The following is a 72,089-nucleotide window of genomic DNA, read 5'->3' on the forward strand; positions in this document are numbered from 1 at the left end:
GTTTGTTGTTTTTTGGTTGTCGCTTGTGTCACTCATTCTGATCCTAGGGGGTTGAAAAGTATGCCCAGTAAAGCAGTGTTACAGAGCAGAACTCCCAGGAGTTTTTAAGATGACCTACCAATCTCTTCTCTTTCTAGCCAGAATTAGAACAGAGCTAATGGTTGGGTTACTTCAAGTACCTCTGAATAATGATGTGTTTGAAAACCTGGTAGATTTGATCTTTTCCTCCTTCAGTCTACCAATGATCCACTCGAACAATGGCAGCTACTGTACTATGCACATCATGACCCACAGACACACCGTCCCTCGGATATTAATAGCATCATAGTCTCGGTGAATCAATCTACTCACTGATGTTATTTCCTAAATCACTGGACTAGTCTTTGAATCAAAGCATTGTGCCTAAGCATTTAGATAACATCTGTGATGTTAGTGGACCAGGTGCCACTCATGCCAAGGTCCCTAGGCATCAAGTGAACACTATCAAATGCATAGCTGGAAACCAGCCTGACTCACCAGTTTGTTAGTATTGCTAAAATAGGTATTAGACTTCTAATAATGTATTTACACTTTATGAAATGCCTGTAAATTGCTGCATGCATTAATCTCACTTATAGTATCTGTAACCCATGCTATAAGGTAATACTTGAGTTTATTCTGTAACTGTAAAAATGTTTGCTCTGAAACTGTAAATCAAGTCAGGGAAGAAACATCACTAAGTGTAAAATACTGGTTTGCAGCTATGAAGAGGGGTTATCTTCCACCCATCAGGATGGCCTATTGAATCCAAATGGGCCATAGCAAACCGTCAAAGAACGAGAATTTTGTTCATTTCTCCCAGCATACCCATCAACAGGGAGATTATACAGAAGCCCTCATCACATCAGCTTGGACTGTAGGGAGATAGGGATAAAAATCCCTGGCCAGAAGGAATGAGGATCCTTTAATGCGGCATATTTCTGCAGCTCTATCACCATCTGAAACCTAAGACTGAAACTCATTTGTGTGTGTATTTTTATCTGTTTTAAACCTGTAAATAACGTTGCTTATATTTCTTTTGCTTAGTTAATAAATCCTTAGTTAGTTTACTATAGGATTGGCTACAAGCATTATCTCTGGGATGAAAGCTAAGGAAAGTAACTGGTCCTTTAGGACTGGGAGTAACTTGATTATTTTGTGATCTTTGCTGTAAAGTGACCATCTGTCACAGAGTTAAGCTTGCCCGGGTGACACGATAGATTGGAAAACCCAAGGGCACTGTCTGTGACTGCATGGTAAGGCTATATAGTGCCAGAAGAGTTTACACTGGATTGGTGAAATAAGTATAGAACTCACAGCCAGTTTGGGGTTTGTGCCTTGCTTCTTAACAGTCTGCCCTGAGGTTGGTATTCTGTCTCATGAGCCACGCCAGACAGCATGACAATAGCTACAAGCTTGCTTGATCCAGAGTACGCTGTCTTGTAATCACAGAGCAATGATTAAACTCCCAAACTCCTTTCTTAGCAGACTGGATTCAAGGTCAAAGCTGAGAAATATGAGCATGGAAGGATTCTTTGGGTGTGTTCTGTTCTAGGATAGTTTCAAAGTTCTAGGCAGGAATCTGCAGGGGATATCCTCAGAACATCACACAGCTGGTTAGCATTGTAATGTAATAAAATATGTTTGAACTCATTCAGCAACTCTTATGAAATCACTGACCACACAATTTATATTGCTTTGTGGTCTGATCAAACTATTTGTATAGCATCTCAGGAAGTACGCGCTGCTCATCTTACAAAAGCGCCTGCTGAAACATTCTCAATATGTTTTTTTGCACTTCTATGTAACTTAGATCGAACATCACAAAAAGAGAGGGGTAAACTGAGTTGTGCAGTAAGTATTGTTTAGTCTAACACAATGAGCTATGTTGAAACAGAATAATACATCTTCACTTCTTACTCTGCATTAGTTCTAGGCGAATACTGCCAGAAACTATTCCTTGGAAGGAAAACCAAGCTTCATTCTCATGTTTGCAATTCTCTTTATTCATTTCCACTAACATTCATACTAGTGATGTATTTTATATTATTTTGTTGTTTGCAATAATGTTACAGAATACACAAATCTCATTAACACTTATACAAATATATTCCCTCCCACTATTTGCTTTGGTAGTATTTACATGGTCATCTTGAGATTTCTATGTCTATTCTGCTTCCTCCAACATTTTATAAAAATTGTAGTCGTCCAGTCAAGAAGCAGAAAAAAATACCATCTGACTTAGGTAATCATCCAAACACCATAAACAGTTTAACATGAATAACTCCTTCACAATCCATAGGTTGAACTACATTCACACAAAGCGTGCATCAAACAGTGTACCATACAAAGTAGTTTAAAATAATCCATTCATGGACAATCTGAAAATAGAAAAGGGATAAATCTGTTGAATAAAGCATTAACTATAACTGGTCCATCCAGCTTTGCTCTCTCTATAGGGGCCCATTCAGTTATTCTGAATACTGAACATTCTTCACACAGTTATTTCATGCAAGCTTGTGCAGCATTTGAGCAATATGAAATGTTCCTATCCCCAGGGTGTTTCTCATTTTATTTTTATAGAATCGAGCTGCAGGATTTGTTATGTTTTTTCCCAAAAACAAACAAGAAAAGGTTCAAATGACCGTGTGTCAGCATGTAGACAGTGTATAAGTGAATCAGTGCAATTGACATGCAGAAATCAAGTCTGGGTAGATGAAGAACTTCATGCCTACCCATCAAAGGACCAGTAATCTTAGTGAACTCATTACGATGAATGAATGGAATTCACAGAGGGTCCTTATTTCTTTTGTTGTAATAGCCTTAGAAATACTTTTTTACTTTCTCCAGACAACATAATATCAGCCCAGTAAAGGATGCAGAGTATACTCTTTTTTCACCCTCCTTTTAAAAATAAAAAATATTTTTATTTTGCAGTGGAAACGGGGAAAAAGCAAGGGGATGAAAAAGAACCAAAAGATTTTAACAACTCTAAAAGTAAAAAAGCTGATAATCAAACTAGCACTAAATGCAGAAGGTTGATCATAGAACTCTTTAGTGCAACAAATTATTTGTACATGTTGCATTGCCAAATGGATGCATTTTGCATCTTGTCTCAGTGCTCGCGTATGTGCTGTTGAAGGCAGGGGTTGCCATAGCAAGTATATATTTTAACTGGATGGAAGACTAAAGAGGCAAGTGAAGCCCATAGGTCATTTGTGGCTCACACAATAGTTTTTGGCCCACATTTGCAGGCTGAAGGAATGTGTGTGTTCTTCTTTAATGCAGGACAGTCTGAGATTTTATTATTTCTCAAATTTATTTAAACAAAATTTTTCTGCGAACTTAGTGCTCATGGAAGGTGCCAGTTCCATAGACTGGTGTGCTCTCTTCAACCAGTGCGTAGGTACAGAATGGGAAGCAGTAGTGTAAACTTACCATAGACTGTCCTCTGTAAATATGACTCACGGATGGATCACTTCATCCTTGGCCTGTCCACTGACGCTACGCATTGTGAGGGTGGTGTTTTGTGCTGTAGATACCTGTCTGCCAGGAACTGGACTGAAACCACCAAAACAGACACTAGCTTAATCAGCTGGCATAAATCAGGGTAGCTCCATTAACTGACTTCTGGTCTAGATGATTTGAAAGAGTGATTTAGAGGAGAAAGCTCATAATTACCAAACCCTCTCTGCTGTTCAGACCTCTGACTGTATTTTAAAGTCATATCATTTAATAAAATCAATGTCCTGCCCATCTCAAACCTTTTGGAGGCTGAGCGGAGTTGTGTGCCAATGGAAAGTATTAACTGAAGATCAAAAGGATTTTACCATACAGTCTCCCAAAGTTTCAAGTGGACCATAACTTGTATTTAGTGTTAAATATGTAATGATTTAATGGTCCCAAAAACATGCAATAAAACTACCTTAATTCTTTTGTTCTTAAATACATCACTTTTTTGTTCTTTTTGTCTTTTTTATGGAGGGGGTGAGGGAATTTCAGTAAAATGTAAATTAAAAATAAGAACACATCACAGCTAGGGAAGGGTGAACTAGTTTTTTTTGGGGGGAGGCGGGGGAGAGGGAGAAAAAAATTTTAGTCTAGGTTCTTGAACCAGGTCAAATCTGGACCCTTTATAAGGTTTGAACAAAATGTTTTTATTTATCTTTTTCTTCTACACTTGCACTTCTCCACTTGTCTATCTCTGGATAGGAAGCAGAAAGACAAACTTTACATGTTTCTCCAATACCTGTGAGAAATGTCACAAGAAATGCTATTTTCATGAAGTTTCTAAACCTGTTTCCAGAGAAAATTTCTAAATAACTCCTCACATTTTTTGAATGATTCTTCATATAGACATGGACTCCAGCTGCAAAATTTGGATCTGAATCCATGTTTCCAATTGCCACAAGTTTGAGGTAAGGGCTTGAAATCTGTGGCATTGATTTGGGATCATCTCTAATCTGAACCACACCGAGCCTTTAAGGCCAAGTTCTCTAGTGATATATATGAGTGAAATGTTAATGAAATCATCAAGATGAATCCATTTACTTCAGCAGAAAACTTGTCTCACAGTGTTTTACTCATCGCTACTCACAGCTTTATTATGAGATGAGGTCACTTTGATCTTGGAACTTTGTATACAGCCCCCTGAGCCAGACTTCGCCCATGTGGAGAGCAAAAAGATGCTCTGGGAAACACAACCAAGTATTCTTGCTATGGAAAAAAAAAAGTCCTTCCCATTTTTTGCTGGGCAAATTATGAGACTCATATGGACATATAGTTGAACTTCTTTTTGAAGGAGATCAACCTGGCTTCTACTAGTCCCTCTAATGGAACAAAGATATCATAGACTCATAGAAGATTAGGGTTGGAAGAGACCTCAGGAGGTCATCTAGTCCAATCCTCTGCTCAAAGCAGAACCAATCCAACTAAATCATCCCAGCCAAGGCTTTGTCAAGCCAGGTCTTACAAATTGGAAAAAGCATAAAAACATGTAAAAAATATGCAAAAGCATATTCCTTTGTGCTGTTACCAAATGGAGATTTATCATAAATAAAGGAACAAATTGCCAAAAAAAATACCTCAATATCTGCTGATGGATTTCCTTCTCTTCTGTGAAATTCTCTGTTTACATTTCAAATGGGAGTATAAATAAGATTATATTTTTAAAAGGCCTGAGGCCTGTGATTAAGTGTAATAGGAGAGCTCTGAATTGTCTCCTGCAAAACGCACCTGAAAGAGACTAATTTTTCAGTGTGTTGACATTATTTGAATTCCTGTCTTACAGAAATATAGCCAAAGCTGAAGCTCTAGCCTCCAGAAGGTAAACAATTGTTTAATAATGTGATGGGTAAATGCATCCAGAAATGTCACAAAATAAATCTGAGATTAATTAAACAAAACTGACTTTCTTTCTTATGTCAGATGCCTCTAATTTTGGCAGTTTGGGGTAACAAAGGGAAGAAAGAAAACACTGATGGAAATGTCTGAGCTGCAATGAAGAAGAGGAACACATGATGTCCAAAACTGCAACAATTACAACAACCTACAACATATGGGCTAGGACAGCGTTTCTCAAACTGGGGTTGCCGCTTGTGTAGGGAAAGCCCCTGGCGGGCCGGGCCGCTTTGTTTACCTGCCCTGTCTGCAGGTCCATCCAATCGTGGCTCCCACTGGCTGTGGTTCGCCACTGCAGGCCAATGGGAGCTGCTGGAGGTGGCAGCCAGTATGTCCCTTGGCCCACACTGCTTCCAGCAGCTCCCATTGGCCCGGAGCAGAGAACCGTGGCCAGTGGGAGCCGTGCTTGGCTGGACCTGCAGATGGGGCAGGTAAACAAACCAGCTCGGCCTGCCAGAGGCTTTCCCTGAACAACCGGCAACCCCAGTTTGAGAAACACTGGGCTAGGACCTGAAGCTGCTCCCTACACAGAACTCCCATTGACTTCAATCAGAAGCAGATCTTCTCCACTTAAAATATTTACAGCTCTGGTGAGGAAACGTGCCGGATTGGAGGAATCTAGAAAATTTACTCATCCATCCCATACATGCTAACCATTACACCATTCCTAGACATGCATACAACTGTTTCCTACAAAACATCTGTTCAAAGAACAGAATGTCAGGGAAGGTGAGTGACTTCCATCAACACCAGATGTGTGGAGCTAGGGATCTAGGAAGCCATTAAAGCAGTGGTAAACTTGATTCAGTAGTGCTAGCCACAGACAATTGGTAATCAAGTCTTATACAGGATGTGGATATCTAACCTTAAGTTAAAACAGAGTAACATAATATTTAGTGAATATGTTTTCTATATAGGATGGAAAGTTAATTTTGGACTAAGGCAAAAAAAACTGGAATCAGGAGACTTGCATTCTGTTCCCAGCAACTCCATTAAGTTCCTCTGTGACCTTGGACAAGACAATGAAGACAAAATTTTCAAAAGTGTCCACTAATTTTGGGTGCCCAAAAGACCTGATTTTAATAGGTGAGCTCCCATTGACTCCAGCTGGAGTGATGGGTGTTCAGCAACTCTGAAAACTATGCAGTGAAGCAACCAAAATAAAGGTGCACCGAAGCAGCAGACATTTGAAAATGTGAGCATAGCCTTAACCCTTCTCTTCCCATATGTAAAAGGGGGGAATTAATCTTACCCTACCTCACAAGGTGATGAGAGGCATAAGGCATTAATTCAGGGATGGATGCATAGCCTTTTTCTGCTAAAGCGACTCTGCTATGTCCCCTGTTCCCATGCCCCAATGTAGCTGCTATCTTACTTTCGCTCCAGGTTCTCTCTATGTTATCTTTTTCTTTTCTCTGTCATTTTTTCTCCCAAATTTGTGTTCTTTAGTTTTGGTGGCTCACCTTCCCTGTTCTCTTTGAGCAGACCTACATGCTATTTGGGATGGGGGTGTTGGTGGCTCTGTAGGGGTGGATCACACATGATTTTCCAGAAGAACTGAATGCCATGGGAGCAGAGATGAGAAGGTGCCTACCTGAGTCCAGAGCTATTTATGTATGAGCTGCACATTTGATTCAGTAGACACTGATAGTAGGAAAACAATTATCTCTGCATGTGGCTGAGGTCTTTAGATCTTACTAGGAGACAGATGATCAATTGCAGTCAAAAATATTTTGTAGATTAACTATGAAAATTGCCTATCTTTGTGGATAGTGCAGATTTTCTGGAGCTCTCCCTTTGGACATCATAAGGTTACCTACTTATGCACCACTCTAACCTGGCTCACTGCTCCGGACAGAAGCTTAATTTCTTTGTAACACTAGATGTTGCTCTGATAGGAAAGTCACCTGTGCTTGGGACTGAGCCATCCAAAATGATGCTTTGTGGATGGAGTTTGAAAAGTTGCTGTCTGGGAATGTGGAAGCTAAAACAGGGAATTAAAGGAACCTATCCCTCGGCATTGACCGCAGGGAAGAAATAAATTTGTCAAATGAGCCTTTACTCCATGAGAGACGCAATACATTGGGCTGGTTTATTTAGTGAAGTACAATTACCTGTTTCCTTATGAATAATGTGATTTAAAAAAAAAAAAGAGCCTGTTCCCTTCTCACCACTCTATTGTATGTGTGCCTCTATCCTTCATGCCCCTTTAGGCATGGTGCTGACTACCAAGGAGATAATACCTACGGCAGCCCCAGGGCACTGTTGGATAATTTCATCAACTTGAAAGCAGCCAACCAGCTGGTACTTTTTCAGGCTCTAAGTGATTCATGTTCCCCAACCATTGATGGTTCATCTGATGAGCAGCCCCAATGGAAAGGATATTTCAGCCCCAGCTCTAATTTAAAGGATAAGATTTACTCATCGCAGGTACTTTGAAAACACCCACTTGTGTGACAGGAGTGATGAGATATGCTGCACTATATTGATGATGAGTAAGAGTTTGCTATTTCCAACAGCCCTCTCTTATTCCTAGACATCCTCTGGGAAAGAATGTCAAAAGCAAGGAAGTTACCCCAACCAGTAGAGAAAATAAACACATCACAGAAATGTGCTTTGCAGTCACAGAGCACCTTCCCTCAGCCCATCTCCAGTGGCTTTATTGACATTGAAGAACAAAGTCTCACAACAGCCTTGGAGGAAGTAATATCTCTGGAATGGGAGAAACTAGAGGGGAAAACTGAGGAGCAGAGAGTGACTTTCTCCAGATCTTATAGGGGGTCTGTGGAAGAGCCAAACACAGAATGCAGCTGCCCAACCTACCTGTGATCTGGTCCACATTTTCTTGGTGAGCTACAAGTACAGTTTGCAAGCAGGAGAAGGGAAGATAAGGAATGGGCTTGTTCCTCTAACAGGAAACTCCATGGGAGCAGGCCCTGGGGAGAGGGGAACACTAAAGTTCTGAAGAAACCATGCTCAAATAAATCAGTTAGTCTTTAAGGTGCCACCAGACTCCTTGTTGTTTTTGTGGCTACAGACTAACATGGCTACCCCTCTGATACTTGAAGTTCTGAAGGAATCCTTGGAGAGTCAGTCATTCTGTCAAGGGGGCAAGATACCAATCTGAAAACATTCAGCTCAACCCCAGATACTCATTTTTGTACAATAATCTCAGGCAACTGAGCACTCAGCTTCTGCAGCCTGTGCAGGGTGTTGTTATTTACTGAGCAAAGTGTGCTTACAGAGGGCACTAGGTGCGTTTTGCTATCCAGCTCCCTCTATCCCTCTCCATTGTTTGTTTACTCAAAGCTCAAAAGCTTGTCCTTTCCATCGGCAGAAATTCGTCCCATAAAAGATATCACCTCACCCACCACGTCTCTCTTATTTACTCACAGGCAGACAGGGCTTTCAGAACACAACTTAAAGCCTTAACTCTCATCAGAGGGAATGATTTCACCTCATGCTGAGATGTCCTGTTCATTGGTTTTCATATTTCCTCCAGGCCTAAACCCTATGAGGTTGAAGAATACAAATCATTTAGCTATTCTAAAACAAAGGCCTGGAGGCCAGACGTTCCTGGGTTCTAATCTGACTGGACAAGTCACAGAAATTCCATGCCTCAGTTTGCCCACCTGTAACCATTACTCACCAGCCTCAGGGCATTGTAAAGATTACTTAGTAGAGCACTTGGAGAATGAAAAGTGTTGTTTTTTTTCTGTGAGGTTTGGAAGTTGCTCTGTGTATGGTACCTAATACCTGTTGCTTGAAATGCTCAGTGGTTTGAGCATTGGCCTGCTAAACCCAGGGTTGTGAGCCCAATCCTTGAGGGGGCCATTTGGGGAACTGGGGCAAAAATCTGGGGATTGGTCCTGCTTTGAGCAGGGGGTTGGACTAGATGACCTCCTGAGGTCCCTTCCAACCTGATATTCTATGTGAGGAATGCAATTCTATGTGAAATAAGAAAATTCCCCTTTCCTTTCTCAGCTGAGAAATGGCCCCTGCAGCACTACATACTTAACCAGTGCAGCTCATATTCCTAGAAATGCCTCATTCAACTTATTGTGAACTGGGGGGAGAGAGGGGATTTTTAGCACAAGTCTCAGTCGTGAGAAAACCAGAGTGACCTGCATTCACTTAACAAATAACTAGAACACGGACCCATTTTTTCCAGATACGTTCCCCCTCCCCCAAGGCAGCCACTTTAAGGGAAAAACCAAAACGGGGGGAGCTGTTGACCCGAATGCGTGTTGGAACCCAGCCAAGGGCAGGGGAGAAAGCGCAGCGTTCGCCCCCCGAGCCACAACCTGCCGCTCGCCCGGCGACCAGGCAGCCCGCGCTCGGGCTGACTGCGGTGTTTCCCTGCCCTGCTCCGCAGGGTGACCTCATCCCGGTCCTGCTAGCGCAGAATCCCCCAGCTGCAGAGCCGCGAGACAAAGGAAGGTTACAGACACGCTAATCGATAGGGTTGATCTAATTTCTTTGCGTCAAGATACAGGGGAACAAGGTGCCGTGTCTGCAACGGAAGGCTGGGAAGAGCGGGGCTGCGTGGGAATCGATACCCAGTGGAATAGCTGACAAGGTCATCCTGTCTGAAAAGCCAGTGAAAGTTCCTCTTATTATCTAGGTGTTTGTATTTTTAAATGCGATGACTTAGTGTCTGAAAGAAAAAAAAAATCTTGGCTTCGTTTAATAGCCGCTGTGGTTTCAGAACTTTTTCAGGCACTGGGCAGCCGTGTCCGTTTTCTCTGGTTTTTATGATGGGGGAGAAGTTGCACTTTTTCTGTCACTTAATTAGCCAGTAACTCAGTAGCTTTGCCTTGTATTTCACTGGCAGCTCCCAAGCAGGTAATTCATGTTTGACAGAACACGGGAGCTCAGCTAGGGAAAGTCAATGCAACTGCGCCAATTTATTTAGCTGAGGATCTGAGCCACTAAGCCGAACTGTCCCCACCCTCCTAAACTCTAGCTAATTTATTTAAAACAAAAAAAGCCCCCACAAAACACATTGTCTCCAGTTAGCAAAGTGTGGGTGTCAAATTCCAACCTTCTGGGTGGGAGCGAACATCTACAGTTAGAAGTTTCCTAGAGTCTCAACCGTTCCATTTGGAGGTGGAAAGCGGCCTGAGTCCAGAGGAACTTAATCCCTATTAGGTTGTGTTTCCTTGGAAAATGGAAGTGGCACTGTAAAGGGTGCTCTGCCCTTTTAGGACCACGAACATAAAATTTCCCTCGACCAAAGTGCAAAGCAACGCTGAGTATAGCTCATTTCCACCAAGTTCAGCAGAAAAGGATTCGGATTCCCAGCCCCCCTTTAGTAATCTCCCTAGCGATTCTTCTGCCTAGACTATCTCTACCACACTCAGACCTCCCCTCACCCCAGCGCATCCCTTTTCTAATGTTCCTGTGGGGAATTAATGAATTCTCTACAGCTGGCCCAGCTCTGCTACTCTGCACTCAGGGCAAGCAGCTGTGCTCCTTCAACTAATGCCAAGGAGAAATAATTTGCCCTTTCCCTGCCAATTTATGGACCAGCTCAGTGTGCCCCGTCACATGGGCCATCACTTTGCCCTAAAATACCAAGGTGAGACTTTCACTGTCTGTGTTGCCTTACATCTCTGGTTGACATTATAATAATATCTCCATAGGCTTCCATGGAAAGGATTGGGAAATCATGGGCGTGAAAAGTAGCTAAAACTGATCAATTGTAGCCTGGAGCAAAATATTGGTTTTACCAAATTATATTATTTAATATATAACTATTTGTAATTAGTATGGTTAGTCCATCTATAGCATCTGCAAAATGTGATATTAACATAAACCAGTACATTAATCCATTTTAAATTGTTGCCTGCAGTTGCATTTTGGAGTGTTTTTGAAGTGATTAGAATGCAGGGATTGGGATCTGGAGCTACTCTCCTCTGTTCTTAGTTCTGCCACTGATTCAGTGCATAACTTTGGATGTGTATGGATCTATTTAATCCATCCGTAAAACAGGGATACCAACACTTACCTGCTGGTCCAAGATATTGCTAGAATTAGTTAGTATTTCTTCAGTGCTTTGAGATCATAAGCACTATAAAACCATAGTTGTGGGTTTTTTGTTTGATTGATTGGTTTGAGGTTTTTCTTTTGTTTGAAGAATTTAGCAATAAAAAAAATCTCTGAAACTGATTCAAAATTATGGACTTGCTGCTGAATGATGGAATAAACAACCTTTTTTTTCCTCTGTAGGTTTATTGCTAGCCAAGCTTCCAAATTCAAATTTCAGCCTAATGTAATTTGAAAAAGTCAGACACCAAACTGCAAACATGGATCTCACTTCTGCCAGCCTTACTCACCTTGTTTTCAACAAGAGTACTCACAGAGAGTTTGGTACTCATTTATGTAAGTGTAAGGGTGGTAGAATAAAAACCCTGTCTGAACTATGGTGAAGCTGTAGGCACTGCTTTAAGACATATCTTTGTATGGTTGTTTATCTTTGTGTGTTTTAAAGTCATCGCAGCAGAATATCAGTACTTATCCAAGGTGAAGTGCCAGCATCATATTGACATTCAACAGAGTTTCGTTGCTTAGTTCTCAGAAGTCTGAATGAACTTCAGTAAAAATTATTCACCACCAGAGGGTTAAATTCACATACAAGACTTGTGTCAAGGCTGTTGCCTGTGGAGCTTCCATGATTTTACAACTGTGAAGCTGATTTCTAATGTAGGAGAGGAGCCCAAATCTTTTTCCTGATTTATCACAGATGACACAAAATTGCAGGTTAAAGATTAGGTAGATGGACTAGGTGGATTAGGTAGATGGACAAGAACATTAGGTTTTCTATTGCTAACTTCTGTGATTGTATAAGGGAACCGATTTATCTAGTGGTTGAAGCAGGGAGCCTGACTCAACAGAGCTATTCTCTGTTCTGCCATTGACTTTGTCTATGACCTTAAGCAAAATGTAAAAATCAAGTCATGTTTACCCTGCAATGGGTCTGAGACCCTCAGACAAAAAGTGTCACATAGGTACAAAGTGTTATTACTGATTGATTTGTATTGTACAGCATGTCTGCCAGCATTCTACTAACAAGCACTGGAAGGCTTAAGATACTGATGGTTTCTTACTACTAGTAAACGTCCCCTGTGGACGGATTCTGGGGATCAGCTGGCTGATATCGCTTTGTACTCCTTTTGCTTTAAATGATGCCCCATGTGGCCAGACATGTGCAAGTGGGCATCATACCATCCCTGCATTGGACCAGTAGTTATGTGCTTCAAGCTGTTTGTATCCTGCAGGCAGCTACTAGCTTTAGTCTTTCAGCAGCGTAGGAAAATGAAGGGGGAGGAGAAGAGCCATGATGCCATTTGGTACTTGGTATTGAGGAGCTTAATTGTTTTCTTGGCTTGGCAGCCAGTGCTGACAGGATACTGCTCAGGAAGTCTCTCTCTTTGGGTACATCTATGCTAGCAACTGTACATGTGTCCAAGTGCGCAGTTGCACCATAACCCCCCTATTGTCCACGTCTAAACCCAGGAACGGATGTTTGAAAGTGAATAGTGGGTGAGTAAGCAGGCACACCTGAGGGATGTGGGTAAGTACATGCCTCAAGCTGTGGCATGACTCCGTACCCATGTCAATTTGCAGCTTGGATGGAGGTAAGGGGCATGTACCAGGTCTCAAGTTTCAATAATCCTCCGCCCGCAACCCTATAATGTAGTGAATCCTTTTCTTTTGGACCTTTGCCCAGTCTATAAAGGTCCCTGTCCCCTGTCTTCATTAGCGGTAGTGAGCCATACTTACTACATCAGAACAACTTTCCACTGCATTCTTTTGAGCAATACAGCTGGTGGCCATGGCTCCTGCTCCAAGAGCAGCTGCTTGGCCCGCCAACTACGCCCAGCTGCTGATCAAAGTGCATTAAGTGGACTCTAGCTCTATGCCAGGAACATATAAAGCACTTAAGGCTCCTGTGTGGGAGGGCAAAAGACTTGAAAGTCGCTCTCGGAAGGCTTGTCGTACTTGCCTCTTCTACAATGGGCTGGACTGGGTGCTGTCATGGGCTCCCAGTACAAAGCCTGAAGTGTCTCATGACCCCCTCCTCAAGCTAGCCTGCCTCATTGTTCGACAGGATGTTGTGGAAGGTCAGGGGAAGAAGGCAACCCCAGAAGATGAAGAACATGTGATTTTTTGCCCCTCTACTTGAAGGAACTGGTTGACGAGGATGTCAAGCCACTGCAGGAAGCGGATCTCAGGGGTAGTAAGTTATAATGGACCCCCATCTTCCCTGCCAATATCTCCGCTTGCTTTGGTGTGACATTCTTGATTTTAAGCCCACCCTGAAAAGACTCCAAACAAGATACGGCTACAAATCAATGACTTTATTGATTTCTGATGAACCACTGTTATGCATTTGTTTGAATCTATGGCTCAAAAACAGATGTACTAACAAAAACAAAAAATCATTGTGCCCCTGTGTCTGTGCATTTCTCTGCCGACACACAGGCAGTGATGGTTCCGGCTTCTCACAGACCAGCGGAAGTGAGAGGGGGGAGGTTGGAAAGGTACCAGCTGGGAATAGCACATACACTTATAGTTGTTTGGCTAAAATTAGTAACAGCTGTCTTTTGTCCCTTGGAAAATTACAGCTACGGTGCTTCTGCCCCTCTCTCCCCCGTCTTACCATCCCCTTACCAATGGGAGCTGTGTGGAATCGGAGGATGGAGGGAGGAAGGGAACACCTTTGTTATCTGAGGAAGTTACTCACAGCAGTCCTTTCTCCACTGGAAGATTACAAAATGTTTACCCTCTCTGTCCCTTGTGTCTGGCCTCTCCCCCAGGGAGATATACACAATGCTGTGTTCCTTTGCAGTCGAGAGGTGAGGGGCTTGTGGTGCTGATCTGAAATGTAGAGGACCCAAGTAAACTGGTGGTGTGCCCCTGTCTATTTTGCCATTGTTGGACAGGATTTTCTGGTGATGCTGATCAGTTTAACCTTAATAGGGATCCGTGCTCCATCTCAACTGCTAATTGGGATTCCACGCTTCTGATAACACACATTTGTAAACAAGTGTGAATAGTGAAAACAAAAGCATTGCACAATGACCGCATTGCAACTAGGTTACCACTCCCACAGCACAAACCCAACCCTAAAGTGTTAACCCAGTGGAGGTGCCCTGTTGTCTTTAATATGTGAATTGTCCAGGATCAAATGGCTAATGGTTTGGGGCTACAGAGAAACAAAACCCTTGCAAATCTGCGTAGTCCCCAGTGTGTACCAACGTTCCTTCATGTGTTTTTCCAGCAGCAGTGCAGGATTAGCTATTTATATGGATAATGATAACCACAACTGTTACATTAGATAGTTTAGTAGTTGGATGAGCATTTAAATTATTTAAAGGGCTGGGATTAGATGGAAACTTCCCTATGGGACAGGTTATTCTAGAACTGTCCACTCTGATGGTTTTTGCACCTTCCTCTGAAGAATCTGGCCACTGTTCGAGACAAGCAACTGGACTAGTCTGGTGCAGGAAGGCAATGTCTATATAACTATGTTTATGTTTCTATGTATCTGAACAGCTGAGACCAATGAACAAAAAACAATGGGTGTCTCTCAGCCTAAGACAATATCCATGGGAGGAAGACGATTTCTACAAGCTGCAGAGTTCATTGTGGAATGCACAACCTCAGCTCCAATCAAAGGGAGAAGAATGGGATCTAAGGAGTACTGTGCATGGCCATTCATTTTCTCTTCTGAGTCTTTAATTTTTGCATTTTGCTCAACAGGGAGGTTTTTAAGTGTTTGTTTGTTTTTTTCAGACCAGTGGGCTGCAGGGCTGAGGCAATGAAATTTCACCGAGACACCCAATAAACAGAAAACGAGTAAAAAATTGCAATGCCATTGCCAAGGTTATTGGCCTAAGTTATTGTTGCTCTTGTTGACATAGATTTAAGTCCGATGGGTAACTATGATGTGATGAAGTGCATCATGTTCCCAAGGCGTCTAGACAGAATTTTCAAAAGGCTAAAATAATTTCTCTCGCTGATGCTTCATCCAGTATCATGTGAAAAAGAACTGAAATCCATCCCCAAAGGGCTTAGGTGATATACCTGATACACCTAGTTTTGTTGCCCTACTGTTGCTCTCTTACCACTACTTCTTGAGCTGTATACGCAGTACCACCAGCTGAGATCAGTAAATGCACTTGAGCTTGTTCTTTGGTTTAACGCGCTGGGGGCTGCTGGCAGAGTATTCCTACTCAGACCCCTCTGCCTCTGGGTTTCCTCCCTTATTCTAACAGAGTCTAAGCACACTGCCTCCCAATCTTTCAAACAGTGGGGTGAACTAACAAGGGGGTAACTGAGGTAAAGGGGAAGGAATATCTTCATCCTGATGATTTGAAAAAGTGAGATGAGTTCATAACTTATTTGTGTAGAAGCTGGGGAGGTTGTTTGGTTTTTTTTTCGTCTGGGGGGGTTGAGATGTGTTGTTGCTTGTATTATACATATGCCTAGAAGCAAGGACAAAGAAAACAGCTATAATAAAATGGACTTGGGAATCTACTGAGTGATGAACACTCATCATCCACTGCAGGTCTCAGTAAATCCCATGCTATTGCTACTGCTACGTGCCCAGAGTATTCCAATGGTAAGTGTAACAGGGTCCATGACCCACCCTTCTTCTTGGGGCCCACTTGCTGCCCCAGTAAGGCTCAGAGAGGCTTCAGGGCTGTGCAACACCCATGTCTTTATTTACTTACAGTTATTCCACCACCAGTGTCTATCTATTTAGAAGCTTTACAAAACTATTCAACCTCTTTTACAGGCAAAATCAGCGTTCAGCTAAGAGGCCTCCGGTTCCCTCCCTGACTGACTTCTCCCTGGCTGCCCCCAGCTGTCTGGTTCCCTCCCAGTCTTTGTAGCCCTTGGCTTGTCAGGCCAGCAGGTGTTGCCAATCCTCAAGCCAGCATCAGGCCTTTTCCATCAGCCCCAATCTGTTTCCCCTGATTGGAGCTGACTGGGAAGGGGCTAATTAGGTGCTTTTGTCCCAAGATCCTGCTACAGTAAGCATCCCTGGAAAAGATGAAGTTATACATATAATCCCTTTGCACATCTCTGGGACTGCATAAATAATTAATAATAATACATAAATAAATAATAAATCATATTGATATAGGATTACAGACTCATTATCTAGGCCTGAGTAGTAAAATACAAAAGCACTCCCTCCCTCCAAAAAGCAGTGTTTGGATCCAGTGTTTTGTTTGGCCCATTACAGAGACAAAAGCCAGATGTACAATGCAGATCTAGGTTCTGATTCTCATTTCTTCTCTCCAAGATTCTGAGCACTTGGTTAACACCCATCTCTATGATGTGGGCAAATATACAGAGAGACATATGAGTTGAGGGATAAAGATGGGATACTTTGCAGTGAATTCCACACACCATGTCTGCAAGTATGACACGCATGCTCAGGATGCCTGAACATTAGACAAACATTTCAGAAACAAAACAAAAGAGTCTCCCCTTTATTGTATTTTCTATTTTGTGTTCATGCTATATGACTTTGCTGTTAGTTGATTGGGCTTCTGGTCCCATGAAATCTATGTTAAACTTTGACAATAACTTAAAGAAACCAACCCAGAACCAAACCAATAATAATAATCAAAGTTAGGAAAACCCCTTGTAAAACTTTTTAATTTCTCCCTCCTACATCCACTGGAGGAGTCCCAAGCACTGAGAAACCCTCTCCCCCTCCCCCTCTAAGTGCTGTCCTAAGGTGATGGGGAAATTTTTGATTTTTTTGAAAAAGAAAGTTTTAATCACACCAACCCTTCCCATTATTGTTGAACTTTGTGAACTGGAATTGTTGAAATTTCTGCTTCCTCCACGTAGGCACTGCAACCACAATGCTTCTTGTATATGTCACAGTTGGTGACACATTGAAATTGGCACCTGTAGTGCAAGATGTCACATTATTAATTGCTTTCATATTATTTGTAGTACCATAGTGCCCAGGGCTAGCTTTAGCAAGTGTGGGGCCAGATTTGAACAGTTTCAATGCATCCCAGCAGGGATGACTGAAAAAAAAACCACACACACATAAAAAAACACGTGGGGCTTGTACTCACTGGGCGGCGCTCCTAGTCTTCGGAGGTGGTTCCTTCACTTGCTCCAGGTCTTCGACAGCACTGAAGGACCTGCCGCCGAAGTGCTGCCAAAGACCCGGAGCGCCACCAGGTGAGTAAAAATTAAAGAGCCTCTAGCCAGGGAAGGGACTCTCAGCCACTTGACCCCCTGGCAGCCCTGCCACTGGGCGCGGGGCCCTCTTAGGCACGGGGCCCAATTCGGGGGAATTGTTGGAATTGGCCTAAAGCCGACCCTGATAGTGCCGAGTATATTACTAGGATCCCCAGTCATAGACCAGGACCCTATTGTAGTAGGCATTATACAGACTCAGAACAAACAAGACAACCCCTGCTCCAAAGAGCTTTCGACCTGAGTAATGGAGGAATCCTTCACTTGATGTGAATTCCTCTAACTCAGACCAGCTGGATACTCCAGTACTCAGAAACCCTTCCTTGATTGCTCTAGTCCATTTCTAATCCTCACTGGTGATATCTAACCTCCATTAAAAGCTTGAGACAATGAACCTCTGCTCTGGGGAGCTAAACAGGGACTGAAACATCCCTTCCCAGTCCTGAGGAAGACTGTGGGGAATGCAGTGCTCTGTGCCTCTCTGTAACTATTAATCCAGACTGTGGCCTGGAATAGCCACACTGCCCCTCCATGCACAATATTCATAGTATGGATCCAGTGACTCTACTCCCAAATCTTCCTTTCTGCTTCACTTGCAGAGCTGGTGAAGAAACCATCTTCCCAGCATACAGTGTATATGGAGGTGCCCTCATCCCAGCATGGCCAGTCTTCTGCTACCCCACTCTAGGGAACCTATTGCACAGGGACAGGGAATGTATGCGGTAACTGGTGCCCCCATGATCTGTGTATTTGTGTGGGCAGGAATCTGGTGGAGCTTGGACGACATCTCCCAACCTGTGGATCTAGAACCCAAAGAGACCCATGGAGCTCTACAGGATAAGCAGAAAGAAGGGAACTGCCTCTTTCTGCACCCCTATAGCCAGAATCCACAGGCACAGGTTCCTCTCTGTTTGGAGACATAAAAAGAGGCATTCGTGCCTATGCAACTGACATCACTGGGAATGGGAGCAGGCCCACTATATACACAGCTGGGACCAAATTTTGCCAGGATTTATATCATGTGGATTCGCACTGGAGCTGGTGGAGCTGCAGGGTGTTATTAGTGGGGACAGCGTTTGGCTCACTGTATGTATTCTTATTGTGTGTGGTTCTATCTACCTAGCACTTGCATGGTTATAAAAGGACAAGCCAGCTATTCATCATTATTTTTCAGAAAACATTCCTTTTGTTCAAATGCACAGCTGACTTTATAAAACAACTTCTGCAGAACAAGGTAAACCGAAGACACTCTCACTGTAGGAGCGGTTAGAATTCTGTAATGTTGCACTACATTTTCTTACAGATTCTTTTTTGCATTTTCCCTGCTCCCCTTCAGAATAGTATACTTGTGGGCTTTACAAATCTGAAAATACATTTAAGGTAAGATTAAAAAAATCTATATTCCACGTTTGAATTATACAAATTTGTTACAACTTTTGCTGGAGTTAGTTCACATTGGGAAGTAACAGTGTGGGTTGTTACAGATTTGGGGTCAAAATCAAATGAACTATGCCTGTGAGCAGGGCCAGCTCTTCCATTTAGGTGGCCTAGGCAATCGCCTAGGGCGCCAGGATTATTGGTGGGCATCATTTTGCCGGAGGGGGCGGCAGGCGGCTCCGGTGGAGCTGCCGCAGTCATGTCTGCGAAGGGTCCGCTGGTCCGTGGCTCCAGTGGAGCTACCGCAGTCATGTCTGCGGACGGTCAGCTGCTCCCGCGGCTCCGGTGGACCTCCTGCAGGCATCACTGCGGCAGCTCCACCGAAGCCGCGGGACCAGGGCACGGGGCGGCGAAACTGCCATGCGCCTAGGGCGCTAAAACCCCTAGCGCCGGTCCTGTCTGTGAGGAAGCTTAAAAGGGTTTGGATCAAATATGCTTCCCTTTCTTACAAGTGCTGAAGTCCCAGGGAATGTAAACACTCTTTGCTTTAATTGTGAGTGTAACACATTTAGGGAAAATAGCTATATCTTAATGCTAAAGAAGTAGCAATTATAAGGGCCTAATCTTGCAAGTTGCTACACATTGCTGTCAGTGGGAGCTGAGGGTGCACAGTAGACTGCTGGATTCAGCTTTAATTGTCTTGAAGCTAATAAAATCTACAACAATTAAAAAAATAAAAAGATAGAGCAGGATTCTGCAAAGCTAGCACCCTAATTCTAGGTCTTGCATGTCGTTTTATATCACTGGATCACGGCCAGTTTATGATTTGTTCAACTGGGCCCTGAGCTAAAGCCCACTGAGAACAAGGGACAGAATCTTAGTGACTTCACTGGCCTTTGAATCAGATCCCTAGAAAAGAACTGACATGAGATATGTTGCCGGCCTGGAGCCCATGTCCAAGACATTATGGAAGGGTTGTCGAGGCTCATATGTCCCTCTGACCACTACCCCATGCTGCTCAGCCACATGGGCACTAATGACATTGTCAGGTCTGACCCTGAGCAGATCAGCAGTTACTACAGGGCTCTGGGATCTAGGGTGAAGGAGTCAGAGGCACAGGTTATATTCTTGTCGTTCCTTCCAGTTGAGGGTCAGAGCCTAGGCAGGGACACGCATATCCTGAAGATGAATGTATGGCTGGCTGCACAAGTGGCGTCAATAGAAGGACTTCCATTTTCTAAACCATTGGATGCTGTTCTGAGAAGAAAGTCTGCTGAGAAGAGGTGGGGAGAACATGAACAAGAAGGAGAAGAGAGTCTTCACACACTGATTTACCAATCTCATGAGGAGGGCTTTAAATTAGGTTCAAAGGGGGCAGGTGATAAAAGTTCTTTAAAACTTTAGGAGCAAGAGAAAGATGAACGAAAGTATAGGTTCACTACATACTGGGGAAGGAGAGCTGATAATCGATGATATCAAGAAAGCTGAGGTGTTTAATGCTTAATTTTGCTTCAGTCTTCACTAAAAATGTAATGGTGACCAGATACTTAACATAATATTAACAAGGGAAAAGAAATGAAAACAAAAATCAGGGAAGAACAGATTCAAGAATATTTAGATAAATTAAATATATTCAAGTCAGCATAGCCGGATGAACTTCAACTTAGGGTGCTTAAGGAATTAAATGAAACAATCTCAGAACCATTGGCAATTATCTTAGAGAACTCCTGGTGGACAGTTGAGGTTCTCCAGAAGACTGGAGAAGGGCAAACATAGTACCTATCTTTAAAAAGGTGAACAAAGAGAGCCTGGGAAATTATAGACCAGTCAGCCTAACTTCAATAGCTTGAAAGAAACTAGAACACATTATTAAATAATCTATTTGTAAGCCCCTGAAGAATAACAGGATTATAAGAAATAGCCAGCATGGATTTGTTAAGAACATGTCATGCCAAACCAACCTGATGTCCTTCTTCGACAGGGTTACTGGCCTAGTGGATGGGGGGAAGCAGTAGATGTGATATATCTTGACTTTTAAGGCTTTTGACACAGCCCCATGTGACATTTTCATAAGCAAACTAGAGAAAGGTGGTCTAGATCAGAGATTCTCTCCCTGGGTACCCCTGGGTGAGAGGTTGTGGAATCCCCATTATTGGAGGTTTCTAAAAACAGGTCGGACAACTCCCTGTCAGGGATGGTTTAAGTTTAGTTGGTCCTGCCACAAGGCAGGGGTGGGGTCTTGATGACTTTGAGGTCCCTTCCAGTCTTACAGTTCTACGATTTGATGGAAACTCTGATTCTACCTCTTCTCTCCTTTTAGCTGTCCTTAAGTAATTGAAAATATTTCTCTTTAAATAGGCATTAACAACAGTTGTCTTTTCTTTTTACTTTGCTTATCATGAATATGTAGGACCCAACTGGAGGTTGTTAAGTTTATCTTTAACTATGTGTGTAGTCCCGTTGACATCAGTGAGATTGCTCATGTGCTTAAAGTTAGTCATGTGCTTAAGTACCCTGTAGAAGAGAGGCCCTGAAATAGCTCCCTTATATGGAAAATCTAATTTAGGTTAACAACAAATGCAATTTGCCTTGTGGGAGCCTTTGTCTCAGTTCCCTGACTGAGGGCAAACCACAATGTAGTAATGGACAGATAATGCACTTAACTCAGTTTTTAAACAATATTTTATTGATTTAACAGAAAATCTCTAGTCTGTGGATTTACTCTTTATAATGTCAGCCAATGAATGTATTAAAGGAAAAAGAAGGAAAGGAAAAAATATACTGCAGTCTGAATTTTAACCCTTTCTAGATTTATTTGTTTTAAAGGTCTGTTGTCTCAAATAGATGTGTGAAACCAAATTAGCAGTGTTGCTTTGGCAGACCAATTGGAAAAAGAAACAGAGAAGAAAGGCAAACAAGGACAGCCCAATTTGTGTCCCAGCTCAATACATTAGAGTAGGTCTGTGCCCTGAATCTTTTCTCTGTTCATGCCAGCACTCCTTTGATGATAACTTTATCTGAGGAAGATAAGACATTGCGAATTTGATTATGGCATCACTCCATGTGGTTTGGCAGGGCCTCAAGCACATTGGTAAATTGCTGTCTGAGCAGTTCCATTATTATTACATAGCACAGCCGAGAGTTAAGGGCTAAGCTGGAATAAATAGAGAATTTTTTAAAAAAAAGATAACAGTCACTCTTAGCCTTTAAAGAAATTTCTCTTTTAAAGTTACAGTGTCTTCTCATTACTTGCAATGTCATTCAGTTAAACATTAATAATTGTTGGACCATGTATTACCTACAAGCTCAAAGCAATCTCAGCTTCGCAAACCTGGAATGTCATTTTTGTCCATCTTTATAGAATTTAATCAGTACTTATACTGTAAAGGTCTGACAAGGAGAACCGTTGATGGTAGTTGCTTTGAGACCGATCATATAATTTTCAAGCTGAATTTTATGACTATGCAGTATTTTAACAAGGAGGACACTACAGGGACCATAATTTTAACAAGACGAGGCTTTTACAACACATTCTCTCTCTAAGTCTGGGACTAAATGCACTTAATAGTCTCTCAGTTTAAGGACCTTTGACTTGGTAGAAATGAGGTAGGACATCTGAAGAGAAAGAGTTTATATCCTCCCATGACCATTGTAAGTTTGGAAAACTGATGACTATCATCATTATAAACAACCATACATTTTTACAATGCTTTAAAAATGTAGGGCCGTACCCAGAGCTGAGCCTAAGACAGTCTGAGCTGGTGTAGTTTACACCTCCTTCTAGCCCCTTCTCTCTGTGAGGACTGCAGCAGAAGGGAAGAAAAAAAAGGAGGACTCTTGGAAGGACTGACTGGTTTTAGGGGGAAGCAAGAAAGCTCTTTGTGGGCAAGGAGAGGTGAAGCAGGAAGAAGCATGAGTGAATCCGTGACCAGAGCTACAAGACGAGAAGGCTGGGAGAGCAAGAAGCACATGTGAAAATGGGGATAAGGCTATGTAGGGTCGTGTAGGTGAGGAAGAGAAGCTAGAATTTGCTGAGGTAAGAGACAGGCATCCAGTGAAGGGATTCATGGAAGGGGCGACTGCCACCTTCTCTGCAATAAGAAGGAGATACTTGAATCTAAATCTATGGCCCAACTCCTCCTTTAATCAGGCAAAAGATCCATGGATATCGATGGGGATTTGCTTAAGAAAGGCTATGTTCAAAACCTCAGTATGTGGCCTGGTGTGCTGAGATGTGGTATTACTATGGGCTACGTCAGTCTTAGCTGAAGGGGTCAGGACTGTGCATTTTGAATGGATGGCTACTCAGATGTCAGGCTGTCATAAACAGATAAGTAAGAGTTAATAGAACAGAAGTACTTCATATCTCTTTTGCCTGTAAAGGGTTAACAAGATCAATGAGCCTGGCTGTCACCTGACCAGAGGACTAATCAGGGGACAGGATACTTTCAAATCTTGAGGGAGGGAAGTTTTTGTGTGTGCTGTTAGATTTTGGTTGTTGTTCTCTCTGGGTTCTGAGAGTGACCAGACGTGCAACCAGGTTTCTCTCCAATCTCTCTGATACAGGCTCTTATGTACTCAGAATAGTAAGTACTAGGTAGATAAGGCGAGTTAGGCTTATGTTTGTTTTCTTTATTTGCAAATGTGTATTTGGCTGGAAGGAGTTCAAATTTGTATTTGGCTGGAAGGATTTTAATTTGTACTTGTATACTTAGGCTGGGAGGGTATTCCCAGTGTCTATAGCTGAAAGACCCTGTAACATATTCCATCTTAAATTTACAAAGATAATTTTTACTGTTTTTCTTTCTTTAATTAAAAGCTTTTCTTGTTTAAGAACCTGATTGTTTTTTTATTCTGGTGAAACTCCAGGGGACTGGGTCTGGATTCCCCAGGGAATTGGTGGAGAGAAAGGAGGGAAGGGGGAGAGACAGGATAATTTCTCTCTGTGTTAGGATTACTTTCTCTCTCAGGGAGAGTCTGGGAGGGGGAGAGAGAAGGAGGGGGAAGGTGAATTTTCCTCTCTGTTTTAAGATTCAAGGAGTTTGAACCACTGTGATCTTCCAGGGTAACCCAGGGAGGGGAAGCCTGGGAGAGGCAACGGTGAGGGAAAGGGTTTACTTTCCTTGTGTTAAGATCCAGAGGGTCTGGGTCTTGGGGGTCCCCAGGCAAGGTTTTGGGGGGACCAGAGTGTACCAGGCACTGGAATTCCTGGTTGGTGGCAGCGCTACGAGTACTAAGCTGGTAATTGAGCTTAGAGGAATTCATGCTGGTACCCCATCTTTTGGACGCTAAGGTTCAGAGTGGGGGTTTATACCATGACACAGGCTGTACAGAAGTAAAGAATCTAGACAAGTAGCCAATCAAATAACGCAATATTCAAAAAGCTAAACTGATTCAGAAGACGACCCTAATGGAGGAAACACGCACAATGAGTGAGAGCTACAGAGTGTACATAGGCAGGTTAACAATTCAATGTATGTCTTTCTCTCTTTTACCTTCCTATTAATGCTGAGGGAGTGGGAGGGGTATTGAAAAGCTGACCCCCATGTTTGGGACTCTGTTGCCCTATTGTCCTACCACAAGGTTCAAGTAATTCCCATCGATGTCAGTAGGTAGGGTGACCTATGAGTGATAACCAGTGCTGCTCTATTCCTACTTTCTCAGTTTCACAATATTATTTTGTGACCAAAAGATACAGTAAGTTCCTGCATAGGATCCAGTCCTGCAAAGCCTCCCTTATACAAATAACCCTTACTCATGCAAGCAGCTCTATGCAGTTTTTTAGGAGTGCTTACATAAATGAGAGTTGCAAAATCCAACCGTATGCTCTACAGACAAGTGTCACTCCTATTTCCTCCTTAACTGACATGGTGTGCATTAAGCTGAAGCAAAGAGGGGCCCCTGCTTTGATGTGCTGTGCTAGAATCCAAGAAAAGTGTATATTGAGTATTTTAATAATTAAGAATTATGGGTTTGAAAGCAAAGCTGTTAGCATTGCCAAGCTCAACCAGGGTCTTTGGAAAGTACTCAGTTGAAATGAGTTTCTAAGAAGAAATTATGTTATAAATTATTTTTATGGAATGTTCAAATGTTAAATGAATATTTAGGCTGCAGTTCATGAAAGCCTCCCTCTTCTGAAAAAATGTTTTCATTTGACAGATTTCTCTTTGTCAGCATTTCTAACAGTAAAAATGACAAACTTTCATGGGTAAATGCCAATGAAGACAGCTGTATTTTATTATTGAATACTTCTGGTGCTTAGTTTGGCACCAGTCCTGTTTATATTGCTGGTAAGATTTCATGCAAGCCTTTGCAAGGTCGTGTGTTCAAACTTAAATGTCCGATATGGTTTGTAATTGATTCCATCCCCCTCTCCTTCTCAGTCCAGTTTGCAAAAGAGAATTTATCACTGAGGAACGCAACCCTCCCATGTTGCAAACTCAAAGACAAAAAATTCCATAGCAAGACTCTAAAAAACCTCTGCTTCTATTATTATTCTCTTTCACTGTAGGGGAATGTGTCAGTTCCTGCTGTTACTGCCCTGGGATTCTTATTTTTTTCATATGTTTGGATTAATTAACTTTTCTCAGCATTAAATCAAACCAACCCATGTGTCCCACATCTTAATACCAAACATCCAGCTATTGGCTGCACCGCCAGTTTCCTTCTTTTTCCATTACTTTGTCCAACATCCTCTAGGTCTGATTTACTCCCATTCACTTCTATTGCTGTGCTTGGCAATTTACTGCATACTTGAACTGGAGCTGGGCAAATATCACCAAATATCTTCCCAAGTCAGGCGGGGGAGGGGACATTTGAACCAAAAAAGGAATTAACTTTGTACTTTTATGCCCACGTTCTGCATATATTTGAACCAGCAAGTCTTATTTGGGGGAAGGTTAGCAGGAAAGTAATGATAGATTTGCCCAGTCATGTGTTTGCACTGGCAAGTGTCTGTGTTATATGGGATGGATTAGTGGTTGGACAGCAGGGGAAGAGAGATCCCAAAACTCCTCACCAGAGCCCTGTCATAGAGACAAGTAAATGATCCACAATCATTTCATCCTGGCTGACAAATGGGGAATCCCATGGACACTGAATTCACTATCTAACTTGGCAATGTAATGTTCTCTCATTAGGGCACTCCGTGAAAAGCGGGCAGGCTGAGGACTATCTGCCCTATGCACTCCCTTATGTCATCACACCTCCCTCTACTGTTACCATGTCTCCCTCTCCATCCTTGTTTATGTGTTTATTCATCTGTTGTGTATAGTCTAAACCCTAGATTGTGAGCTCTGAGGCAGAGATGGTCTTTGTGTTATTTGTTTGTGTGATGGCTAATACAATAAGGCCCAGAATCCCTGTCTGAGATCCAAAGGCTGCCATAATCAAAATAATAATTATGAAGATGTGCCACATTTTGGTAGCATTCTCTCATTGTTATATAAGACCATGCATTAAATTTCACACTATTTAAAATGAAGTCTCACTATTACCTCATTTTATATCAAAATAGCTTCCCCAAAACACGTTCTCTACACATTGCTAATAAATATTTTACAGAGAGATAAAGTGGGTTATTCACAGTCACCTCAGGTTTCCCTCTTGCTCTGTATTCTGCGCTGTGCTGCTGTTAAACTATAAAGGTACCTTACCTCGTTACTTTACATTTGCCAACAGTGAATGGCATGTGCAGCTTATCTTCACATAACAAATTTCTCCATATCCACACATGAAATGGCAATGACTTTGTTTAAGAAAATAAGTACTGTATAGGAACACTAAGATTTCTACGCCTACAAATATCTAGACACTTACTGCAGCAATAAAACTATGGATATAGCTGGACAAGGTGTTGAGAGGGTTTTTTTTCTTGGGGGGGGCGGTTTCAAAGGAAAATGAAAGAGTACATGGTAGAATTCAATCTGGAGAAAAGGTTATATCTGCATGCCATGCAGATATCACTGGTGACAGAATTACTACAAATATCATATGCTAGTAACTCTCGCTAAGAGCTCCAAAATGCTGTTAATCCCTCTCTCCCGGGGTGCACAGGCAGTGGTGCATCAGTAAATTGGCAGCAGAGTCTAATTAGTGCTCTCACTCCATCCCCTCACTAGAAAGAAGAGGCAAAGGGAAAAAAGATAATATTCAATAAGCAAAGGTGCAGACAGATCTGGATTAATATAGCTGGCAGATCCAAAGATCTCAGGAGATTACAAAGCACAAGCTAAAAGTTTACCCAACTAATAATCTCAATTGGATTGAGAAATTGGAAATGGAAAAAGAAACTTTACAGACCTGTAGTCTCATAAGCATCACAGATCCTTGTATTGCTACCATCGAGGGGTAGCCAAATGAGCTCATGTGTCTTCTGAATGATTGTGGGCCCTTCTTCCTATGGGGAGGAAAGAGCAGGGCTCAGCAGATTCATCCTGGAACTACAGCAGGACAAATAACAGAGGTTTTGAAATGGCAGGGAAAAAATTGTTTCAGGACAAACAAAATGTTTTGATTTTACCACTTTTAAATGCTTTTGAATTCTTGAAATCAAATGAAAGGAAACCTTGACGCATAAAGTCATTCCACATGAAAAAACAGAAGCATTTTGTTTTGGCATTTTCAAAACAAAATGTTTTAATTTTTTTTTTAATTTTGGTTGGGTTTTTTCCCCCCTGAAATAAATAATGTGGCAAAGCTGACACAAATTCACAAAATCTTGCAGAATCTGCATTTTTCACTGAAAGATGAGGCAACAAATTTCACTCAGCTCTACTTGTAACCCATTCTGAGTCTTAGGTATATATCCAGTAGAAGGAAATTACAGAGTCTAACTGTTTCTAAGAATTTCCCACATGCAGCTCTCAGAAGCAGGCTCTGAGTCTAGAGGTAGTGTCACCTTAAATATCACACAGAAGTGAACTTGCAGCCAGTACAAGGTAAACAGCACAGAAGTAATTAGGTTCTCCTCCACTTGGAAGGTAGGCATCTACATTGCAATTCTGCCATCAAGGTTCTTGCTAGGTACAAAGCACTGTGACAGTCATGCCTACAGGTAGATAACAGTGGTCAGTTAGCATCTGAGAAAAAAGGGTGCTATCTTTTGGCTAGCTGCAGATGAAACAAAAGTTTTTCTGGACCATGATGCAATATGACAGGCAAGGAGTAGTGATGAATCTAATAAGCCCCTAAGATTTCACAATAAACAGGTAAATTGAGAGAACACTAAACAAATATATCTGTAAATAGAATCTTTACCAATATCAGGCAGGTAGCAAGCTCTCTTTCCAAAACGATGATCCATTTGATTTAATGAGAACAATGATCAGAACTGGAGTGGCCATTTGAGATTGACTCCGTCTATGCCTCAATGCCTTCTGTTTAAAGAAACAATTAACAAAGCTGCAATACTATACTGTGTTGGGAGAGATTCTCGCTAATAATATCTGGGCGAAGCCCCACCAGAAATCATCATTTCTGCCTCACAAAATAAATAAATAAAAAAAATAAAAAGACAATTTTCCCCCAACCTCCACTGGAGTAATCCTAAGGGAGGAGGATACCAGAAGGGATAATTTACTTACAGTGTGGTTCTGCCTTTAAAAACAGATTGCAAAAATAGCACTAGGGTCCCTACTCATGGGGTCTCATTCTCCATATGATTAGTCATTTACACCACCACAAAGTGAATGCAAAAAATTAAGGCTGAAATCCTGGCTCTGCTGAAGTCAATGGGAGTTTTGCCACTGACTTCAGTGGGGCTAGGATTTCCCTCTAAGATTCTTATTTGATGGTGTTTTATACCCACTTTACGCATGTGTAAATGACTAGGCAAGATCCAGGGTAATAGAAAATCAGATCCATTATGTTTCACAGTGATTGTTCTAACCACTAGCCCCACAAAGTCAGCCTGGATTCAGTCTGGCTGGGTTCTTTTCATCTATCCCAAATCACCGATAAAAAAAAGGATCTGCAGGACAAATTATGTTAGTCGTTATTTAAATTTGTATTATACCAGGGGACTGTGCAAAGATACAACGTATAACAATGCATCAGAGAATACTCTCAGATTTACTGACACAATCCCATTGTTTTTTGGTTTTGCTCATAGTGCTTCTTCCAGTAGCCTTTAGGTCTGTGCTGCTGGCAGTTAGAAAAAACATTGTTTTAGTTGTAAACTGAGAACAGTGTGTATGAAATTACTTTTGAGGTTCTCAGCAAAAAACACCCATACGATGTTCCCTCCCAGTTTGTTTTGACCAACTCCCAATCAATAAACTATAATATGTCCCACAACATTAAAAGGCACAGCAATTACAAACACTGATACTCAGCAGATGTGCTCCCTTTATTAGAACAGCAGCATGTAAGAACAACGCTTTTCTTTTAGTCCAAGGAATATCTGTCCTCTACCTGATTGGCAGATCTCCAAAGCCTTCCAAATATATTTGAAGTTTCAACTTTTTTTTTTTTGGCATCTTGGGGGGGAAAAGGGTACTATCCGCTTACTAGTCAAAATGCCATCATGTATGAGTGAGTATGGGATGGAAATATAGCTACAAGTTCCAGTAATTCAACCATCAAGGAAAGGAAGCTATGGATAGAATGATTGCAATAGATTCAATCCCCCCCACCCCACCATGTAAAAGAGACTTGAAAGATGCCAATGCAACTGAAATTCTAACCACTTCTGGAGACATTCTGTTACATCGTGTAAGTTCTTAAAACGTACTAGACAAAAGTCAACTCACAGTTACCACTGGAGCTATAGTAGGGATGTATTTGCCCCACTGTATCTTATAAAAAAGAGCCAAGAGAAGACTTACACTATCTACTTCTGTGGATAAGGCTAACCCCCCGTTCAACAGCAAAGGCATTCATATTTAAAGCCCTAGCTTATCTACACTGAGTGTACACTGAGTTATCACAGGTTTTCCCAAAAGCCTTCTCATCTCAAATGTAACTAGTGGACTGCTCAGTAGGGCAGGCAAATGGTTCCTACTCAAGTCAGTACTCCGTAGTTCACAAGGTCCACTAAGAACAGATCAGAACTGGGCAATACAATGTGACCTTTTGGATATGTACAGCAGTCTATAGGTAATCAGATCTATTACTTCCATGTAAGGGTTGGGGTAGGAGTTGGTCATGCTGTTTTTATTATACTTTACCTGCTCCCATTAAAATCAATATAAAAAATCCTAGTTGGATCAAGATAGGACCTCAGTCTTTAAGACGAGAAAATAAGAATTAGAACTAAGCAAGTTTTAAATCCCATTGAAGTCACTGAAAAGACTCAGCTGGACTTTGGATCAGGTCTTAAACATGGAGAACCAGCTGGGATAAAATAAGAACCAACCAAAACTTTTGCTAAGACCTGAACCAAATATTTGAAATGACTCAAGCTGCCTCTAAAGCATTTTTCTTTCTCTTACTTTTTTGCACTTCCCAGAACATTAACCCTGATACAGCTATTGTCAAATTTCTTTTTTAAAAAAATCTTCTATTGTTGTTTGAAGTGTAGTTGTAGCCATGTTGGTCCCAGAAGATGGGCAAGACAAGATGGGTGAGATTGGACCAACCTTTCCTGGTGGAAGTGACAAGCTTTTGAGCTTCACAAAGTTCTAAAAAGGGAACTTGTCTCGCCTAAAAAAAAAAATCTACTCCTGAACTAAGATCAGAGGTTCCAGCCTGGAATTAGTACTTATGAGCAGCTTTAAGCCCTGGAAAATAGTGTTCTTAATGAAAAGGCTGACAGACCCTTTATAATGAGTCCTCATAAATAAGGATTCAACTAATCTGTGAAAGAAGTTCACAAAAGTGGTGCATTTCAGCAGAATGCACCACAGAACAGGCAGCATTGCCATCCATTGGGTCTCTTTAAAAAAAACTGAGCAACTTTAATAACTCAAGGAGGAATTGCTCCATGCGCTGGAATTAGTGTCCAGTTCCCATTTACACCAATGGGAAATTGTTCCTGCAGAACCCATTATGTTCTTGAGATAAGATCACTTTTAATGTTCATTCAAATAGTACTGCTTCAGAAAGCTTGGGGCAGTTTTCATATTTGACTTACTTTGGGCATTACAGAATTTTAAAAGATTCCAGAATTGTTCATATTCACTGGAATTTACAGCTAAGATTGATAGGCATTTCAAAGCCAACGTGATTTCTCATCCTTTCATTGGGAGTAAATGCAACAGCATTCTTCACCTTATATGCTACTCTCTCCACTCCATCCTAGTACTTGTGAGTGATTTACTGCACCAATGACAGAAGTTTTCAGAATCCTTTGTGCACAGCATAAAATCTATAAAGCCTCTTAATTCTTTTGGTAAAGCCCATTAAGACTTTGTGAGTGCCCCTGGGAGGCATTCAGCAGGGGTGATAGATTGGAGGACAACAAGAAGTTACCATGTGGTGTTCTGTTGTTGAGGATACAAAACTGTTCTCTTCTGTAATGAGGGACGATGGTTTTATAGCTAAAAGCATGGGCCAGGGAGTCAGGAATCCTGAGTTATATTCTCGATTCTGCCACAGACTTTCTGTGTGACTTTGGGCAAGACTTACAGCTGCTTCTACAAGATGCTGGGATTCAGCAAGAGTTGAAGACACCTGGCCTATTACAGGGTGAGGATTTTAACCACTTAGTGCTTCATTTTCCATAAATGCTCATAGTGTTGCCAGCCTTCTTCAAGATCAACATTGATCCCTTCACCTACTCTGAATGGCACTGCTTAGCATGTTCTCATGGTGTCCTAGACACAGACATGTGTAGGTGGTTTGCCTTTCACCACGTATGCTTTAATCTTCCATTACAAAGCTGTTACAGAGGGAACCACAGCAGAAGGCAATTTCCACACAATTTTCTCTCCTCTTCGCAGCCCACGCTCTGAACCCACACCCTTACTTCCTCCTTCCTCCCAAATATATCCTCCCAATTACTGAGCCAATTGCCTCATTAGCCCAGCAGCTGCCACCCAAGTGTCAGTAAACACCGACAGAAACTGGCAAATTAACTTCAATTAAGCCTGCAACCTTCCCAGGGCAGCAGCAACCTCATTGATCAGGGTTCTCCAGGTAGTGCCTTGTCACAAGGTCATTGTATGATCCAGCCAACCAACTTGCAGGTGTTACCCTTGCAACGAGATAGCCAAACCAGCAACATGTATGTGAACCCTTTCAAATTCTGACATGCTCTGGAGTAAAATCCTAGTACTGCAGCCAGCCATAGAGTTTTGGTCCTGGATAAATTATAAATCTGAGAGGAGATTTATTTTCATATGTGTCCAAAATCTTTCAGATGGCAGCTGATTTTACAGCTATAACTCAAGAGATTGGCTGAGTTTGCAAGATTTCATCCATCTGAGAATGAAATTTTATGAGAAAAAGCCCAAATCTGAACGCAAACCCTAGCTCTTATTCAACACTGAATCTATGCCTAAACCATGAGCCTGGGAAGTGAAATCCAAGAAATTATTCATATTCCTGGACTCGCCAAACCCTCAGCACACAATCCATGCCACCAAGGCACTGGTAAGGCATATTTATTTAATCTATACTGTACGATCAATTTATAGTATATAGTGCATTTCAGTATTTGGTCAAAATGCTACCAAAACCAATCACTTATAGGACGCTGCACAATTCCTGCAAAGCATCTCCATCCAGCCTGATTTTTGTATGCATATCAGTGGGAATTTCTGGAAACATTGTGCTTCCAATAAACCAACATTTTCATTGGCTGTTTGAGAAATACAGGGTGACCTAGCATCTCCCAGCTAGCTGCCTCTCCAGTCTAATCTGCCTGGATATTTTAAACTTTGTGGAGAATGAAAAACAGCTCAAAATAAAAAGATAATGCCAACGTTTGGCCCAGGATATGAAAGGAGACTCAAAGAGCTTGGCTTGTTTAGTCTACCCAAAAGAAGGCTGAGGGGGGATATGCTTGCTCTTTATAAATATATCGGAGGGATTAATATTAGGGAGGGAGAGGAATTATTTAAGCTTAGTAACAATGTAGATACAAGAACGAATGGGTATAAACTGGACACTAGGAAGTTTAGACCTGAAATTAGACGAAGGTTTCTAACCATTAGAGGAGTGAAGTTCTGGAACAGCCTTCCAAGGGGAGTAGTGGGGGCAAAAGACATATCTGGCTTTATGACTAAGCTTGATAAGTTTATGGAAGGGATGGTATGATGGGAGAGCCTAATTTTGGCAATTGATCTTTGATTATCACCAGATAAGTATGCCCAGTGGTCAGTGATGGGATGTTGGATGGGATGGGATCTGAGTTACTGCAGAGAATTCTTTTCTGAGTGCTGGCTGGTGAGTCTTGCCCACATGCTCAGGGTTTAGCTGATCACCATATTTGGGTCGGGAGGGAATTTTCCTCCAGGGCAGATTGGCAGAGGCCCTGGAGGTTTTTCACCTTCCCCTGCAGAGTGGGGCATGGGTGACTTGCTGGTGGATTCTCTGCAGCTTGAGGTCTTCACACCACAATTTGAGGACTTCAGTAACTCAGACATAGGTTAGGGGTTTGTTATAGAAGTGGATGGGTAGGGTTCTGTGGCCTGCTTTGTGCAGGGGGTTGGACTAGATGATCACATTGGTCCCTTCTGACCCTAGAATCTATGAATCTATATAAACAAACTTTAATTTCCCTAGCATGCTGAAGCAGGGATTTTAACTTCCCTGTTTCATCCCTTCATTAAGCCCAAAGAAATCTCCCTAGGTTTATGAAGCTATATTAATTAAGAAAGTGCAAGATTTTGTGTCTATGGGTAAATTCAGAATCATAGATTTGAAGAGGAAGTTTGATCAGGTTATTGCTTTTGCTAGACACAGAATACTAAAGGCTAAATTGATATATAACTTCCCTGTTACCAACCCTGAACTTAGCCACCTTGAGCACAGATACTGATGCAGAAAGAAATTAGAGGTGTTCTAATTGTGAGCTTTACGCTTACATTACCAGTGCTTCAGGCACTTGCAAAGTCTTCAGAGCCTGGTGGGACATGAAAGATAATAAAGGTTTCTTCAGAGTATGACAAAATAGAATTGTTGATATGAAAAATCCAGGGGACAAAACTCACTTATTAAAAAGACACATGCTGCCATATTTACTTCAGCAAACTTCCTCCAGAGAAAGAACATATGACTTCAAGTCTGAGGGATCTAAAAAAGAGCAGCCTGTCCACACTAGCATGTTCAAAGATCAAATCTGTGCAGGCAGGTTAATTATTCCAATCTTATTCAGGAAGTTTGACTTGTCAGAGTGGGTACCTATCTATTATTCTTACAGCTGCAATATACAGGCCACAGACACAACCCATCAGCGGGGGTGGTGGGCAGGACTTGGAGATCAGTAAAGCAACCTACTTAAAAAAGAAAAACACGGAAAGAGTTAGAGACTAAAGCATTTCAAAAGAAACCCTACCATCCCACAGAAAGGGAAGAAACTGCTCCATTTCTTTCTAAATTCCTACAGTTTCCAAGAAATATAGAAGTCAAGCCATCCCCAATCCCTTGGAATGTGCAGTAACAGAAGTTACAACTCCTTATGCTTTAACAATACCAGTGCGCAAGATAAAAATAGAATTAAAATATTCCAAAGCTCTGTACAAACTAGAGATGAGCTACTAAGCATCCATAGGAAACTAAACAGCCATCTCTTGGACAGAATTCCAGTCTAGACAGAGTCCTTAGTCAAATAGATCATGTGGTCTCAATCCTTACTAGACAGAAGACTGCCTCATATGTCACCTTGAATAGTTCTATAAAATTGGTGTGATTCATGTTCATCTTTCAGAGACATGATGGAGACTGAACTGTCTTCTTTCTGCAAACAAAACACCCTCTACAAGGAGTTCCTCAAGGTCATCTCTAGGGCAGTACAGATGAGTATTCACTGAGGCTGTGTATATCAGAAAGGAACTGACAGTACTGAAAAGTGAAGCCCATCAGTCAACAGAAAATTTGGTTTCTCATTATTGCCAGTTCTTGAGCCTTTGCAAACACAAATATTCACCGCAGGAAAAAAGCTCATGAAAGAAAGATACTGTGATCAGCTCAAAGCTGGCACGTCCATAAAATTGCAGTGGAAGTCATCTCTATGCCTTTCCCTTGTGTAACAGTGGTTGGGCTTTGGAACCCAAATGCCCATATGTGTTCCATAGAATTCTGTTTTTAATCACTACCTATGATATGATGTATAAACCCTGCACCAATCAGGAATGGGTTAAGGAGTTGTTCTGGGCTGGAGTGGCCCCGCCCCATCACACCTGTAAGTTATGATAAGAATGGAGATGGGGTTCAAGAGTGGGAAAGCTCAGTTTAGTAGCAGGCTGTTCTGGGAGGTGAGCAGGATGCTGAGCTTCCTAGCTCCCTGGGAGAGGCTGGCAGAGGGCAGAGCCTAATCCCTTGCCTAAAAGAGGCACATGTCACCTTAAGGTGAAGAGGGCTGTATCCTGTTCCTTCTGCTAGTGAACCAGTGGACTTTAAACCTGACTGTGGCCCACTGCAGGCCCCTCTGAAGGAAGACAGGTCAGTGGCCCAGTAGGGATTGGTTGATTATTTCCTTTTCCTTCATTTATTATCTTGCTTATAAGATGTTAGTTCCATCAAAACCCCAGAAGGGATGAGCATCCAGAGAAACTCATCTGGACAGCTGAGACTCCTTCCCCTTCAGATTGCTAAGTACCCCACCTGAGAGACTGGACCTGGAGTGAGTGTACAAAACCATCAGAACCCAAAGGGGTGCTGCTGAAGGACCAGAACCCTGCTATGGCCACTTCATGTTAATTTGCAACCCTTGCAATTACAAAGCAATTTACTTGTTTTACAGTAGATGCAGCAGAAATACTTCTCTTGAGATGAATCAATAGTGGAATATGCCTGCAGAGAGATAACATTTTACAGTGGAGAGTTGACTAATACATTTTTTTAAATTTGCTGTCTAACAGAGAGCCATTAACTTTCTCTCTAGGCAGTTCTAATATTAAGTGTATATGTGTGCGGTGGGTGGTCAGGAGAGACAACAATTGATTATTACATAGACCTATCTGCCAAAACTCATAATAAGATAATTAAAAAGTCCATCACAATGGATATTGAACTGCACACATGGATTATGAAGTCTCTCTGGAATGTTTCTTTGAAATGAATGCCACCCTGTCGGAAAGGAGAGAATGGAGAATGAAGTTGTCTGTCTATACAAGGGTGATGTCTGACATGGACAGTGGCAGTGCAATTCTCTTCACACCTCATCAGTGTTTTGTCTGCCTGTTTTATCCACACAAAACATCTATACCACTTAGTTAGAGGCAGTGTTGCATGAGTAAAATCTGCAGATTAGGCCCACAGTCCTTTCCTGGAGGAACCGACTCAAAGAACAAAAGAATAGTTCAGATTCCATGAGCAGCTAGTTTCTGCTGAGACTGTCCACGGGGGGGGGGGGGGGGGGAGGAGGGGCGGGAGGGAATAGCTGTAGTGAATTTTGTGATGTGTAGTGAATTTTGAGCCCTAAGAACATGATCCGGTGCCTACTGGAGTCAATGGAAAGGCTGACATTGACTTCACTAGATTAGCTCTTAAGAATGAGACAGGGACCAAGAAACACATTTCACATAGTTATGATGTTCTAACACTACTGACCTGGGCTATATTTGAACCAGTGAGGCTCCCTTTTCCATTACTAATCTCCCAGCCATCCAGTATACTAGGCTCTTTGGAAATCATTTCAAAATGTGCGTCACTAAGTTAGTGAAATCATAGCCAGCATTGTCAAAAGGTCAAGATTGAAAAGATTTTTTTCATGTCTCCCATTCCCTATCTCATTTTCTATACAGGTTATTTAATTCCACCTACATTCAGAGTCTGCCCAATATCACAGCTGGTGGTAAAGTGTAAACATAAAAGGGCATATTCCAATTTATACTAATGATAATTACCTGGGATGTTAGCTGATCTGCCTCTTTGAAGGAAATATCTGTTTCTTTGCTGAAAGATAAAAGGGTGGACATAAACCCTTAGTATACCTTACAGAGCCAAAAATGCCCTCTTTCTACTTATGGTCTGATCCTCCAAGATGCTCCATACATCCTGATAGCTCCAAACACCCTCAATTCCCATTGATTTAGACAAGAGTTGAAGCTCCCTCCCCACTCACAGGAGGATCAGGATCAGAACAATACTTCACTGAGCTTCCACCTTAGCCCAAAGAGAGTTAATTTACCAAATTCTAGACTATGACATCAGCAATTTCATCCTCAAAAGGATACCTATAAACATTGAAAACTATACTTCTATGGAACAGACCTGGCTCACGATTTACGAATACTAAGATTGAGGCTCCCAAATGAAAACACTTGACTCATCAGCAACCATCCAGATAGATACCATATTTAAGAATCTCATATTAGAAGCCCTGACCATCACTGAACAGAAAGCACAGCGATTTTGTCCAGGCCATTACCCGGATCTTGGGGAATAGCTTGACAAAAGGACCTAGCAGGCTAAAATGAAACTTGCAATGGTAAAGGTCTGGCAATCAGGAAACCTGGCTTGTATTTAGGACTCTGCCAATGGCTAACTATGTAAACTTGGGCACAGGCAAGTCTCTTGGGCACAGATTCTCAAAGGTATTTAGGCATCTAAAGTCCATTAATTTCAATAGGAGTTAGGCACCTACATTTCTTTGATTTTCTGGACTTTTGGTGAGAATTTGCACATGAGGGTGCCTAAAGTTAAGGTGCTAAATCTGTTTCCCAAACTTTAGGTATTCCCATTTGAAACATTCAATCTCATCTCCTTTGTGCCTTTACATAATGGACAAGTTGTGAAGCTGTATAAATCAATGTTTGTTAGAGCTAGTGAAAAATCTTCCATCAAAACATTTATTTCAGTGGAAGCTGGTTTTTCAACACTGTGGAAACTGTCATGGAAAAATGTCATTCTTCTTTTAAAATGATATTCCATTTAACTTCATTACTAACTGAGTGTAAATAAACACACTCTTCTTCAAATAACTTTACAAACAGTGATAAGCTAAACTGGGTGACACTTTTTGAGGTAGGAGTTATAATTAGTGCCATTTTACAGATGAGAAAACTGAGTAAAAGTGCCCAAGGACAGAATCAATGTCTCTGTCAAAGCCAATATTAGAATGCTGGAATTCCTAATCCTCTTTGTGCTTAGAAAATCCTTTGTGCTCAAATAAATCAACTTTAAAAGGATGTGCAATGTATTAAGTTTAAATTCTGCTGCCCTTACTCAGGCAAAACTTCCATGGAGGCCTTTTTGCATGAGCAAAAGCTGCAGGACTTGGCACAATATTACAAACGGTTATTTGGGCCCTGTTTATGAAGTGATGACCTGACAACATACTAGTCAAGAAATACGAGCTGGTGAAACTCAATACAATGTTTATACAACACTAAGACAAGCAACTGAAAATTCATTAATAGGGAGCTTTTTTGTAACACATTGTCTAAATCCATGCCCTTGGGAGAGAGATACAACTGAAAAGGTTTAAATAATTGTGTAATATTTAGTTACCAATATTTCACCTATAGGGGACATTCTTCTTTTAAAATGATACTCCATTTAACTGCATTACTAATCGAGTGTAAATAATCACACTCTTCTTCAAAGCACTTTACAAATCATGATAAGTTAAACCAGATGACTCTTTCTGCCATTTTGCAGATGGGGAAACTGAGTAAAAGGGCCTAAGCATAGATACAACGTCTCTGTCAAAGCCAATGTTAGAACTTTGGAATTCCTAATCCTCTGTCTCTGTGCTTAGAAATCCCTTTGTTCTCAAATAAATCAACTTTAATAGTTTATGCAATGTATTAAGTTTAAAAGTTTGATTCAAATTCTTAGGATTACTTTTCACTTTTTAAAACACTAGTGCCTCAGTCTGGCAAAACATTTAAATATTTGTGTAAGTCCATCCTTATTCAGCAAAGCACTTAAGCACACACTTTTATTGCAAAAACATACTCAAGTCACTTTGAAGTCAATAGGACCTAAGCCAGGGATCCCCAACGCGGTGCCCACGGGCGCCATGGCGCCTGAGGGGGCATCTAAATGCGCCCTCATCCTGGACGGTGGTGGAGCATCCGCCAAAATGCCGCTGAACGTTGGCGGCATTTCAGTGGCGACGCCTCTTGATGATGTCACTTGGCGGCAAGCGGCGTCATCAAGAGGCGTCGCAGCCGAATTTCTGAGGCATTTCGGCGGCGACACCTCTCAATGGCGCTGCTTGCCACCGACAAGTGACATAATCGAGAGGTGTCGCTGCCGAAATGCCGCGGAAATTCGGCGGCATTTCGGCGGATGATCCACTGCCGCCACGGTCCTTCGTCTGGCACCCGCCAGACGAAAAGGTTGGGGACCACTGACCTAAGCACATGTGTAAAGTTAAGCATGTGCTTAAAGTGCATTGATTAATAGGGATAGAATCAGAGTATAGACTGGAAGCTCTAGTGTCACTTTTCTTTACAAACTGAAAGATTTCACAATGTTCCTTTGATTTTGTGCTTATCACATATTAAACTAGTTTAAAAAAATATAGTCTAAAAAGAAACAATAGTCTACTAACAAGTTCTTCCCATTTACGGAAAGGTGAAATCCAGGAATGATTAATGAGGTGGCTCAGGAGGAGAACAGACTCCAAAGCGGATGAGGAAAAAATGCAACCTGTAGATCAATCCATCCTCAGTCAGGGCATAGCAAACATTGTGGTCTTCAGCCTGCAATTCACTAGATTCAATATTAGGTCATTTAAGAATCCCTGTGTGACACAAATAGAAAAATAAGGTAGCAGCAGAAATATAATGATTAATTTTACATGGCGTAACTAGATCTGCATGGCAATTCCACTCCTCGGAAGCCGTTTGACAGCAGCTTTTTTTTTTCCTTCTAGTCTATAATTGACATAATGTTCCTGAGGACATGAAATCAGGTTGGTCAGGGTGGGAGGAGAATGAATATCATTTTTATAAAGAGATTTCACTGCAGTTGGGCACTGTACCATCAGCGACTTTGTCCGCAGAACAGTGAATGAAATGACTGATCTATTTTGTGTTGGTGAAGAAATACAGTACATATAAACACAAGAGCATTCCACTAAATGACCTCTTTATCACGGCACTAAAACTGAGGCAGTCCAAGCATCTGCATATTTATTATTTGCCAACCTAAATTAGTGTGGGATTCAACAGATACATTTAATTTAAAAAAAAAACAGTACTAATTTGTTCCCTTTCAGTTGCAAGAATGAAAATACAAAACACATTCTCAATACATTCTCTGTGATAATACTATTAGGTATTGTCATAGTGGTAGAATTGTAGGACTAATTACCAGTTTCATGACTGATGAGCAGTAGAAACATACAACTTATTGAATTACATTATAACGAGCTTACACTGAATACTTGCAGATACAACTCATGAATAACAATGGTGAGCTCAATCCTGCACCCAGAATCCTACCTGAAAGTAATAGCAAAACCACCATTGATTTCAATGGGAACAGGATTGGATCCATTAAATATTGTACCACTCTCCCATTAGCATCAATGGGCTGGGGACTGCGGAGGTGGGGGAGGAGAGGGGTCACACTGTATAATCACTTTTGGGGGAAAGAGAATGAGTGTGCTGTCTTGGGTGAAAGTTCAGACATGTTCTTACTAGACCCAAACTGGTTTCCAATCCTTTAAAAGGCCTTGGCATACAGAGAGCAAACTTCCAAGACTAGGTAAGTCTCCTGCACTAGAGTCAGCAAGCATTTGGAGACCATAGGAATAGGTAGACATTTGCTTCTGAAGAAGTGATGGTATCGCTTATAAGAGGTGAGCCCTTTCCCTCACAAAGACAACAAAAGAGAAGAAGTTCTGATGAAAGTAGAGCCCTCACAAAGAAAAAACAGGACTGAGAATATAATAGGAGATACAGACTATACGGTTAACCCCTGGGGGAACCTTTAGACTTAGTAATATTTGCTCAAACACGTCCCACAAATATACCTATAAATTAGGTCTGGAATATAGCCCAAACTATAGGACTAATGGCGTGAGTGCAATATATTTGTATGTGCGGTTACAAGTATACCAATCTCCCTTGCGTATAGGATGTCAGACCTGGTCAGATATGCTGCTCTCGAGTGGCTGAGTAACAGACTCTACAGGCCCTAATGTTGCTACAGTTAATGGAAAATTATTTATTTATTATTGTATCACAGTAAAGCCAACAGGCCAGTGGCTGTTGTAAGAACATGCTTTAGCTCAAGAAGGTGAGATTTGTGTTTTTGTGTGGCGCAGAAGGTCTGGAGTTTTATTCCAGGCAATGAACATGATATCTCTGCAGGCAGTGTGTGGAATAATCAGCATATATAAAGTCCTGTGCAACTGCCAAATTGTTAGATGATGGAGGATGGTTCTCTGATGTTTCTGAATGGGATCAATTTGAATTAAAAGCTGTCAATATTTTTCCTGAGCCCATGTAGTTGTCTGAGATACCAGTAAAGTAGGTTAACTGGTAGAACATAAGAATGGTCATATTGTGTCAGACCAATGGTCCATCTAGCCCAAAATCCTGTCTTCCAACAGTGGCCAATGCCAGATGTTTCTGAGGGAGTGAACAGAATAGGGTAATTATCGCATGATCCATCTCATGTCATCCAGTCCCAGGATCTAGCAGTCAGAGGTGTAGGGGCACCTCAGAGCATGGGGTTGCATCCCTGACCATCCTGGCTAATAGCCATTGATGGACCCATCCTCCATCAACTGATCTATTTATTTTCTGAACTCAGTTATATTTTTGGCCTTTACAACATCCCTGGAAACAAGCTCTCCAGGTTGACTGCATTGTGAAAAGAAGTACTTCCTTAAGTTTGTTTATTAATTTCATCGGATGACCTCTGGGTTGTGTGTTATGTGGATTGTGCTATGTTGAGCTGGATGTGCTGGACATCTGGAGCCACTCTTTCAAAATGCACCTGTGTTTTAATTATCCAAGACTTAAAAGGTCAGTGGGAGTTTAAAGAAGGACATTATTTCCTGAAAAGTATACGTACTAGACCAGTGGTTCTCAAAGCCGGTCCGCCGCTTGTTCGGGGAAAGCCCCTGGAGGGCTGGGCTGGTTTGTTTACCTGCTGCATCCACAGCTTCAGCTGATCGCGGCTCTCACTGGCTGAGGTTCGCCACTTCAGGCCAATGGGGGCAGCAGGAAGCAGTGGCCAGCACATCCCTCGGCCCATGCCGCTTCCCACAGCTCCCATTGGCCTGAGCAGTGAACCTCAGCCAGTGGAAGCTGCGATTGGCAGAACGTGCAGATGCGGCAGGTAAACAAACTGGCCTGGCCCGCCAGGGGCTTTCCCTGAACAAGCAGTGAACCGGCTTTGAGAACCACTGTACTAGACTAAATCATGGTGCTCTCTAGTGTGAAACATCTTAGGGGCACCTACAGAGAAGAGGGGGGAGCAAAGGCCAAGCAGCTGATAGAGAAAGCCAAACAACTGAGATGTTAAAGACTTGGGATCCTAGAGACAAAGTGTGTGGGAAGAACTGGAATATAATCCATTGTTATAGTAGGCCAAACAGCAATCCTGGATCCAAACCTCTCAGGAGATAAGAGATGAGACCCGTGAAAGTAAAAACCAAACAGCATGACACCAAGAGATCCAGTTCCCAAATCTCTGCAAACTGAACTGACTCGAAGAGGGGGCTCCGTCCTGCAAGGTGCTGAGAGCCTTTTGACATAGAGAGTTGAAGACGCTCGTTGCCATGCAGACTTGGGCCTGAAAGAGGAAGAACGATCCCAGGTTGTAAACAATATCGACACATTCCAGTTACTTATTTCACCATAGCAGGAGAATTAATTATTAAGCAATTACAGTTTAGAGTGTGGACAAAAAATCCAATGTAAGGCTCATCAGCTAGAGAATTTATAATGGTCCATAGCTACAAAAATATCCTCTCTAGGACCATATAATAGTTAAAGAGCTTTAGCCATTTTATAGTGGTTCTATGGAGCTCCTCAAAGCTTTTTGCAGTTACTGCAGCTTGCAGCAAGGAAATGAAAAATCTCAGCCCAAGTCTAATGCTAGTTGCTGTAGACACCTGTTGTTGAACCACAGGGAAATACAGTCAAAAAAGCTCACAACATTCAGAGCTGTATCCAGGGAACAATAATAACAATTCATAAAAAAAAACAACCTAAACCACAGTGGATTTTAATAACATTTTCTAAAGGTTTTTAATACATTTTCCTCATTCTTTTCTTTTCCTTCTCCATCTTCCCCAGCCTCAGCTGAACCCTCTCTGCCCTGGCCATTAGTAATTTCAGTTACTATCTGCTAGGAGGCTTTTGAGAACAGGGAACCTCTGGGAATTCCTAGCTTCACAGTACACTGTTTAGACACCTTAGGTTGCAGAGTGAGGCATAGGCGGTCAGCAGCAGAAAGGTGTTTGTGATCCTCCAAGATGCTGCTGAACAGGGGATGAGGGAGGCAGGCAGACTTTTCTCCAGAAGATACCAGTGATGAGATGGTACAAGTAGAAGAGAAACAGGCCTGCTTAGCTGGTTCCACAAAGATGCCAGATGTGGTTAACTGCCCCAATCTGCCACATGCTGGAGATCCAAAAGAAGGAGATTGCACTACAGGCCACAACGCCTCCCATTTCTCCTAGGAGAGGCCTCAAGTAATGAAGGAGTGGCTTAACAAGTTTCACAGTGTTCCTCCTTTGAGAGTCAGTGGGGGCCAGGTTTCAGGTTAACGTGCATCCAAAATCCAAAGAGAATCTTACAATCCCAGGCAAACTGAATCCAGTAGCATCTGCTCAGCCACCATTCTGACTCAGAGGGAAAGATGCCCAACATGTTCAGAAGCTCTCACCACATAGAGTTTGAAAACTTGGAAGTTAAAAACTAGATTGTTTCGCCTCACCAAAAGGCCTGCAAGAAATAAAGTAGGTGTGGTCAGAGTCCTAGGAAAGAGGTGCTCCACAAACGCATCCCCCTGTCTATGCAGATAAAAGTCCATGTGAAAACGGAAGATTATTGAATGCTCCTGGAAATGGTGTTAACATATCCTCTGGGACTAATGCATCCTTACCCCATCACCAGGGTCAGAGAGGGCAGTAAGGAGTCAAAGGCAGTATAGCCAACAAAGTTCTTGTGCTGCATTGCTATGCTAGGGAATAAGGGACGTAACATAGCATGGAAGGAGAAAAACACCACATCTGGCCAAGGATAAGCAGAGGAATGACCTATCTTTTTCTTCTGATCCTCAGCTTTTGATCTCTTCAGCAGCTACGTGCCACACCATTACCACATTCTCACCAAGGGCTTGATCCAAAGCCCAGTGAAGTTAATGGGAGATTTTCCACTGACTTCAATGGGCTTTGGATCAAGCCTCAAATCCACAGCATTGTTGGTGACTCTATAGTCCAAGGGCTTCACATTCAAAGCCACCAAAGTCTCTGTCTAATTCGCTCCTCCCTGTGCAACTTTACATGGACAATGAACACATGGGCCTGATGAAATAAAGCGAGTTATTCACTCTTTTTTTTTAAATATTGTTTCTAATGAGTTCATATCAAAATGGAAATGAAACAAGATGAATGTGTGTTTCCTGTTTCTTTTGGCTTCGAAGAATGGATTTCTTCTATATGTTCTGAACCTGTTTCTCCTGAGATTGCATCTGAGTTCTGTCAATCTATTTCAGTTAATCTTTCTAAAGGTAAATACTTTCCGGTATCATCCTAAATTTAAGTCTGCAGCTTCCAGAGGAGCCCTGAATCCCCCTAAAGACAGCTCACTTTAATTTATAATCTCCACCTTCTGTTATAAAATAAATGTCAAGATGATGGAAAGCTGCCTTTCTAGGTCAAACATTTGGAGAAAAGTTGGGAAGGGGAGGGGGAAATTCCCTATTAAATCAAGAAAGTTCTCTAATGATTTGTAAAAATCTTATTTGCTTTAGCACAATCTACAGGCTTCACTTTCATGTCTCAGGCAGGACATATAACTCAGCCTAATATTTGAGAATTAGCAACTTGCTGAAGTAACCAGACTATAATCATCCTAGTCATGGGTTAGACTTTTTGAGGTCTCATCAGCGCACCACAGCCTCTTTCTTTAAGTGATTTGTGTAACTGCAGGCTTATCTTCAAAGAGCAGATGTATGAACTATCATTTTTGATTAAAGCCATCCAGTCAGAATAAAAAAAAAATCATCTGTTCACTGCAGCTAGAATCATCTATTTTAAATATATTTACATATCCCCTTAGCTGTCCAACCATTTCCCCCCCCTCCTCCTTTCCGCAGCTTGGAATCCTGCCACATTTATATTTTGTGCTAAATACTCAGGGTCCTAATTAACAGAAATTGGATGTCAGCAGGGTACCAGTCAGCAAGGAATGATTTTTGCTTCACTGGGATGCAGTGCAGCATGGAGCAAATACTTCACATCCCATGCAGAGGAGCTGGATGGAGCACATTGCAGAGCAATGAAATGGGAGGATTTGGGCATTTTGAAAATTTTGTGAAATGGCCAAAAAAAAATTCTCTCAGTGTTCCAGTGGCAGCTTTGCAAGTTTTAGGGTTTTTTGCCACTATAACCCTACAATTATTCAAAGTTGAGCATGTGACTTATTCCAAAAGAGGGCACATTTTCAGGGTCTGATTCCACAGTCCTTCTGCTCCCATTGACATCGACCCAGTTCTGGGCACAGACCAGGAGCTTTGTATGCTCAGCATAGGCTTGATGCAAAGCTCACTGAAGTGAAGGGGATTCTTTGCACTGACTTCAATGGCCTTTGTGTAAGGCCCAGTCACTGCTAAACAAAGAGGAAATTTAGAGAAGATTAAACCTATTTCATAGATTATAATCTGCTGGGGGCAGGAGCAGTGTCCCTTGGGTGCTGGGTTTTGTTGGTGGCCTTTGATATACAGGAGGTCAGACCAGATGGTCTGGGAGTCCCTTCTAGCCTTAAACTCTATATGACTCTAATGTCCCACACATTGCAAAAACTAATGCTTGGGACGTTAGCCCAAAATATGGCCAACCTTATTCCGTCAGCTGGGGTTGACAGAGCAGACCAAATGCCTGACACAAAGCCACAGACATGAGAAAAATCAAAATGAAGGCTATGGTCTGTTCTTAACTCACTTCATTTTATCTAGGGAAATCACCTCCCAGCACATAATCCACCCAGAGTATGAATAAAGGGCTGCTTCTGAGCTGACTTGGATCAAGCATCACCCTGAGAGCACTTAGGGCCCTAGTATTGATACAAAATACAATATTTTTGCTACACTAAAATCCCATTGAAATAAATAGGCCAGCTGGTTCCATTTACAGCAGTGAGAATGGGTTCTGTGCAGCAAGAATGGTAGCTGGCACAGTGGACAGGGTAGGAGAAAAGTGAGGCAAGCCAGAAGTTGAAGCAGTGAAAGAGACACACAAAAACTGAAAGTAGGAAACAGAGACAGGGATAGAGCATCGGGAACCGAAGCACAGAGAACAGCCCTTGTGAAAAAGACCAGGGAAGGAAGGAAAGTGACAGAAGAAACAAAGAAAGGACACGAGAGAAAAACTAAATAGTTCTTACAACTTGGATGCAAACCTTTGTGCTTATTTTTAGCCCGTTTGTAATAGCCCCGATGTTTAACATCCACATCCACCACACACACAGAGCCAAACACAAGTGGTGTTTAAAGGGAAAACCCTCACCGACCCTCATCTAGCATATAGCTGGGCACTAATGGTCATGCTATTGCCATAATTAGTTAGTTTAAATCTGCTCTATGCAAAAATCCAAAAGGAGAATCAAGAGAAAATGATTTACGCCTCTGAAGCACAAGCCAGACTCTCTCAAGCTCTATGTGTTTCTGTCTGTCTCTCTTGCCAGAAATAATCTGTTTCTGAAAACAGCCAAGGATGCACAAGCAACAAAAACACTTGGATTTCAAGGTCAGATTGATCTGAGCACTGATCTGTCTTTTCTACAAATCTTTGAAACCCTCACCTTCTGTAGCTCTGATTCTTTTCATCAGACAGTTATAACAATGATTACAGCTCATATCTGGACAGGTAACTAACAGAAATAATTTTAGATGCACACTGAGATTTAGAATGGACTACACTTAGGCATTTTCCATTACTGATATCATGCTTTTTCACTCCCCGCTTTTTATAATAAGCCCTTCAAGCTAAAATGTGTTCCCTCTCCAGAATTTCTTTCACCTCCATCTCTTGTTAGTTTGTTCTTGTAGGAACTAATGAGTACATGGCTGTTTTTAAATCAAAGAAATGCTAGAATAGGTTCTGATTGTTTGGGGAGGCAAATTAAAACATGGCATGGATGTACATAATAATAACAACCCAGATCCTTTCCAGTGTCTAAGTCAAGCTCAGCACACTCAAGAACATGTGGGGGTCAAAGTAGTTTTAAACCACTTTCAAGTATCCCTCAAATGGGGGATGTCTGGCCGCTGATACAGTCACTAGCACAGGGGTCGGCAACCTTTCAGAAGTGGTGTGCCGAGTTTTCATTTATTCACTCTAATTTAAGGTTTTGCGTGCCAGTCATACATTTTAACGTTTTTAGAAGGTCTCTTTCTATAAGTCTATAATATATAACTAAACTATTGTTGTATGTAAGTAAATAAGGTTTTTAAAATGTTTAAGAAGCTTCATTTAAAATTAAATTAAAATGCAGAGTCCCCTGGACTGGTGGCCAGGATCCAGGCAGTGTGAGTGCCACTGAAAATCAGCTCGCGTGCCGACTTGGGCACCCGTGCCATAGGTTGCCTACCCCTGCACTAGCATAAAGTAGATCAGTCACAAGGCTGATCTACATAGTGCCCGCTACTAATGCCCCCTATGCCACCCATAATCCCTATGCTCCAGCCAGCTCTCTGCAGAATCATAAAATAATGAAGCCTCCTGTATGCCCTGTAGAGACAAAGTGGGGACAGTGTAGAAGTCAGAGGAACACCTCTATCCCAGACGACGATTGCCCCAAGTAGAATGGGCTGTGTCTCCATGTTCACAGATTCTTTAGGCCTATGATTCTGCAGAGAACTGTCCAACAGGAAAGGCAGGACAGAAGCAGACATTTTAGAGGTAACCAAACCTTTGCAGCTTCTCTTTAAGGTAAGGCCTGGACAAAGTCAATACACATGGAAACCCATTCAATACATATGGATTTTGTCTGATCTCATTCAAACCAGTGTAACAGTATTGTAGTTAATAGAATTCTGCAGGAACCAAGGCGGTGGGAGTTAATGGTTCTCAACACCAAGCAGGATCCAACCTAAAATTACCTCTAGCACCAGAAGACAATTTATTCAATGAATTTAACCATTGTCCTGTTCACAGATTCAGTTGTCACAGTTTGTTCACTTCTTGGAATTACATGTGTTCCAGCACATTTCAGCCTACGTGAAGCACGTGAATTATCCTCTGTTGCTATTATTTTGAGTATCCACCAGTTATAACGGACTATTCATCCTGTGTTCTGGTCACATGGTGTCCTCACTACTCACTCAATGCATGACTAAAACTTCTATCAACATGAGGCTCGCTGGCCCACTACAAGTAGAAATATTTGTGCCCAAACATATTGACACACGTATTCTGAAGGCTTCCTCTTCACACAAACATTTCTATGAGTATAAAACTGTATAAATATCCATGGAATGGAAATAAATGAACACTTGTGAATATTTTCCTTTCATTATCCCCACCAGCTCATCTCTCTCACGAGCCATAAGAGGCCTTTTGTAGTTAAAGACATTTCTTTGGCAGGATATTGTATAAGAGCATGCAATATGTCTGCGTGCACAGCAGTTGGCCTATGGATAAATAGAAAGCTACAGGCTTGTAGTGATTCCAGATCTTTGATCATTGTTAAGACCATAGGAAAATATGCTGCAGAAAAACACCAAAAAACTCAAAGGAAAATTAAAGAAAGAAATGAGATAGCTCCTTTTTATAGCTATGAAAGAAGCTATGCATATTCATCTTCATCTAACTCTGAATCAAATCCCTAGACTATCGGCAGTTATTTTGATTAGACAGATTAAATATATGATAGAACAATTAATTAGATTTTGAGTTTTTTGGGCCAGGGACCATCTTTTTTGTGTTCTGTTTGCACAGCCCCTAGGCCAATGCTCCATGCCTTCGAGCTATCATAATTAATAAATAAATAAATAATAGATAAATAATTACTTAACACCAGTGACACAATAATAATTTTTAATAGATTGTTGGAACAAGGTTTGAAACACCAGAAAAAAACAATTATGTGCAAAACCAAATATATAGCAGGGAAATTTAAATGGAAAATTTCCAGCCAAGTTTTTGCTCCTATAGGATATTCATAGATTTAAAGGCTAGAAGGAATCACTATGATCAAGTAGTCTGAGCTTCTGCTTCACACAGGCCATAGAATTTCAACCAGTAATTCTTGCATCAAGCCTACAACTTCTGGCTGAGCTAGAGCAAATTATTTAGAAAGAGCTCCACTCTTGATATAAAGTCTTCAAGAGCTGGAGAATCCATTACAGCTTTAGGTAGGTTGTGTCAGTGGTTAATTACCTTCATGTTACACGTAGATTAAGATTAAAGCAGTCCAAGGCATTTAGACACTTGTTTTTCATTAATTTTAATGGAATATAGCTGGCTAAATCCACTAGGCTGCTTTGAAATCTCAAGCACATCTCTCAGTGGCTTCAGTGGAAATTGCTCATATATAGCAAAGGGGAAATCAGGCCCTGGAGTTGGAAGACTAGTACTTGGAAGTTATTAGTGTGGCACATTCTATGACTTTCAACAGGAATGTTCACAACCCAGTCCCCTACACCACTTTACATGCTAATAAAACATGAGTTATGATGATGGCTGGTGATAATTATTAATATGCCAACTGTATATGCCAGTATTAAAATACTACCCAGGTGTTGGAAGGCAGCAGCAGGTGCTGGATGGAGAGAAATAATTTTAATCACTGGTGATGTCTTTTTATTATGTCAGACTCCAGTGAGAAAGGAGAGAGAGAGCAGTACACTGTAGGAATGAGATGAAGGACATACTGAGGTAAATAATATACAGAAGTCTCCTCTTGGTTACTTACAGTTAAAAACAGATCTTAGCTGAAGAGTGGGCAAACAAACATGGGGCCCAGTGATGGGAGTTATGCTATCAGTTCTCATGGGCCAGCTCTTACGCTGCTGCATCCCTATTCGGACCAACTCCCATTGATTTCAAAGGGGCTGAAGGATTTGACCAACTGGTTCTAAATTACTGTATTTACCATACGCCTCCATGGACATTTCTACTGGAAATTCCCAACAGGTCCAGAAGATGCTGCTGCATTAACTGACTCTTAAGAGCCTTCAGAGGCAAAAATGTTTTAATTAAAACTCATGGATAATTTCAAAGCCAAGCTGTACTTTCCTGAAACATAGACATTACTCAGTAGAAAGGGTTTATCTGCTAATAATATTAACATTCTTGGTTTTGTTTACTTTATTAGCTCCTGTTTGCTGTCATGCTAAGAAGATATTATCACAGCCATGCCCAATATATCACGTCATAAGCTCCTGCATACAAAATACTTACACTGGGCATCCAGTGGATACTCCCTACTATCCTTGATTGCAAAAATAATAAGACAGGTGAATCAGAGAGTACATTCTGCAGGCTCTTTATGATCCTCTTCACAGTAACTGGAATGGCGTAAGGAGTGGGTTATAAAGGTTTCTCTAATTAGAGGCATGAATATTCCAACCAATTTGGAGCTGCTAGGCAGGAGTTTTTTTATCTGCAGAGGAATGCGGGGATTTGTTCACAGCAGTGAATAATCTTAGTCAACCTCCCCATTTTCAGAGCACTTTGTAGGAGGTTAGATACTATTATACTGTCATTATACTCTGCATTACAGTACAACTGAAATCTCCTGTGACTTTCTTCCTGGAAAAGTTACTCAGTGGCAGTGAAAGCATTTTGAAGTAGTCTTTCGATGTGCAGATGAGTCCTATGAATGAGTAATGTCCGAGATAGGGTAAATGCATGCACAGCCACATAAATAGAGATTTCAAAGTCATAAATGCCATTCTCTTTTTAGTTAAGGACTGGACTATGACAGCAAACCATAGGCATATGCCTGCTGCCAATAAAAACAATAGCAAAGCTTCCACTGACTTTGATGGAAGCAAGATTAATCCCCAAACATGGGCTAAATACAGTGGGATTTCTCACAGGAGTAAACTGTTGGATTTAGTCCTAAGGATCTAAGACCTTGTTTACACAGGGGAAATTGACCGGCATAGCTGTTCTAGAATAATTCATCCATGTGGGTACTCTATCCCACAATAAAAATGATTTTATTTTGGAATCATTACTCTGCTTTGTGAGCAGAGTAATTATTCCTGAATAAAGGCACTTTTATTCTGGAATAGTATACACATGAGGAGTTATTGCAGAATAGTTATTCCAGAATAGTTATGCAGGTCAATTTCCCTTTACGGACAAGACCGAAAACAGCTTGAGGGGGAAGAGAGAAAGGCTATGGGATAACTATATACTGTTGTTTTCCTTTCATGTAAGAAGTAAAAATCCTGGCATCCAACCTCCAATGTGGGCTGCACCCTCTCCTTCCAATGAAGTCCAAGGTAATTGAAGGCAATCAGTACTTTGTAAGAAGCATTCAGCCTTTTGCAAGGTTGATCCCTCTCTCAGGGCCCTGTTCTCCTGCCCCAGGATATGAGTAGCTCTCACTGAAGTTAATGGGAGTTCTTGGTTCCTGTGACAGGAAGATAGGAAACTGATAGACCTCAGTCATCTTCCTCATCCCTTACACTGAACTACTGCAGATACAGATACCCAGTATTATCTTAGCAGGCATTTTAATATTGTATGTCTCAGATTAGTCCAGGGTTTCTCAAACAGGGGTCATTGCTTGTGTAGAGAAAACCCCTGGCAGGCCGGGCCAGTGTGTTTACCTGCCCTATCCACAGGTCCAGCCAATTGCGGCTCCCACTGGCCGTGGATCACTGCTCCAGGCCAATGGGAGCTGCTGGAAGTGGCAGGAGTAAGTCCCTCAGCCTGTGCCACTTCCAGCAGCTCCCATTGGCCTGGAGCAGTGAACCGCAGTCAGTGGGAGCTGCAATCGGTCGAACCTAAGGACGGGGCAGTTAAACACACCGTCCCGTCCCGTCCCGCCAGGGGTTTTCCCTACACAAGCGGCCACCCCTGTTTGAGAAACCCAGGATTAGTCTAATTAGCTCAGTGCAATGCTAGCATATTAACTACACTACAATGGACTGAATGCCTTCATTTTGGAGAGGACTCCCACAGAAAATCTTTGAATTTTTACAATAAATTCTTGCCCATACTTTGCAGAGCAATAATAATGTAATATCACACTCTCTTCTCAGATAGCTGCAGGGTCTCTTTTAAATGAATTGGAACAAATAAACTATCCAACTAAATTCAGAAACATGACCCTTTTCAAAGGCAGAATCAAACAATACCCCAAACCAATCCACATTTTAAAAAAGAACAAACTTTTTTGTGTGCTTCCAAAGATTTACTCAGCAGGTAGTTGGCATTCAGAAAATTCAGCGCCACTAACAAAAATGGCTTCCTGTTTGAAGAGGTTTTTTCTTTAGTGCTATTATTGCACTTATTTGACAAAGAGCATCATAGAAAACACTTTAGAAATATTACAGTAGGTAACATTCAATGCAGCCTACCATCGAATGCTGTTATTCAAGCAAAGTTTTTAATATGTCTGTCCTGAGTGGTTTGTTTTTAAATTTTGAACTTTTTTCAAAACTTTCAGCCAGCCAGTGGTAGCTCTTGTTCAGTATTTAATATTCAATCAATAATATGTGTTTTTTTATTCAAATGTATTCATTGAAGGTTGCTTTGTCGTGAGTGGGACTCAAAAAATGTGGATTCATTTCCCATTTCTGTAGCACACTTCCAGTGTGTACTTGGGGTAATCATTTCATCTTTCCATGACTTATTTCCCCATCAGTCAAATGGAAGTAATGATACTCCCTGCCCTCCCTTTGTTTGTCTACTTACACTGGAAGCTCTTTCGGATAGGGACTGTCTCTTACTAATGTGTTTGTCTGTTGTCATTAATGGGAAGACAACTGAAACATTAAAAGACTTCACATCATGCTTAAAGATGGTTGAGAATTTGCCATTAAAATGTTTTTCAATGGAAAATGCAGTTTCTGCTTTGTTGAAATTTTTCATGGGAAAATTTTTATTTTGCAAAAAGTTTTCAATTTTCCACTGGGAAAATAAAAATGAAATATTTTAGTTTTGCTTAAATTGGCATTAATCTGTGTCCATCTGAGCTGCTGCAGTGTCTCACTGGAGCTGTAATCTGGGTGCCTCATGCCTCAGTACTCCTCTGAGTCTGGCTCCTTGGCTGCACTACATCTCTTATAATACACTCATGTCACCATTCTGCGTGAATCACCACAGAGCATCATGGGAGTCATATGATCGCGGTGCATTCTTTTTGTGATTCTTTACCAGTGTTGCATCTCACAGTGTAACTCTACTCCCATCCTATTCACCTCTGCAATCCACCAGAGCATGAATTTGTTGATCATTCAGGCATGATGCAAAACCATCTTCTTTCTGAGGCACTCAGGTGTGGGGATGAGTTGATGGAATGAGAATATAGTGGGCTTGATTTGGTATGCTTATTCTATTGTGGTTCTCAGGGGTAGATTGTTTGTTGGTTCTGAGCACGTCTGAATGTAAGTCATGGTGGATACATTTTCTATATGAATACTCTTGGTTTTAAATCCTGCAGTGCCTAGGGTTCTAGATTATTCCTACAGAAATTGGAGTCAGTTAGTGATACAGTATTTATGTCTGATTCTATAATTCTGACAACAAATCACTTTAGAGCAGTTGAGGGCAAATTTCTTGTTCAACACACAGCAGTAGAACGGCAAATGTAAAGACTTAGTTTATAACTGAAGCACTTCATTTAGGTTATAGGAAATTTCCACTCTCAATTCTAGGCTGAGGGATCAAAAGAGAGACTTCTTCCCGTTTAGACGGGATAAACGAAAATCTGATTTGACAAGACCTAATTGCTGGCTGGGCTTAAACTGAATGTGTGGCCTAAACATCTTCTACAACACAGATAAATAACCTCTAATTCCTATTCTTTCTATGGCATTGCGCATTTCTCCACTTTACCAACAAGCAGTTGAGACTCAGAGCCTGGCACACTTGAGCGATGACAATACACATTTTGGAAACATGGGGCACCAGCCCAATACCTTGATGACAGAGTCATGCACAGCACAAATTTATATCACATTTGAGCCATTAAGGTCTATGTACACCATGAAGACATGTGCTTGACCTTGGTGGAAAGGAAAATCTCACAATGATACCCTCTGCAGCAACACCAGAAGCTTAAGTAATGGCAGTGACAGATTCCAAATAGTTTCCCAACCAATTCTTCACAGTTGGAGTCTTGAGAAGGACTGAAAGGTCAAGAAAGCTGCCAAGTCTCACACATATGTCCTGAGACACACTCACTTATTTAGGATTCATTTTAAAGTTTTTCTTAAAATCTCCTGTGCCTGTAAGGAAGGATTTTGAAATATCACAGCTCAGGACCCCTCAAGCATGTGAGGGAGGGGGTGGATAGAGAGGTACTAATCAGAACTTTATTAAGATGCTGTGTTTTCGTCTCACAATAGAAAAGAAACTCCATTAGTGTCACATGTTATTTGCCCACTTTCCAGGATGTAACGAGGTAGCCCTAATCCAAACATTGTGAACAAAGCATGAGAAAACATGCCACAAGGAACAATCCTGCATTGTAGACAGAAGCATTAGATAATGTAAAAGGCTGTTCCATCTCTAAGTTCTAAGATAATGTGGGTTGCTGCCTAATTTAATTATCGTTTTTCCAGTGGAACCATTTTACAGTTACCATGTCACTGCTGCACAAGAACATGTGATAACCATACAGTTAACGTGCAACAGGGATATCAAAGAGAAAACACAGCTAACATCCTGTATAGTCAGGATCCCATCATTACATTTGTATCCAAACATAGAATGGCTGGTAATTGGCACTATCACTATCAACAGACTGATGATGCTCAGTGAAACTGCTTCCAATCCCCTAAACAATCATGTCTATACTATAATCTTTCTAAAGCATAGTAATAATCATGTAGGAATCTCAATATTTATTAGAGACGGTCTCCCATATTGGCAAAAAGGAATTCTAGGCATGATTCTGTTCTTATTTATGCTACTTTCACTCCGTTGTACTTCCACTGATATGCATAGTTACCCCTGCCTTACCTTAGGGTGAGAGCAGAATCAGGCTCTGTTAGTTTATAGGTGTGATAGTTATTTCTATCTCCCCTAGGGTGCAATATTTTAGCTGGGCTGGATGGAAAATATAAGCTGAAACTTTTCATGTGCAAGGGGTTGAGTTGCTGCAGCTATTCAAAAAGAAACATGAGAAACCAAGTCACTCTATCACACAGAAAGAAAGAAAATCCCAAACTAACGCTGCAGGAACTGTAATAGATTGTATCTATGTCCGCTAGCATGGCAAGAGAACGACCAACTATCCAGCGCCTATGTCAAGTGAAATCATATTGTTGCTCTACAACCGCATTTAAAGAGACTACAAAGAAATATTCTATGATCTCTGAGCGGTTACTCCAAGAGCTACATTCACATTCAGGAGGAGCTACCATAGCTAGTGAATGTCAGTCATATTAAAACTCAGGCTGTGGGCACTCAGATGCAGTTGGTGCTGTCAAGTAACCCTTTGCTGAGCCTGTCATAGAATGCAGAAACAGACAGTGATCCTGCTTCTACCATCAGCCCCACTGAGCTGACACTACAGAGCTCACTCAGAAAGAAGTCCCATGGCGTTAAAGAACTGCACAGCATCAAACAGGAGACAACAAGTGAAGCATGCCTGGCTGTTTCAATACAGATAGAGAAATGGAACTAATTATTGATGCCGGTCTCTTGGGGATTATGCACCATGCTACAGAAAGAGACAAATGAGAGAGATCCAAGGGACACCTCCCTGTCACATGCATACAGAGCACACCAGCAGAGGCCTGGGGAACATGCTGCCACAAGCATGGCCATTAGCTGTAGCACAGAGCTGTGGACATTACCCCTGCAGAAAGGCAATCTCTCCTCCACACTAATAGTGATCATGAGATTCTTTCCCTGGAACACAGCAGGCATTTCAGGTGTCATTCTCAGAACCATGTACAAGCATGAGAATCATCAACAGCCATTGCTGCTAGCTCTTTAACTGATTACCTAGTCGAAAAGGAAGGCCAAGACTCCGGTGCAATTACTGGCCCTGGGTTTTGTTAACTACCATTGACACTACACGCTTCTTTCAATATATGAACTCAATTTCCTTTTGCTATACGGCCCCACTCCAGCCCCAATTTACCACTAATTTCCTCTACACAGGAGCAATGTACGTAGGACGTATATGGTCCTATGCAATTCCCCACTTGCAGCCTCTTCCATAATGATGTGCTAAGGGCAGGCCCAGTAGGTGGAGGAATGGTCACAGCACATTGCATTACAACTAACCTAGTGGCAGAGTAAACAATGGCAACCATACATGGGCTGATGGGGACTCAGATACTGTGGTGACAAGGGCAGTATAAGAACTTACACGGAATGGAATAAGCTTCTATAAGGTAGTGCAGGTCCCTGGGCTGCTTTAATTTACAACCCCTGTCAAACCCAAAATCCAGGAAGCACAAATTGGCTTGATGCCACCAATGCCCCCTTCCCACACCACTCAGACCGGGCTGTACTTTATGGCCTGTGGCACCGGAGAAGCACAGCATGTACTCAGAGCCATAGTACCCCAGCAATGCTGTAGGGCTGAGAAGAAGGAGCAGCTATATCTCTCTAGCTCAGGTCTGCCTGATGAAACAGGAGGGTCTGGGGCTTCTGTGAGGCTGAAATCCAAAGGCAGGGCTGGCTCTAGGCACCAGTGTTCCAAGCATGTGCTTGGGGTGGCATTTCTCATGGGGTGGCATTCCAGCCCATTGGGGGTGGCTCTTTTCAAGGTGCGGCAGCGGCACTCAGTTTTGTTTTGGTTTTGATTTTTTTTGCTTCAGCGGCAGCACTCTGACTTTTTGTTGTTGTTGCTGCTTAGTGGTGGCAAAAAACCTGGAACCGGCCCTGCCCAAAGGTGAGATAATAACTAATTTTTCCTGGCACAGTTTTACCCCTTTTCATTCTACTTAATGTTTCCAGACCTGAGCCTAAATCCTGACTATTGGCCTTTGAGCCATGAGCTCATGAGAAGCAGCAGCTAGAGGAGAGCCTGGAAATGTGCTCAACGCTTGTATTGGCATTGTGGGTGATGGTTTTGCTGGGATTGCTTTTGATGGAGTGATGTTAACTCAGTGATGTTAACCCTGATCCTATGACTGCTGGTAGTGCTCAGGACTTAGTTGAAGGTGCTCAGCACTGGCAGGATCGAGTCATTTGTTCGCATTGCTACCAGGCCAGGTAACAAAAAGGAAACTTTTCCTTATTAACTGGCTGAAACAGCATGACTTTCATATTAGTCCCAGTGCCCCCTTAATCCAAAGTGGTTAGCTCTGAAGACTGTAGAACTGCCACAAATAACAACCCAAAGAAATTCCATTTTCCAGAACACTTTAAAGCCAGTAAAATCCCAGCAGCGAGTTGTAAGTGATGATATATGAAGTGAAAAATGTTTGCCCTTCTAGCCTGAGTTCTCAGTGCACCATAAACACACCATGAGGTTTGCTGTCGTATTCAGCACAGAAGCAGATGCTGACTGCATGCTTGTCAGGTGCTCAGGTATACATACAGTGGGTATATTACAAGTTACAGATCTACATTTCAAATGGGTAGAGAAGCTGGGTTTTGGAACAGCCATTAAAAAGATCCCATTTGGACTGCTCTAAAATCTGAAGATAACAGGAGCTAGGGTCAGGTTTAAGGATGACCTGAGCTAACTTTGTGCATGTTGTTTAACTCATGTTCTATGGAAATAGCCATTGAGCCAGTGACACACATTCTGTAGAACATTCGTGAGAACAGATGCAATATGCAGTAGTTCTGTGGAAAGAGATGACTATATCAAAGTTTGGTTTGCAGTCAGAGGGTACTTGGGTAATGTGAATGTGTTCATGTAACAGGAAATAATATAGTTTGTTGCTCTATGGATACCAGTTGCCCAATGGCCCTTCTGAAAGCCGTTCATGTGGAATGAATATAACATTATGAAGTGAGTAGAATTTATAATAAGCCATGGCTGGGTTTCATCAATGACTTTTACAGCTTTTCACTTCTCAGATGCCATTTCTGCATTCAGAGGTTAGGTTATAATGGGATGTGCAGATGCATAGATATTTTCCCCTTCTTTCAACAGATTGATTTGAAGAATATGAACCACACGCTCTGTGCCGTGAATGGGAAAGGCAAATCTACCAGCTTTCCGGAGAGCCTGTTTAAATTATTTGTTTCAGCAGTAGATTTTTTTGCAATATTTATGTTTATGGAAGAAAAAGTCCAATATAATCTTTCCAACAGACCTACAGACATTGAAAAGTTCATCTTCCTTCTCCCCCTCCCCCAACATCAGACATGGCTACAATATTTGCTAAATGTGCAATGGGGATAGAGTAAACTATGAGAATCTCACAAGAAGGCCACCAATTAAATTATCCTTCTCCATACTGAACAAGACAAAAGCAGACTAGTAGTTGGGAATGAGAGGACCTCAGGGGATCTTCTTTCAGGGTGATCTTCTTTTTCAGTAAAAAAAATGCATATTAAAGCATTTAGTTAGTATTTGGGGCGGGGGAGAGGAGGAGAGGTCCATCTGTTTAAGCAGCTGAAGAGAAAGCACAGACAAGGCTGATGGAGTCTTCCAATATCTCTGTGATTTTTATTTTGTTTCTCTTAGCACAGCACAATCCTGTTTATTCAAAGGTCACTGTGCTGAAAGCAATATCTGCAGAGCATAAGAACACTGACAACATAATCACATGGGGTAGAATAGTACAAGTTCCTTAGCCCTTCATCCCCTATACCCTTTGGGTCTGTTTATCGTTTTTACACACGTTAATGAAGAAAATTCTATTGTCTTGATTTGCCTATCCAAAATAAAGCAAGTTCAATCCTTTGTTCTCACACCATAAAAAATAATATGCTTGACTCACCAATAGAGAGAGCAAGCCTGGAGTTTTGTTAACCATTTCATGCTTCAGACATGTCCAAGATACCCCATGTCCATCCTATATAGAGATAAAAAATTATAAAGCTATTGTTGAAAGGGTAACAGAGGGCTATTGTTGAAAGGATAACTAATTAACCTCTGAGGACAGAAAGAAATAGCTTCCCATGGGATGGTGAAGCAAAATTAGCTGCATTAAGGGAAGTTTAAATCCCCCGCTAAAGCATTATGCATTGGCCACTGTTGTAGACGGAATTTCAGTTTAGATGAACCAGACTGTTTAGTTATGGCAGTTCCTAAAACAGTTGTTTTCATTTCAATGTAGAGCTAAGCTGAACAAAAAAGTCAAATCTCTTCATAGCTCAGGATACCCACTGATGCCATCCCAGGAAGTACCTCAGAGGGTACTTCCAGGAGTGCTATCACTGTATTAATTAAATGACAAAGTAATGATTGTAATCCTTAAGGGAAGATCATAGGGGAAAGATGATATCTCCTTAGGTCCTGGCTCTAAATTGTTGCTTTTGAAGCTCTGGAATATGGCTTATATATTTTTTATCCAATCAGTTTCTCCACTAACTATTTTTAATTTGGGCCTAATCCTGCTTCGACTTTAAAAAATTGTGATTTCACTGGGTGCAGAATTAGGATGACCAGATAGCAAATGTGAAAAAGCAGGACAGAGGGTAATAGGAACCTATATAAGAAAAAGACCCAAAAATCGGGACTGTCCCTATAAAATTGGGACATCTGGTCACCCTATGCGGAATCAGGGTCTTTGTTGTTAACCCCAATGGCTTCCTGCGCTGCTAGCCAACAGACTAGTAGAACACTAGAGACATATTTTACCCTGTAACATCCCATAAATGTTTTTCTTTTTTTAAGACAAAGGGAAACAAAGCACAACGCCAGAAAATGGAAGAAGAAATTTGAAATTAATATTCTGCTTGTGAATTTCTGGCACAAAAGCCAGGAAGTATGAGGTTAAGGAGGACAGAACATCAGCTCACTCTGCAGTGCCACTTTGTCCTTCCAAACAGCAGGCACTGAAGGCCAGCGCATCAGTCCCAATTTTGAATTTCTTGCCTTTTGTTCGAGTCTGCTCCTGTTGCCACTGACATCAATGGGCAGTTTGCTGCTGACTTCTTTGAAAGCCAGATTCAGCCCTTAATATGCATCAACGCTTCCAGATTCATTTGATTACAGTGGTTTGGTTTGATTTTGTTACTGAAGCATAAATAAAAATGAATCCTCAAATTTAAGAGATCCATCTTCTAAGCTGAGGTTGGGGAGCACTGCCTTGGATAAATTGGAGCCATTTTCACAGCTTACCAGAGCAGGAATGGGAAGAGACATGCACAAAGCCATGCATAGGTGCAATAAGAAGAGAGCTGGACTGGGATTTATTAGCCTTAAACAAACAAAACAAAAAAGGTTATTCCGGGGCTGATCCAAAGCTCAGTGACGAAGGAAAGACTTTTATTGACTTCAAAATCCAGTGGACTCTGGAGCAGACCTTAAATGCAATACAAGGTATAGGATGTTAAGTGTCAAGTTACTTATGTCCTGGTCATTCCTTGACTGTACCTAATGAACCCATCAAGATCTCTGTTCACTAGGTATGAGATTCACCCCATGTAGAGGGCCAGCCCGTTGCCTTTGCACCACTTCATTCTCATCTAAGTCCTCAAAACAGCACGTAAGTGTTGCTAGCACTGACGGCTTTGTGCTGATCCTTTGCAAGGGGTCGATTTCCCTCCAAAGGTCAGAAAAGTTTTGTTTGCATTGCTGGCCAGTGGGTTCATTTATCTGCACTACACGGCAAGCGCTGTCCAGAGCACTAGCACTTTGGCTCTCCACACTTCCTCACTTCTTTCAGCAGGGCTTGGCTGAATAGGCAACAAGCCAGTTCACATTTGGATCTTAATAATGTTCTTTTAAAAGACAGAGTTTTGTACTTAACAGATAAATCTTCAATAGCTGGATGAGCACGTTTGCGTAGTGATACAGTTTACGCAGCACACTCTGTGTTTTGTTATGTGTCATTTATAAAATACAAGGATGTGTGGTTCAGGTCTCATAAACTGCTGCAAATGGAGCCACTTTCATGCGTTGAATAAGCAATTCTCAAAAGCAACCATTGTTCTTTTCTTTCCTGCACCTTGGCTGGCAATGGGGAGGTGATGTAAGCAGAGATGAAAGTACAGCAAACAGAATGACTTTCCTGAGCTTAGGGAAGGAAGCAGAAGGTGCTGAGTTAAGCAAACATCTGCCTTGGCGAAGAGTAAACAATGTGTTTCTCTAGTAAACTGAGCAAACAGGACTTAGAAGTCATAGAGAGAGGAGGAGAAGACAGAGCAAGCCAAGATGGCCATTTTGCCAAATGACTTTTTTATTCATGCTCCAGCACTCACTGCTATAATTACAAGAATCTCTGGGGACCCAAGAAGTCTGACTTTTCCTTGCTTTAGAGTGTTGCCAATAAGATATAAAAATTGCTAATGCAGCGAAAGCATTTCTATGCAGTGGAGTTGGTAATTTTTTTTAAACCAGCACAATTACTACTATGCAAATAAATAAAAATCTATTATAGTTTCTCTTATTATATGAATTTAGTGCTCAACAAAAGGGCCAGGTTAAGGGTGCCAGGAATTAACAGCTGGTGCTTATCCGCAGAATCGGCGTGGACAATGGTAGAGCCAGCTTTCCTACTAATGTGCCTCAAATCTGCCACGAAAAGACAACTTCTAGGTGTAAGAGGGTAAGCCAGTCTCCATGGACCATTTAGCCTCTCTATGTTGAACCTGTCACCCAGGGTGACCATTGAGGTAATTGCATGTGCAAATTAGGCATTTTGTTATGGGCCTAAAGCCCTTGAAAGCCTAACCTGGTATTTTTGCAGTGACTGTAATGTAAATCATGGATGCACAAATTTCTGAACATATAGAGAAATCAATTAATGAAATCGTATAAACTATACTGAAAAAATCTATGGGCCAAGTTCTGCCTTTAGTTGGCCTTGCACAGCACATATTAATGGGTTGGATGGGGACAGTGGTGGGTGTGCATAAATGTAAATAAGGCAAAATTAGCCATAGTCCCCTATCCCTCAAGGTGGACAGGTGTCTGAACATTCAGAATTACTCTTGGCACTCAACAAATAGGTTGGATGCTCCTACATAGTCCCTTAACTGTGAACATACAAATCTATGAACTCTGGTTATGTTGTATTCACCAATTTAATTATATATCACAATGTCAAAGGTTTAGCCAGACAGCCCATAGAGCACAGCAAGGACCTTCTTTTCCACAGGACCTCTGTCCTTTCTCAACAGCACTGCTATGTTGTGTCCCTTCCATTGCCAACCATTGCAAGACTTTTTTTTTTTTTTTTTACTTCAGAGCATTAGAAATGGAGTTTAGAGGAAGGCCTTTGACCCAGGTAGTCAGTGGATGACTACACTTGGAATTCCTAGTCTTTATTTTTTTTCTCCAATTTTTGCCTGACCATTATTTTTCCATCATTTTTATATTACATCATTTATCTTCACACTGAGAACAAGGCAAGCCCATCAACCACTGCTCTTGTTCGTGTCCTTCCTCGACAGACAGGAATATGTGTATTTTATTGTGACAATGAAATTAGTTAACTATCAAAATGTACATAATTCTTTTCCAAACACTGTAAATGCTATCACTGTTGTAACCTTCAATGGTAATTGACAATAACTCAGCTGGTACTTCCTTTGACTTTAATGACTACAATAGCTTCTGTAATCATTTCGTTGGTATGCTCGAACAATTTGAATGTATAGTATGCAGGGGTATACTTCTCTGTTCCCCTGCTTCAGAAAGACTCTGCAGGCACCAAGTGGAAAAAAGATTTTGCCAAATTGTTGGGGTGGCGGATGGATGAGGGACCAGCAGAAGTAGTCAGTGGATAGCTTACGATATTCTAGTCACATAGACTTTGGAGGCGCATACCCCAATGCATAGTAACAAAGGGAGAATTTCATTTTGTTTTTGAAATGCTATTATTACATTCAGGAAATTTGCAAAGGCACCTTGACAGAACATGATCAAATACCTGAACTTACAGTGCAACAACATTTACTTAGCAAATGACATTTTAATGCAGAAAGTCAAATTTGCATACTAATTAGATTTTTCCTTTAAAACATTTAGACTTTTGGCCTTTCCACCTACCCACTGTGACAGAGATTAAAAGATTTTTTTATTATGTCCTGTCAAACAAAACACACATTTGTAAAGTGCTACAGTCACTAAGTAGCACTTTTAACCTATTTTCTACTTATATGGAATTCAGGCAGCTCGCATTCCACGTACTTCCTGACCTCAGGAGGGCATCTGATGGAAAGCAAATGGAAAAGATTGGGTTTTCTCTCTCTGTTAATTTACAATGTGTGGGAAAATATTGTGGTTGATATTATCAGAGCTGCCTCTGGGATGAGAACAGCATCCAAATCCTCAAGGCAGCCATCAAAACTCAGCCTGCACGTTTTAAATATCATGATTGGAAATAAGCTGAGTTGCATCATAAAAATATAGGTACCTCCAACCATGGGGATTTGAGATGCTGGGAGTTCCCATCCTTACTTGCATCCTAGTCCACACCACATCCGTTATATGGATCACCTACTTTGGGCTCCTTTGCCTCATGGTCTCTGCAGGCAGCCATTTTGGGTTCTGACTGTGAAACAGACATGTATACTACAGGAAAAAAATCCCTTTGTTTTGGCCTAAACCCTCTCTTGGAGCCTGAACACAGGATGGTGTGCTGGGTAATGCTAGGAAAGGATAAAGTCTTCTATAGCTGCTCTTCCAGCTAACAGACTTGAATCGGCTCCTCTAGCTGTCCAAGTCCCCCATGTCCTCAGCCACTAGCTCTCTTTGATAAATGGCAATGCTACCCTCTCCTCCCACCTCTGCTAACTTATTTTGGCTTTTTTTTAGTGGAAATAGAGACTTATTTTCAAGCAAAAGAAAATCTGCCATTAGGAGCAAAATTTTCTGACTGAGCAGTGACTTGCTGTGAAATGACCATTTCTGTGTCTTTTCATGGAACACAAATATTGCAGGAGGATCAAAATAGGTGAAACAGACTCACCACAACAATTTTTCTCATCTCTTCTCTGTACCTGCCATAAGACTTGACAAACTTGCTTGTTCCCAGCAATAACCACCTCCCCACGCACCACCAGCACTAGTCTATGAATAGGAGCCCTCCCATGAGGTTACATCCGTGTGTATTTGCAGGGCTGGGCTCTGAGCACTCCATCCTGCACCCATTGAAGTACATGGCAAAACTCCCATTGATCTCAGGGATGCAGGAATAGACCAGGAATCCCCAAGCTTAAAAATAAAAATAGCATTAACTTTCTAGGCCTGGTTCTCATTTACACTTAAGTCACTTTCCACTCTGCCACTGCTCTGGCCCAGTAAAGAGGCCTTTAAATGGGAGTAAATTACACTTACTTTATAGACCTTTTATATTGCTAGAGAGCACAAAGTGGGTTATGGCTTCTCTACCCTAGAAAGTTGTACTGCTTTAACTATACTGGCACAGTTAAGTGGTACAGCCTCCCTAGTGTGGACTCTATTGCATCGGTGCTCTATACCAGGATAGTTATTCTTGTACAGGAAGGGGAATTGCTATAACGGTATAATGCCCTAAAATACTTGTATAACTGGATCAACATCAGGGCTTTTGCCAGTATAACTGTTCCGTGGCCTTTTTAAAATGGGAATCCGATCTGTCCCTAATGAGTGCTTTGTTGAAGTGCTAGCTCCTGAGCAACTGTTATTTTATTATTTTCCATAGTAGGGTCCACAACTGGTTTTCACTAAGAACCTAGGATCTGATCCTGGAAAGTGCTAACCACCTCATCTGGGGTACTGAGTGCCCTCACTGACACCACCTACTCAAGTGCTTGAATAGATTAATTGGAAAGCGCGTGACCCTTTTTTATTTATTATTTTGCTTCAAAGCATAAAAAGAATCTTCCCAATCCAACCCTCCATTTTGTTTTACTTTTCCTTCCTACAGCTCAGAAACCCATAAACGATATTTCTCTCTCCCCAACCCTTCCCACCACAACCTCCCCATAAAATTGAACAAAGCAACATGCGTCTCAGATTTTCTGGACCAGTTTTCAGGCTGCAGGGGAATGTAACAGCTCATTTTAATTTAGAGAGAGAGAGAGAGAGGAAGTGTTGACACCTCTTTGGCTGTAGAGTTATCCTGAGGAACAATAGAATCATGCTCAGTGCATCAGAATATTATTGTTTTCACCTTTTTAAAAGAGCCCTCTTTGTCTTAGAAAAAAAAAAAACCTTTGCAAATGCGTTTAACATTGGCACGTTATTCCACGTAGTGTAACGTTGGTAACTTTGCTGCCTCCTGAGGGACTCAAACATCAAGATCACAGTGACTGATGATGTCAGTTGCAGCTAGGCATACAGAACCCTTCGGCCTCAGATCTTAATTATATCTGCTACTGTTTACAGCTTATAATTATTGATGTTAATTTACTGAGTGATGTTACACTTCTAGCCTCAAGTTACCTTTTTGGCATGTTAATCCAGTTGCACACAGACTATTGCATCTGACTGTATAGGCTGAAATTAAGGAGGATTTTTCACCTTAACTTGGTTTGGATGTTCCTTGGTGTACGTTATTTTAAAAAAAACATAATTTGAATATTTGTAGTAATCTAATAAATATTATTTGAATCATACATAATGTCTTGACACAAGGCGAGAAAAACATTTGCTCAACTGTGCTAAATAAAGCATGTTTTTATCATGTGTTTCAGGGGACAGGTTAAAGCACTAGAGGGCAGATGGCTAAAATGTCAACTCATGGACACTTTGGGTGTGTTGTCTTTGTGAGCTATCACCAGAAGTGAAGGTAAGTCAGTACGCCCCCATACAGCATACCAACAAGAGCCGGTGCACTGTACCGGGGTGGATTGGCTTCCCCTTGCAGCAATTTAAAGGGCCCGGGGCTCCCAGCAGCAGCTCTGCTGCCGGAGCCTTGGGGAAGCAGCGACGGGGCTCGGGTGGCCAATTAAAGGGCCAGGGGTTCCTGCCACAGCTACTGCCCCCAGCCCTTTAAATTGTCCCCAGAGCCCTGGGGTAGCAGTGGCAGGGCTCTGGCGGCTATTTAAAGGGACTGGGGCACCAACTGCTGGTACCTCCCCAGGCCCTTTAACTAGCCACCAGAGACTCCCCGCCACCTCCCCAGGGCTCCAGCAGCAGGGCTCTGGGGACGATTTAAAGGGCCCAGGGCGGTAGCGACAGCCAGTGTCCCAGGCCCTTTAAATCACCGCCAGAGCCCCTGACTGCCGCTGCTATCCCTGGGCTCCGGCAGCAGGGCTCAGGTGGTGGTTTAAAGGGCCTAAGGTTCCCACTGCCACTACCCTCCGGGGCCCTTTAAATCACCACCCAAGCCCCACTGCTGGAGCCCTGGGGTAGTGGCGGCAGGGCTCTGGTGGTGATTTAAAGGGCATGGAGCTTCCGGCTTCTGCTACTGCGATGGTGATTTAAAGTGCCCAGGGCTCTGCTGCAGTAGCTCCAGGGGTGATTTAAAGGGCCCTAGGCTCCCAGCTGCTGCTACCACAGCCCAGCCCCAGGCCCTTTAAATCTATAGCACTTAACAGAGAATGGATCCCTTTGTAGGTGTTTTTGACTCCTTCACTAGTGTAACCCTTCTGCCCCTCTGAGTTGGCAGCAACAAGGGCCGGGTTCAGTATCCAGGGGTTCCGTTTCAGTAACACAATGCATAACCGGCTCGAGCCCCCACCCAGTGACCTGGGACACTCACATACCACACCCCCCTGGGCGCCTCTAGGAGGCAATACTTCCCCTCTCGCAAGCATGGAGTCTGAGTGTAGCAAAATCTTTTTAATAAAGGAAGGAATTAATGCGGCATCCCATTGGAGAAACACCACAAACAGGGTTATAACACAAACCATAAACAAAAACCCACCTCCAAGTACGTTTGGCACTGTCCTTTTTCCCCTTAGGGTTTTAAGTCCAATCACCCCAAAGTCCAACAACCCAAAAGTCTCTGGTCAGTGCCACCCCAGAGTTCGAGAGTTTATCTGTAGAGGTCCCTCCCCCACAGCCTGGATAGAAAGGGGCACCTTACATGGTCCGGGGCCAACTGCCCTGCCTCTCCGTGGGTTCTGCTTCCGCCTTCTCCACGAACTGCTCCGCTTTACCAGCCGCTCCACGCTGCTCCTCCAGCCGTCCTCAGAAACTGCTCCGCTCCACCAGCTGCCCTGCTCCATGAGCTGCTCCAGTTCTCTCTGCAAACTGCTCGGCTCCGCTCGCTCTGTGGGCCGCTCCACCCATCCCACAGCCACTCCGCTCTGCTGCCACCAGGTGTCCCGTGATCTGCTCCACTCCGCCAGCCGCTCTGTTCCACAGCATATCTTCAGGCTCCCCCACTAGTTAGCACAGTACTCAGTGCTCTCAGCTCAGTTATTTCAGCTCTTTAGCGATTTCAACTCTTAGTGATCTCAGCTCTTAGTGGGGGGGAGCCCCAGTGCAAGTGCACCACTAGCCCAAAGTGATTTCAGCTCAGTAACCTGTATTTAAATTCTTAAGGGAATAAAAAAATCAACTCTGACATTCCACAGTGGAGAGAGGAGGGGGTGCAACTGGTGCTTCTGGCTCCACAAGGAGGCTGCTCCACCAGGCACAAATACCTGTCCCCAGCCTCTCTCAATTCTCTGGGTTTTGGAACCCATGTCCCATGTCTAGCCAGTACCACCCAACTGAGGGTGAGCAATTTGTCACCAAGCAGTCCCACAGCTTGGGAGTCTGGGATAGGGTAGGCGTGCCTATGCAAATACACTCTCTGAAATTTTTTCCACCAGATGTCAGTGTAGAGCTTATCCTGACTCTGCTTACACTAGAATTTGATAGCAGGGATATAATTTTATTCTAGAGGATGATCCATAACACCTAAAGTTTAGCATTTTCTCTTTGAGTTAGATCAGAAACTTTATTTATCAACTTTAAATTGCATAAGTTTTGTTTTTACATTTCATTCCAAAATAGTTATCTGTGGGCAAACCCCAGCTAAGTATGGGTGTGCTAAGCACTGACGCGCATGTTTAGCTTTAAGCAGGTGAGTAGTCACATTTAGTAACCAGGAGTAAGCGGGCGTGACTCCGTGCACCCGAAGGGGGGAGGAGATCTTCACACTCCCCCGTTGGACTCTATCCCCTGAGCCCTGAACCCACCAAACCAAACTCCACTATGTGAGGGTCGCCCTATCCTCATCACCCAGCTCGCTCCTTTATTCCCACGACTATCTGTAACCTGTTTGTATGAGCGATGTACCCTCACTGCCTCTCGACTGTATCTTGATCTCACCCACCGTTCACCCCACATTGGGGACATGACAGACTGTATATGGTATATGCTGCCCAATACCAAAATACTGAACCCCCCCCCCCGTAGTCTGTATGCTATCCCCGATGAAACAATAACTGATGCTTTAAACTCTCTGTATCGTTTATTTTCAAATATTCAGTACGATTACGATCACATCCTTGCATTAAGCACATGCTTAAGTGCTTTCCTGGAGTGGGGTCATACATTGGAAGTTGGGATGTATACAAGTCTGGTGTATGCATAATTGCATGAGTACTTTTCAAGGATTTCAAACAAATATTCTTTACACTAACTTTTAAAAATTGCATTTGAATTAAACAAGGATTACTGCAAAGTGCTACTGCCGATTTACTCTCTCCTAATTGCCTTGATTAAAGTGAAGACCTAGTTACATACATCTCCTTTGGGAGCTTTGATTTATTTGACATTACTAAGGGCCTGATAAAGCAAGGTACTTAAGCACATTCCTAAATGTAAACACATGGATAGGACCATAGAAGTCAGTGAGACTTCTCCCACGCTCAAAGTTAAGCACGATATGTCTATACAGCACCAGACTGCTAGCTGGTAAGAGTAGGAACCACGTCTACTTTAGGATTTGTACAGCTCCCATCCCAAAAGGACCTGATGCTAATTGGGGCTTCTGGAGAGAACGATGGGCATGAAATTAGCTCTGTTTTAGAAAGATAAAATAGCAGATTTTTAATATACACTGCATCGTTGTATAGTAGGAAGTATCATTTCATAGTATAGACACCCAGAGCTGGGTCCCATGACCCCTTTTCATCATTGGCTGCTGACACAATGGTAGGTTAGGTAGAATCTGGGACAGTTCAGTCAACTGGCCTTCCTGAACCCGTTTGTTGCCTGTGTATGAAGTCCTTAACGATAGGGAATTAAAAGTGAAAATAGTTAAAACAAAATGCACGGAAAAATTATAAAACCCCTGACATCTGAATTTAACTTGCTATCAGAGATATTGAAAAATGTGCAGTTTGTTTCTGTAAACATTAGCATTTCAAAAGCCCAGAAGACCCGTCTTGGTATAGATTATGCTATTGCATTTCAGATTAGATTACATCCAGATTGCTGCAATTCCAGTGCTGCAGGCCCATAGACACTAATCTCTACCTGCTGTCATAGATGGGAATTTATTCAAGAAATAATTTTCCAGTTAGTGTATAAAAAAGTATACTTAATTTTGCTGTATGATCTATAGACCTCATAACATAATTAAAAATTGGGTAAAAACATATTTATAGAGGAAAAATTTATTAATAAAGGGAACACAGTGAGTCCGTGTTAACGAATTAAGGCCCAAAATGAATGTCAAGTTTAGACTCCAATTCTAATATCCTTGCTTATGTACTAACTTTGGTAGAAGTTCAGTCTGCATAAGGTGGGTAGGATCAGGCCCTCCACTCCTTATTTCAGAGAGTTTTTGACAGCTGTCTGGTTAAATCTTGATTCTGGATTTCGAAAACAAGTGAAGTTACAAATGAGTCTCTCCATCAGAATGTAAAATTAATGATTTTCAGCACCAAAACCAATATCTTCTTGCTGATTTTATTGAAATGAAAAACCTGCATTAGACCGCTCGATTGTACTTGTTGTGATCCTGACTTCAGTGGAAACAACGAGGAGTCCTTGTGGCTCCTTAGAGACTAACACATTTATTTGGGCATAAGCTTTCATGGGCTAAAACCCACTTCATCTGATGCATCTGATGAAGTGGGTTTTAGCCCACAAAAGCTTATGCCCAAATAAATGTGTTAGTCTCTAAGGAGCCACAAGGACTCAGCATTGTTTTTGCTGATACAGACTAACCAGGCTACCACTCTAAAACCTGACTTCAGTGGAGTTATTCCAGGTTTACATCGGTTTGGCATGAGAATCTGATCCATAAAGTACTGTTTCTTGAATATGACTGATAAAGGCCTTTTCTGCTCACAGTCTTGAATGCTTTTTTAAGATCAAAGAAGACAACATACAGTTCAATGCTTTTTTCCTGCATCTACCTCAAAATAAAAATCACATCTGTGGTGCTCTGACCTGATCCAAATCCACATTCGGACTCTGGTAGAAGCTTCTCTGATACTGTTTTGACAACCCAATTGAGCAAAACGCAAGCAATGATTTTACCACCTACAGATAGCAGGGCTGTACACCAGTAGTTGCCACATTCAGTTTTATGGCCTTTAGTTTTGGATAGTGTAACTATAATTGCACCTCTGAAATCCTGAGGAATCTTCTCAGTTTCCCAGATAGCCTTAATAATTTTGTCTAGACAACTGACAGTTTTGTGGATTATACATTGATAGATTTCTGCTGGTATTCTGTCTTTGCCTGGTGATTTGCCTGACTTCATTTGTTTGATAGCTTTTTGCACTTCCTCATTTGTAGTAACTGGGTGATTTCTCCATCCATGGGGTGCTGGATTAGTTCCTCTAGCATCTGAGGGTTGACAGTAGAGGGATGGTTTAATAGCTTGGTAAAGTGCTATACCCATCTTTCAGAAATGCCTCACTTGTCCTTAATTAAGGTAGACCCATCTGATCTCTTTAGTAGAGCTGGTCCCGATTTGATGGGCCATAAATGACCTTCAGGGTGTCATAAAACAACTTTGTGTTTGTCGCATTGGCATAATGTATTTCTTCTGCTTTCTTTTAAGAACAGTTATACTGTGTAAGACTAAGCCATCTGAGCCTTGGCTTGCAGGTACTTGAATATGTCTTTTTTAATGTTGTTCCTTTGTCATTTTGCCAAGACATAAGCTCATCATTCTTTTCCTTGAGGATCTTTTTGAGTTCATCATCATTTTCATCAAACTGCTCTTAGTGCTATCTTTGATTTTTGCCTAGAGTTTTTTCTGTGGTTTGAAGGATGGTAGTTTTGAATATATTCCATTTTTCAAGTATGTTATTGGGTGATGATGTAATGCTATCAAATTTTCCTCTACATTTTCCCTTAGTTTTTCCTGATGAAATGGATGTCTCAACTTTGCTATTTGCAATTTCAGTTTAATCTGCTCACATTGTTTTACTGAGTGGCAACAACATGTAATTGAAAATGGCTCTGATCATCTTGTGGTCAGTCCAACAGTTTTCTCCTCACATTGCTTTGCTGATCTCAGTGTCCCTGATGTCTCTTTGCCACATGATGACACAGTCAGGTGCCAATGCTCTGATCTCTGATATATCTACCATATTTTATATTTGTTGGCTTGCCTGAAGATTGCGTTAGCAATATGGACCTCATGCCCAGCATACTTGCTGACTAGGAGTAAATGAGTGCTGTTCATTTTCCCACCTCCATTGTTCTTTATTA

At 41.8% G+C, this 72,089-nt stretch overlaps 1 long non-coding RNA gene across 1 annotated transcript; it reads right to left on the reverse strand.

Moving 5' to 3' along the window:
* Window positions 1-27,337: 27,337 nt before the first annotated feature.
* LOC127031097 (uncharacterized) lies at window positions 27,338-59,390 on the reverse strand. Its single transcript, XR_007768498.1, has 4 exons — window positions 59,320-59,390; window positions 36,987-37,035; window positions 27,935-28,084; window positions 27,338-27,433 (listed from the first exon to the last, which is right to left on the reverse strand). It is a non-coding gene; the product is annotated as an uncharacterized LOC127031097 (long non-coding RNA).
* Between the last annotated feature and the right edge of the window lie 12,699 nt (window positions 59,391-72,089).

This window comes from Gopherus flavomarginatus, chromosome 11 (genome assembly GCF_025201925.1).
Source record: "Gopherus flavomarginatus isolate rGopFla2 chromosome 11, rGopFla2.mat.asm, whole genome shotgun sequence".
NCBI lineage: Eukaryota > Metazoa > Chordata > Testudines > Testudinidae > Gopherus > Gopherus flavomarginatus.